We start from the raw sequence: 72,089 nt of genomic DNA on the forward strand, positions 1-72,089 counted from the left end.
TCTATTCTATGGTTTAGAGATGACATTTGATGACTATGCCCTGTTTATATAACTCAGTTGGCACTAAGCACATACCATCTGGTATTACTAATCACTCTTTCGTGTGTATATCCTGTTTCTTCAACTAGATTATAACCATCTTCAGAACAGATGTATTTAAACTCAAGTATAGAGATAATTACTGCTAGCTATGATTACGATTTAATCTCTGTTTTGTAATTTCCTAGTTTTGGAAAGAGAAATTTGAAACATAACAAGGAATTCATAAAAAACTGAAACATAGTTGTATTCAACATCAACAATTGGAATTTTTGTTCAATACTAATTGAATTAGTTCGATACTAATTGAACGGATACTAGATAATAGCCATTGGGAACAGATAATAGCCGTTGGGAAACTTGATGAAGGTAAGAGACAAGTAAAAGTTTGTCCCTCAGATCGAGTTTAGGCATTAGTTAAGGAAACAACTCTGAAGGGACTAAGTATTTTAGAAAGAAGCTATTTCCAGGTCTATAGAGCTCTACATTGGCAAAGAAGATCTTAGAATTCTGTCTTATCAGAGCATGTGCACTCTCTCTCGCTCTCTCTCTCTCGCTCTCGCTGACACACATGCATCTTGCACATACACGATCACAACCTAAAACTCTATGCTCTTGAATGTAGTGGTGGTTTGGAACTATATCTCTTGCTTAGAACTGGATTTAAAGTGCATTGTTTCTAGTACTCAAAAACCTTTTCAATGAATTAACAAATGAGATTTTCAACATATGAATCAGAAACTGAAGATGACCTATTGAATAAGTTAATTAAAATAACAAATAAAAAATAGTGTACTTCAGAAAATGTTTTTGCTAATCTATCTAGAATAAAGACTTTCAATATTGTTTCTTAGTTTTGATATTTTAGACTGTAATATTAACCCATAAAATATTTCATGACTTGCATAGGTTTCTGGGTGGACAAGAGGACACAGTGGATCGGGACTCATGGAGATAATTTTAACTCCAATTTAATCTTTTAAAACGAGTCTTTAAACAATGAAACTGACTTGATATGTTCTGGCTTCTACCCTGGTGTAGATGAAACTGGGAAATGTAGACAGCTAATATTAGTGATACTCTCTAATGCCAAAAAAAATCAAATTCAAGTTCAAAATCATGACTTTTAAATAGTTATTGGAGAACTGAGGTCACAGAACAAATAACTGGCCCCAAATCTAAGGGACAGTGACTCAAGGGAGAGAGGAGGTACAAATGAGTGCCTATCTGAGGTTGATACACCTGGATACCAGTAGGAAGAATTCAGTAGGCTGGCTGAAAAATCAGTGTAGGCCTAGTGTAGTTTAGTGGAACAGTGTGGCTATCTCTGGCTGTTAGAAAAACTGGGGGAATCTGTAGCCTTTTGCAGGATCTTTCTCCATTAATCCATTAAGCACTCAAAATAGAGATCAGAAAGAGCCACGCAGTCTTCGAGAGCAGTCGCCCTGCATGAGGGCAACAAATCTCACTGAAAAGTGTTTAATCTATGGAGGCAAAGAAAAACTGCTGACTTTAGGATACTGGTGACCACTCATTGCAGAGGAGAAAAGGTAACAGAATGGAGGAAATAAAAGTGTATTCCTAGGAAAAGCAGTTGGATTAAGTGCTGAGCCCACAAATATAGCCAAGAGAAAGGCAGGAGAGTTGAAAAGGCCACACACCCCAGGGAGACAGACGTACTTAACACAGTCTTAATGAGAACAACAAAAACTGTACCTATCACCCTTTACTGTGAAGCTAAGAAGCTTCCACCAGCAAGTAACAGCAGAATACCATTGAGAGAGGGATAGGAGAAGAATAAGAGTGTACAAAGAGAACCTCTTTGAGGCATGGTTCAAAGGTAGACCTAAAACTCAGAATCAAGCGAATATTGCTCTGATATATATCTGCCACCCTAGAAATAAGCTATCTATAGGAATTTGAAATCTGTGGTTCATTGAATATAACCATAGCAGCAACAACAAAATCATAAAACCTGTCCAATTTTCACTTGGATTAATGCAAAGCCCTCTATTAAGGTTCTATGGGAAGAAAAAAAGACATGGCCATTGCCAGGTATAAAAACTATCTCCCAGACTTTCCTATTCTACAAGACTTTTAATTAAGAAAAAAAATTGGGGCATACTAAAAGGCAAGAAGAAACAACACATTCCCAAGTAACCAAGCAACCACCAAATAACTTCAAGACTTACTATTAAGCAAATGTCATTAAGATAGTGTGGCATTGGCGAAAAGATAGACTTAATAAGTTATTGGCACAGAATACAGTATCCAGAAATATACCCCCACAAACATTTCAACCAGTTTTTAACAAAAATGCAAAGGCAATTCAATGAAGAAATGCTAACCTTTTCAACAAATCACACTGGGACAATGGGCCATTCATATGCAAAAAGAAAACGGAAGAACTTCAACATACATTATACAAAAATTAACTCAAAATGGATCCTAAACCTATACTTGAAATGTGAAGCTATAAAAAATCATAAGGAAATCTATGTATGGGTTTTGTATGTGTAGATATGACACCAAAAGCACAATTCATTAAAAAAGATAAACTGTACCTACATCTAAAACTTTTGCTCTGTAAGAACACACAGTTAAGAGTATTAAAAAGTAAGCCCTAGACTGCACAACTATGTCTGTAAATTACACAATTGAAAAAGGGCTTGTCTCCAGAATATGTAAAGTACTCTTAAAACTCAACAATTAGAAGGAAATAAACAATATAACATAAAAAATGGGCAAAAGATCTTGACTGACATTTCACCAAAGAAGACACATGGATGGCAAATAAACATGAAAAATGCTCAACATCATTAGTATTATGTAATAAACTATGTCCCCAAAATGTGTATGTTAAAGCCCTAAGCCTTGACATGTATTTGGAGATGGAACTTACAAGGAGATAATTAATTTTAAGTGAAGTCATAAGGGTTGGACCCTAATCACATAGTGCTGATCATCTTAAGAGAAAGAGACTCTAGCGATCCCCCTCTGCATGTGAACAGAGGAAAGGCCATATGCTGATACAATGCACAATGCAAAAGCAGCCCTTTAAAGACCAGGAAAAGAGGCTCCACCAGAAACCAAGCCTGACAGAACCTTGATCTTGAGCTTCTGGCCTCCAGAAATGTAGAAAATAAATTTCTGTTGTTTCAGCGCATAGTCCGTGGTATTTTATTATGGCAGCCCTAGTAAACTAATTCAATTAGTCATTAGACAAATGCAAATTAGGAGCACAATAAGATCCCATGAAACAATTTAAGAATGGCTAAAAATAAATAATAAAACCTGACAAAATGAGGTTCTGGCAAGAATGTAAAGCAATAAGAACTCTCATTTATTGTTGGAGGAAATGCAAAATAGTACAGCCAAGTTGGAAAAGAGTTTGGCAGTTTCTTACATTTAAACATAAACTTATTATATAACCCAGCAATCTTGTTCACATAAAAATTAATATGCAAAATTTATGGTAACTTTATTCATAATCATCTCAAATAGCAGATAACTACGATATACTTCAATAGGTGAATAGAAAACCAAAACAACGGTCATCCGTTTAATGGAATGTTACTCAAAAAGATAAGAGAGCAAACTATTAATTCATATAGCAATATGAATGGAATGTTTAATGCATTTTGCTGTGTGAAAATAGTCACAAAAGGCAATATATTGTATGATTCAGTTTATGTAACATTTTAGAAAAGGCAAAATTACAAGAATGGGAAATAGTTCAATGGTTGCTAGAAGTTAGTGGAGGGGACACAGACTAACTACAAAGGACCTACCCAGAGACATTGTTTGTTAGAGTAATGGAACTGTGATGACGGTAATATATTGGTGGATACGTGATTTTATGCTGTCGTCAGAACCACTGGTTTGCCACAAGAAGTATTTAAGTGTATGCAAATTTAAAAAAATTCCGGTTATAGGGGGATTCACCAGGATAGAATGTAGACTGCAAGAATTAAATGTAATTATTTCAATATATGACATAACTTTACAGAGGGGGTGAGGACAAAAGAGCTGGCCTAAGTGACTTTGAAAAACATTTTGAATGTATACTGTAAAGCTGAAGACAAGAAGAACTGTAAATTAATACTATATTCTAGTTGATAAATGGGTATCTAGGGATACCCATTAGAAAATCTGAAAATACTTTACATGCATCTGTGGTTAACAAATAAATAAATTATATATAATGTGAGCCATGTTTTTCACTCTCAGAAGGATGACACAAATAATCAGAAGGAAGGAGAGTGAAGGCTAGAATGAACCCAGTGGCTTATGTAGCTGTGTGTGTTACATAGAATATATATGTATACAGATACAGAAATAAGTATGTGTAAACATACCTGGGTTAACATACATATTATTTACTTGCTCTGTCTACTGAGATGTCCTATAAGCAGTGATACCTCGGTGGCAAAGAGCACACCTAGCACCTGGATTGTGGTTTTTAAATACCATTTTACAATAAAAAGAAAAATACCTTATTCTAGGGTTGGGGAAGAGGAAATGCAAGATGAGTATGGAGAATCTACTAGTGCCAGTAAACACAAAATGCTCAAGAAAATAAAAGGATGGGGAGGGCCATATTGAAAGGAAATAAGAGCCAATAGCCAAAGCTGAAACAATTTGAGAAACATAAATAGTGATAGTATTGGAATGTAATCCAAAGAATACATTAATATTCTTGAGTCCATAAGCATATAAATAAATGATTGACACAAATAGGGAGAAGAAAATGAAAGTATTTAAATGTAGGGGACATGAGGGAAATAGAAAATCCCCATTAGAAAAGCACAGTTAACAGTTGCTGCAGGCAAAATTGATTGTTGAATGCTAAAATTAGTAGAAGAATCTTTAAGAAGAAATGGTATTTTCAAAGCCTTCCAGAATCTCTTCCCTAAAGTAACTAAATCTGTGGTAGTTTTAATATTCCTTGAAATCTCTTTTTCCAATATGAAGAGTTTAATTCTCCTTTCCTTGAGTGTGGACTAGATCTAATGCTCTAACAAATAATTCTAATGAATAGAATATATAAAGAGCAAAATAGTAATGTTACAGTGGAAAAATGTGGCAAAGCCATTTTAACCAAGTTATCACATTTAAATTAGCATCAACAGTAATTAGTCATGCTGATATGGCCCCTGATCAGATGCACTGAGAAGAGTTATGGATTTTACAATATTCTTTCCCAAACCCATAATCTCAGTGTATTCATGAGAAAGCATCACAAAAACAAAAATTGAAGGATGTTTTACAAAAGAGCTGATCACATCTCTTCAAAAAGTGTCAAGTTGAGGAAAGACAACACAGGCTGAGAAACTGTCACAAATTGCAGGAGACTAAGGAGAGGTGATAATGAAATGCAACATGGGCTCTTCAACTGGTCTTGAACAGAAGATGAACAGCACTAGAAACACTGGGAAAATCTCAGTAAAGTTGGGAGTTTAGTTAATAGTATTTTACTAAGATTAATTTCTTTTAATAAGTGAATAATAGTAATGAAAAATAATTTCAGAGGAGGCTAGGTGAAGCATATACTAGAAAACTATTTACTATATTTTCAGTGATTCTGTAAATCTAAAATGAATTTAGAATTAAATTTAAAAAAATAGAAAAAAATGAACTGGCATGATATTTACAAATTTTATCTCCCCTGAAAGAGAAGCTCAAGGCAAACTGAACCCAAAGGAGCAGCCAGGGAGGCCAATCAAATAAGCATTTAAATAATTTAGCCTTGATGCCATGAACTTTCAAACTTTTCTTAAACTTTGTGGAGTTGTGTAGGCCATTTCATTTTCTACAAAGAACTTTGAAGGAAGAACTGGTGCTGCTTAAGGACAAATGAAGGCTGTTAGTTTACTCTTGGCCTTCTGCTTCTGCCATCAGGATGTAATTTCCACCACTTTTGTCATATGCAGTATTGCAACAGTGGGAGGCCTATTCCTCAGGTTCGAACCTCTTGGCTTCACCTTCACTTTTAATTTTTCCGGGTTTATGAGTCTGTGTGATATTTACCTAGGTGTAGTCTTCTATCAAGATGGCCATAACTGATCTAATTTCACAAGTCTGCTTTCAAAGGGATGGTCTGTGTCAACTCTGAATTCTAAGTCATAGTAAAGTGAAGAAGAGGATATAGACGAGGAAGAGATAGGAAGTAGTTATTGGGCCCTCTTCACAATGATATCTTCTTCTTGGAAAGTGCAACTGATAAACAACGACAGATCCTCGATTTCCATGTCTTTACATCAGTCTCAACCTACGATAATTAGAGTCTGTTTCCTGGAAATTTGGAATTTAGAACTAAAAGATACAAAGATGTTTGACTGGGAGAAAGAGCTGGAACTTCTACCCCAAAGGACCCAGAGTTCTAGAGAGGCCTGTTTTAGTGCCTACTAATCTCTGTCCTCCAGTGCTAGCCTCACTGAGGTGTGACTGGGTTTTTACAACAGGAGACAGTCTCTCTCCTCTTACCTCAACTTCCTATTCTGGGAGTAGAAGGAACCAGTGATAGTGAAGATAGCTAGTTGCTATGTTATGGGTTTTAGTTGCATTTGGCTATAAAACAATCTTGTTGGGAAAAGTATGTGGGAGAGAGGACCTCTTCCCACACACACATTGAGACAGGTTGCAATTGGTCTGTGATCTTGTTTGCAAGAGATTCTGTTTGTCAAATGCCTAAAGATAAAGGTGAGATGGCCCTTAGATTGTACCAGTTTAGCTAGCATTGCTAAGCAATTGTTGCAGGCTCTAAAAATAAAAAATTTTGAGCCACCACCCACCACCCCCAAAAAACATTGATTCTGCTCTTTCTAAAGTTTGGATACCATCTCTATTAGTGTCCTGTGGCTGCTGCAGCAAATTACCACAGACTGCATGGTTTCAAACAATAGAAAGTTACTCTTTCACAGTTCTGATGGCCAGAATTCCAAAATCCAGATGTCAGCAGATCCCCACTCCTTACAGAGGCTCCAGCAGAGTGGGGGTAGCCCTTTGCTGGCTGCTCTTAGCTTCCTTGATTTACAGCTACATCACTTCCACCTCCACCTCTGTCTTCACATCACCTTCTCTCTGTTTGTCTACTCTGTGTGTCTCATAAAGACACTTGTCATTGGATTTAAGGCCTACCTGAATAACCAAAAATGCTTTCTTCAACTAAAGATTTTCAACTTAATTACAATGACACTTTTACTAAATAAGGTAATGTTCACAGATTCTGGGAATTATGAAAATATCTTTTGGGCGACCACCATTCAACTCAATCAACACACTACTCTTCCAATTATTCTTTTTTCCTTTTTCTTAAACTGAGTAGTGCTGGTTTCTGTTATTTGCTGTCAAAAGAGCGTACATAGTTTGGTGTCTCAAGGTTGGTGGCAGCAGTTGTAAGTGGCTTGCACTATCTGTAATCTAAGGCTGACTTCAGAAGTTCTCCAGATTTAGTGTAATAAGTAACAAATTGGTCTCGGAATCTGCATTTTTAACACTTCCCAGGTGTTGCTGGTGAAAACAGGGAAATTATGAAAGCTCAAACCCATTAATGTCCCATTCAAATAAAAGCAACAGAAAAAGCAATAAAAAATAATTTGAAAACTTTAATATTGTCAATTATATAGTTATAAAACCACAAAATCTTTTAAATAAAGTACATTCAATTTCTTAGAGCATCTAATATTCAGATAATTTATATTTCATATACTTTCCAACATTAAACAATTGACTAAATAATGCATTTTCTATAAAATGATGTTACAGCTTATACAGATAAAATTATAAAAATACTCCACACAGAAAAAAAATGGCAGTACCTATTAGAAAAATGCTACAAACTTCCCATTAAAAATATATATTTTATCTCTTTTGTCATAAACATAATATAATTTTTTCTTTCTAAAATTAAGTCTTATACCATTTCTTTATAGGATGATAATATGTACAAACCTTATATCTGAATGAATATAAATAGCAATACTGTAATAGTGTTACAGATATATTAGTAACTTTTACAGAAAAAAATATGGCTTTCTAATAAAAGCCTCTAGCATAGCTGAAGTCTCAAAGCTATTTAAGTTAGACATTCCCATATTCAGTAAGGCACAATGGAGTCTAGTTTTTTTGTTTGTTTGTTTTTGTTTTTGTTTTTTTTTTAATTTCCAGCTGAATTACTGCAAGCAGTAATAAGGGAAAATATAGTCAGTAGATAACGGACCAGATCTGACAGTTTGATTAACCATTTGGGGTTTATTTGGGGAGATAGTAGTTCTTTCTCCACATCATAGTTTCTTTTAATGTCCTGTGGCAAAATCAGTCATTGGTGATGAGAAAGAAATCACTGAACCCCTCAAGTGCCTGAGAAACAGTTTACTCATCCATGAGATCTGGCCAATTGCAAAGAAACAGCCCAATGGCCATTTCCAGTTATAAGCAGCTTATTTTTACTGATTGGACCTGGTTCCCTATCATTTCTAAAAATAACTTCTGATACAATTTGTACATTGTGAAGCTATGAAGGAACCTGATGGTCTTCTTTAGACTCTGAGTGACAGTTTTGGGAAAGTGGTATGTCTTCGAGTGCTTTAGAGCGTGCATTAGGCCCTTCAAGGTGTCTTGGTCACCATTTTTTATTCTCCACAAGCTGAGCAGCTTCAGGATCTGCTCACTGGATTTGCATGCCTTTGTTGTTTTTTCAATGTCTTCTGCTCCGACTTTCTTTCCCGGTAAGCTTTCCATTAAGCTACGAAGCTGCTCAAAGGTGAGGTTAGCATGCCCAATGTGCCGCTGCACACTGTTTTCACAGAGGTCAATATCTGCATAAAGCAAAAGCCCAAAGAAGTGTTCATGTCATTTATATTCATCCAATGCCATCATAAAACCGGCCTGAGGCAAAAGGTTCTCACAGAATTTCATAATTATATTTCAATGGTAACCTTTTCTTTTATTTGAGGGGGGGTTAAGTGACACCCTTTATTTCTAAGAACTGAGATAAATATTGTTTTTTGTTATAATAAGATAGTATGCTATATATTCTTGGCATCCAGCAAAACTGTGGGTGAAGTCCCTAATTTTGAAAATTAACAGTAGAAAATAACACACATCACTCCGTTTTCTAAGAAAAGTTTGAGAAATTAAAACCCTAACATTTCAGAACAAAAGGAAAGTATTCAAGTTAGCTTTGTAATATAAACTTTCATTAGTAGGCACTAGTTGATAAGTTCATTGCTCTAACTAGACTTTAAAGAATACACATAGCACTAGAGGACTACCTCCATGAAGAGGATATCCGAAAACCCAAAAATATGAGGTCAAGGAACTGAAGGAAACACCCAGTCTGGAGAATATTTCAGTAATAAGCTAGGGTATAAACCTAAGAGGAGGAACTAACATTTCTATTAATGACATGAGTCATTTCGTATCTGTGAGCCCTAAGGCAAATCTGTTCATCTGTCTGGGCTAAAATGTCCTCATTTATAAAATAGGGAATTTAGTTGCTTCCAATTTTAACAGTCTCTGATTTTCTCTTTTCTTTTGGCTTCAGGGCTAATTATATGTTCAAAGAATACTTTTGGTTTGCCCAAAACAGAATAAAAGTTTACTCTTTGCATAAATAAAAGTGTTCAACTCTCAAAGACATTGGTGTCCTAAAATCTGTTGCCTAGGTTTTAGATACTTGAAGTTTTTAGGGTTGTGCAAGACTATGCAAGTCATTTAACTACTGCTGAGGACCGGGATGAATTTCTCATTGACCCTGTCTGCATTTGGAAATCCTCCATCCTTTTTCTTCTACATGTCCTCGCAATGCTAACTGAAACCAGAACTCTTTCCATCCTGTGTCCTAAAGCTTACAGTCCACACTGGATGAAACTCATTTTCTTCAGATTCTTTCCCACTTCTCTCTCTTCTCTCTTTATTTCTCTCTTACCATTTGTAAAGGAGAATCTTTATATAAACCTATAATATGTGAGAATGTTTCGCTTTAAGTAGCTTTTTCCTACATGAGTCTCAAACGCTTCTCAGACTTCATCTCATTAATCCTCACAACATATGCTATTAAAATGGTAACTTTAATACAGGCCATATCATAAGGATTAATAAGAGGATATTTGTAAGATACATAGAGGCTACCTGGAGAGAATTACCAAGTAAATACTACAGAGCTTCTTGGTGGCAATATATGTTTCAAAATGGTTAAAGAGCTTCCCCTTGGTCATCTAGAGAGGGTGTTTATAGAAGAACTAAGGGATCTGGCAGCATATTCCCTGAGATATAGTCCTGACTTGAAATGCATTTCTCTTCTCTTAGAGTGTTCAACATACTTTACAAAGAAACTGGGGAGCAGGGGTGAGCACAAAACCTTACATAACTGTTTCTGGAATCACATCTACATTATCAGTTGATGGAAACTTTTTCAGTCCAACAATGATTCCAACAGGGAAACGTGACCCATACAACTTAACAGCCATGCAGTCTTGCTCCTGATTTATGATAAATGGATGTCTCTGATTTCTGATTGATCTTTGTATTTTTAGATTATCATACCTTGGATGATATTCTTGACCATATCTTGGTCTTTGTTTTGATGTTTCCATAACTTCAGCAGCTGGAAAGTCTGTTCTTGTGAGCTGTGTCGCCGTTTTATCCTCTCTACACTCTCTGCATTTACTTTGGTGCCAGGCAAATTGTCTACCAAGACACTAAGCCAATTAGGTGTAAACTTTGTAGGAACAGCAAACCTGAAGAATGCCTCCTCACACAGGGTTACATCTAAAGAAAGGTTAGAAAACCAAGAAGATTTACTCAACAATGGATTTCTGAAAGTCTATTCAATACAAACTAAAACAAAAAAAGGCCCACACAACTGAATTTTGCAAGATAAAATATGCTAAAATGCAAAGTTTGAATAAAATCAAGCCTCTGTTGGCTAATCTTAGTGGCAAAGACCAACTGAGCTTATGTGCCTTCCAATGTTCTGTTTTGGGCATTGTTTTCAAGAGAAAGTTAGTAAATGTCTAATAAGTTACAGTCAAAAATTCTTATAATTGAATACAAATATTAACATTCTGTTAAAGGTTTACCTATTGCCCACAGGGAACTTCAAGATAAATGTCAAAACAAATATTATCACTGACTTTAAGGAATTTGAACAGTAATTTAGAATAGTATGTTATTTTATGCCCACATCCAGACACATAGTTTACCTTTGGAAACAAGGCAAGAGATAGACACAGATATATAAGTAGCCATTACATGGGAAAATAACCAAACGTAAAACTATGTCATTTACATAGGCATTACAAAACCTAGAGCATCTGGGTAGCATAAGTATGTCCCAAAAAATGGGAGTAATGGGAGTTTGTTTTTGGATTCATCAGGCCTGGCTTTGAATGCTAGTTCTGCCATTCCACTACCCATATTTCACCTAAAGCAACTTACACAATGTTTTTGTAACTATTAAAGCCCCTATAGCACAGTACCACATAGTAAGTGCTTAATAAATGAAAAAAGTAAATTTAAAAATGAATTAAATTAATTAAAGACAATGTTAAAATTTGATCAATCCCTTTAATAACCCTTCCTTCATTCTTTTTTTTAAGATAAGAAAACAGAAAGGCTAGATGACTTACGTACGATTTCAATTACACAGTGAAAAAATGTTGGAACTGGGTTAGAATCTCATTTATATATCAATCCACATTCCTATGCTTCATAAACTTCTTTGTAGTACAAAAAAGTATTTGGGGAGAGTCATGCTGGTTCATACCATTGCTTGATTAAACATAGAAAAGAAAATCATTTTTATTGTGATGCGTCTTTGAATGAAGGACTGATAGTCTAGTGGTGGGAGTGACAAGGTGACCATACACACTAACCTGATGAATTGTCATCACTACTGTGGAATGCATTTGAATAACTAAAGATGATTTTCTTTTTTGTGTTTAATCAAGCAATGATACTAGTGATCTGTACGCAATGAAAAGCTTAACACAATCAGAGTAGCTTGGAACTTCCATGAAATAGATGCACTAATACTATAGATAACAAAGCCAAGTACACATTTCTAATTTGTCTTTTTTTTTTTTTTTTTTTTTTTTTTTGAGATGGAGTCTCCCTCTGTTGCCCAGGCTGGAGTGCAGTGGTACGATCTCAGCTCACTGCAACCTCTCCCTCCTGGGTTCATGCAATTCTCCTGCCTCAGCCCCAAGTAGCTGCTACTACAGGTGCCTGCCACCATGCCCAGCTAATTTTTGTATTTTTAATAGAGACAGGCTTTTACCATGTTGGTCAGGCTGGTCTTGAACTCCTGATCTCAAGTGATCTGCCCACCTTGGTCTCCTAAACTGCTGGGATTACAGGTGTGAGCCACCACACCTGGCCTAATTTGTCATCATTTCTATATCACTTTGCTTCTTAGCTGCCAATTTATACTTTAGCCCTTTGCCCATGAGAAGATTTGATTTCAGTGTGAAAGGAGGGAAATTCAAGCATTGAGGTATTATCTGTGAGAAGATGACTTTTTGAGAGATTGTGAGTTGTAGCTTTAGCAATGATGCATTGAGAGTAGCCTTAGCTAGTTAAGATTCAAGAAAGGGAAAATGTGAGTTTGACCAAGAATGTGGACAGAGGCCTTGTGTTCAACTCAGAGAGAGATGATACTACAAAATCATACAAAGACATATTTTGGAATGTAATTACCTATTCCACATTTTTGAGTTGATTCATTGTTTCCGGAACATACATTGTCGTGCGTTGCGTTTCCTTTCTGAGTTAGCAGGAGACCAAATACACTACAATTTGTGTGTTTTCTACAGGGTGCTTTAGATGACGTCTCATTTGAGAAGAACCCATCTGGACATCTTTTGCAAACTGTATTTCGCTCTGGGGTTCCTACGGAAAATACCAAGCAATTTAGTACCTTCTCACATCCTTTCCCAGCAGATGCCCTCTTAATACAGTTGTAGAAAGACTTTTCACTTGTTTTTTACTGCTACTATTATGTTGTACAATACTCTAGGCATTTTCATTTTTCACTTCATTAGACAGAGAACAAAACTTCCACCATCATCCCCTTTGGCAGTTTCTTCTCCTTGTAATACAAATGCAAGTCAGTTTTCTTGTTACCTACAAAAGGCTCATGAAAAGTGAGAGGGAAGGAAAGAAGGGTAGGATGTTCATTAGCCCTGCCTCTGCTGAGTGGCAGTAAGGCCTTGTTGTCAACCATATTCTTCATACAATTATTCCTAGAAAATCATCAAGATAACTGCTGTGTGTCTGCTGTAATATCATTCTTCGAAATTAGTACCCATCGAATGCTGCATCATTAAATTCCAATCAGTTCCTACTGAAGTTCTTTCTTTCCTGAATCCTAATTGTGAAGCAACTCATAAGTATGCTAACCTTGAGAAGTAAAAATTTACAACATTATAATAAACTTTTGAAGGTGGCAATAAAGTTGGCCGCTGACTCAAAAGCGTACGCCTGCAGTTAAGCTACATAGTAAACGGAAGATGATATACTATTTGCTTAAACTGTTTAAAAGAGCAGAGTCGTTAAAACTTCAGGAAGGGTGACTGCAAGGGCATTTTACTTCATGATGGAAAGATATTTGATAAATTTGAAAAAATCATTGGCAGGAAAATTTGAACCAGTCAACAACTAAAGATGCTTTTAAAAATAAATATCTTCAAACACTTGACTATATTACGTGTGGCTAGATCAAACATTCCAGTGTATCTAAATATGAAAATATCTCCATCTAGTGTAAGCTAGTTGAACAGATTTAGACTTCAATATTCATATGGAGATTTTACAGCTAATTCTGGCTTATACAATATAACACATATGAAAGAGATGAAAGCTACAGAAAGTTATTAAACTTAATTTATAAAACGTTTCAACCTCCTACCTCATTATATCTTTTACCGAAACCAGAAAATAAAAAAGGGGGAAAAATGGATTGGTTCTAGTTTCATCTCCTGTCTCTTTCCTTTCTAAAGGGATGGATGATTCATTGACCTGTAAAAATGACAAAGGGCTGGCAGAAAAAAAAGAGCAGGAGGTGAAACTGCAGCCTAAAACCGTCACAGATTAAATGTTATTTCCAGCATTGCAGTGAGGAGTTTTTTGTGTTTGTTTCTGTGTTTGTTTTTAGTGCTTTTCTACTACATCTTACTCCTTAATGGGATCCAACTCTACACCAAATTCTATAATATCATAAGCAGAGGTTATTTGGACAGGGATTCCATGGTGTTCTTTCATTGCTAATTAACTAGAAATAAGTGACTTGGACACCTGGACCCAGGTCTCCCTTTGTTGACTGACATATACTCTGCATGAAGAAGAATCTTTTTTGAGGGGAGAAGGGGAATGGAGTCTCATCTGTGTCACCCAGGCTGGAGTGCAGTGGTGTGATCGCAGCTTACTGCAACCTCAGCCTCCTGGATTCAAGCAATTCTTCTGTCTCAGCCTCCTGAGTAACTAGGATTACAGGCATGTACCACCATGCCTGGCTAATTTTTGTATTTTTAGTAGAGACAGGGTTTCACCATGTTGGCCAGGCTGGTCTCAAACTCCTGACCTCAGGTGATCCACCGCCTCGGCCTCCCAAAGTGTTGGGATTACAGGCGTGAGCCACCATGCCCAGCCTGAGAATCTTGTCATTCTTCAGATACATATCTGCGACTTGAGTCTTCTCATGCATCCTAATGATAAGATCTTATGTGTCAGATATTTCTTTTAGGTAAGTTAGCTTTTTAAGTTATTTAACAGAAAGACTCTAAGAATGATAGAACTAATGTTTCATAATATATTCAGAGGCTTATCTAATACCTTCCTGAACATGACTTCCCTCTTTATAATTGATAGTGCTTTTTATGAAAAAAGATCTACCTAAGTAATGATTCTTTTACCTTATTACTATCAGTGGAAATATAAAAATTATAACCTGCCAGGCAAAATGTGAAATATAATGATGGGGGAATTTGGCTTTACAGTTGAGAATTCACCATGCTTGCTATAAGTAATTCCACAGGAATTAACAGAATGAGGTAAATAAAACATGGCAAGTAGACAATCTGATTTCAAAACAGCAGCAGCAACAAAACGGTTATTAAATACTTTTTAGAGTAACACCGCATAGTCTTTCCTTCTCTTTGGACTGGAAACCTCTTATTTCCCAAGAGGAACTGCTGTGTGGGTTTTTAGGGAGGGAGAGGTAAATAAATCCCACTGTGGTGCCAGTGTACACAGAGTAAAATGCGTACTTTTGTTCCGAGTCTTCTGGCTGCCTGCTTACTTCATTCTACAAACAGATTTTCATGTTTACTTAAGAAAAGTCCTTGTTATTTCCATTATTTTTCAAAATTTTCTAGTTTCCAAGCTGTGTAGCCCACATTTAATATTTCTACATATACAACTTACTGAATGAATTAAATAGATTTGCTTTTATTGGCTGGTATTCTGCACCCCCACCCGACCCACTACAATTTAGCTTAGCTTTTGAGTCCCAAGTACGAGCCAATAAAAAGTAGGAAGTATCGCCAATTCCAGTATCATCAAATACTCACACTAAGAGGAATTTTAGGGGACTCTCATGCAATTTGCACCTTCTGTGATTAATTTTATGAGATTCACTATTTGAGAAACTGAATAGATTTTTATTTTTGAATATGTTTCATTTGTATGCCTTTAAACCAAAATTATTGGTCATCTAATAACTTAGACTTTGTATATCACAACTTTTAAAAGTTAGTTACAAATAATTAGCATTGATTACCCTGTTCTCAACCAGGAGTGATTTTGCCACCTGATGACATTTGACAATGTCTGAAGATATTTTTGGTTGTTACATGGGGGAAGGACTGCGATTGGTATCTAGTGGCTAGAGTCCAGGGATGCTGGTAAAATTCTACAATGCATAGGACAGCTGCCCACAAAAAGGAGTCCAGCCCAGGAATCCAGATATTTCTTAAAATATCAGTAGGGCCGAAGTTGAGAAACACTGCTCCAAATTGAGTCCTCAGAATCTATACTGGTTACTTCCTCCATTTAAGAAAGTGGATACTCTTAATTTTCTCAAGCTATGAAAAGTTATAGACTAAACTGAAGCTTCACAATGCGGTAGAAAAAAATGTGGGTTGCTGGTTTAAAAGATTCGATTCAATACACATGAGCCCTAACCTACGCTGTTCAAAATGCAAAAGTGAAAGTACTTTGTTTATAGGCAAGTGCTTGCTCTTGGCTTGACAATCTGTTCTGTCTGAGATAAAAAATAAGCTCACTGAAGAGATGCTGCTATAGTCTTTATCCTCCCAGACACTTAGCTCCCATGCTAAAGGAAGAACTAGCCTTGTTTTTAATAATGAAATGCAATTCCCCTCACCATTCTCATTTTTTACATAATTAATCATAACTGCTTATTGTCAGCACTCCAGAGTCTCATTAATATCAGCATAATTACTCTCTTGGTATAAATTAACATTTCTGATGTTTGTCAAAAAGCACTCCAGTTTGAAGGTGTCTGTGCTGAAGTGAAACATAGAGGTACAGATCAACTATCAACAGTGCAACTCAAGTATGTTTCTTAAAAAAAAAAAGCCATCCATCATGCATCTCATGAGAGAGTAATTTGCTGCATTTGAGATTTGTCACTAAACTGCCCTGTTATGGCCAAGTATTCCTCTGAGCAATGGTCCTTTGGAAGCACTCCAGACACACAGTACCTACCTGGCAGGTTCCATTACCTTTGCAATTTGCTATCCTACGATGTCATCAGAAGAAAAGTGTTCTCCTAAACTGTCACAACTATCTGACTTTGCACGATCCTAATTAATTTTGCTGCACATTGACACGTACCAGCTTGCACTACTCCAAATCCAGGAGGGCAGCTCCTATGTTTCAAGCAGAACTCTATCTCAAGGTAGCTCCCTTCCTTGCATTCGCACACACGGTTGTGGGTGCGATTGCACTCCTGCTTGACGTACTGCAGCTCCTTGCATACAGGGCTACAGTATAGACATTCATCACTGGTGTGCCAGCTGTCTGTATAGTAGTCATCAGGGCAACGGGCACACATGGTCTTCCACTTTGCTGTACAGTGTTGTTTTAGGTAGGTACCAGGAGGACATTTGTCACACAACAGCTGATGAGAAGTTTCTGGGTCATAATGAAGGTACTTTGGAGGAAACGTTTCCTGGGTGGTCCATTTAATGGAGATGTCCAGAAACTAGGAGAAAGGAACACAGTGGCATGTTAGCATGAAAATAGGGCTATTCTTATGTGCAATAGTATCATTTGACTCAAAAAGTCCTGTATTACCTTAAGCCTAATGAGATGCACCACAAAGTAAGCTTGGAAGCCATAATTTTTGCCTCCAGTAGCTTAATCTCAAAGACTAAGAGTGAAGATAGCAGTAAACATAGTAGGTAAAACCCAGGCTCAAAGATGACTGGAGTAGAAAGCTCATCAAAATAGAACTTAAAACACTTAGATGCACTGCTGAATTACCATGTGACCTGAAAGACACTTTGTCTTTTTGGGTTTCAGGATTATCTCTAGGTGAGTAAGTTGGATTAACTAGCAGTTCTCAGAAGAACTACACCAAAATCACCTGTTAAAAATGTAGATTCCTGGGATTCATACCCTTAAGTCATATTATTTCACTGATGTGGGATTGGGCCTGGGATTAAAATACCTGTAGTGCTTCTGACGCCTGGGGTGCGTGCTAAAAATTTCTCTTTGAATTTATTCATTTGACAAATAACTACTGATCCCTTAGTATGTGCCAGGTTTTGTTCTGGGTACTTGGGATGCAGCTCTGAATAAAATAGGCAAGGAATTCTGCCCTTATGAAGTTAACAATACAATTAGAGAACTAAAAATAATACATTATAATAAACTCTGCAAGTATTGTTAAAAAAAAGAGAGAGAGCGAGCAGGTAAAGGAGACTGGAAACATGGAGGGGAAAGCAGGGAGATTGACATTTCTAAGCGGGGTGGTCATATTGGGGACTAAAGGATACCTCTTTTAGTTTTCCTATTCTAAGACTTGTTGATTCCAAGAAAATACTGAAGAGTTGGTAATATGTGAAGGCACATGATTGTAACAGTCATTCCTATCATTCATTCATGCAACGGATATATGTTGAATGCCTACTAGGTGTCAAGCACTAGGAATATACTGGTGAGTCAGACATGACCCCTCTTCCCATAAGCTTGCAATTCATGAAAAAGATTCCTCGAATTTAAGGTTGACATTTTCTCTAAAAATCACATTGACCAGCAGTCTTGACATCTAAAAATAAAATTAATTTAAGTAAATTAAACGACCACATCTCCTCAGGTGTAATGGGATAAATTTCAGGGAGAAAGCAGGGTTCAGAAGTTTCCATACATAATGGCAGGAAGAGGCTTGTGCAGTAGGGGAAAGAGGATTTCATGGGCAAGGGTGCCACTCGGAAGAAGAGTTTCAACTGGCCATTTTTTCTTATATTTAAGATTCCCCAATGATCTTCCAGGGAGCACTGGAGTAGTTCTTCATACTAATTACAGGAATCACACACTCAGAAGAAACTGTGTTATTTGTGTGTAGGGGGTGGTTTGTTTGTTTTTGGTACAGGGATCAACACTGACTATTTTCAGGCTTTGGGAGGTGGTAAACTAAACAATAATTTTTTCCAAACTCTTCTTTGCAGAATTCAGGAAATCTCACAGAAACCCCCTGACCTGGAAAAAGCATGCCAAGCTAGGGAAACAGCACACCCTTTTGAATTAGGGATGGCAAAGATAAAGAATGGCCTTTTTCATAAGCTTCCGAACATTTTAACTGAAGTGATTTCATTCACTTCTTAGGGAATATGGCAAGTGTTTGGGCTGAATTGACCTAAGATAAGTTGATAAACCAGAAGAGAAGAATGAAACATCTCATCCAGAGTCACTGACCTTTTAACGGAGACAATTTTCAAGAGAGGGAGTGTTAAAATGTAAGGAACTCCCAGCCAACAATATGCAAAATTCAGTGCAAGCTCAGAGCTGCTTCAGTGGTCTTTTCAGGACATTCTCTTGACCTGAGAGTTTCTAGTGAAAGCATGTTGAAAGCATGTTCTTGAATTTTCCTGAGGCTTTGAATTGTCTCAGGGGGAGTGGGTTGTCACTAGATTAAAGAAATGGACCAGGAGGGAGTGGCAGCTCTGGTTTGCTCTGAAATCTTACAGAAATAGATGGAATCTATTTCTTCATTCAACGCACATTCATTGAGCAAACACTATGTACCAGGCATCATGGAGGGAACTTAGCATGTGGCATGCATAAAACGCAAATGGTCCTTGCCTTCAAATTCGCAGCTGAGTGAGCATGTAGGCAATAATAAGTAAAGAAATAATTACAACAAATTATTCCAAATAATGATCAATGTAATGAAAGAAACAAAGCAAGATGACACGTCTGACTTTGTTGCTAGTTTGTCATTTGATTATATAATGGGACATCTTTCAGGGCTCCTTGTATGGATTTGGCTCCAATATTTCTAAAATTCTCAATATTATAAAATGAGGATTTCCTGATTCAACTTGCAAAAATGTGAAAGTAATGAGAGATACGATTTTCTCTTGCTATTCACTTTCAGTTTCCTGGAAAGCCACTTTTGAGAGTTCTGTTTGCTTTCGAGAGGCCTGGCTTAGACATCCAGAGGGACTCCTTTATCTTGAGTGCCACTGCTAAGTGAGTCACATCCTGGTAGGTAGGAGTCCTGAAGTTTTCCCCAGCAGAACTTCCCACTGCTGGGGAAGTTTCCCATTTCAGCATGGTTCAGGTGTTCCCATTTGTTCATCAACATGGACTCTTCTCTCCTGTACCAAAAAATGAGGATGGGATGGGAAAACTCCACAGATGGTGCTTGTGTTCTTCATTAGAAGAAGCCATATAAATACAGATATAACCAAGAACACTGATGTAATTTATATTTTTCTAGGTATTTGGACATGATATTGTGGGCTTCCCAAAACCATGTTTTGGAAATTTGTTGCTCTTTCTTAAAGATACAGGGAGGTTGACGTGAAAGGAACCCACAGAGAAAATAAAGAAATAAGGTCAACGTAAGAATTAGAGAGTATGTTAATGAAGGTAATTTCTCCAAGGCTATCACATGGAATAATCATATACATTTTTAAAACTTGGAAAGCCTTGAGAAATTACAAACTTGTTTTCAGCAAGTTCAACAGGGCCTCTGTGTTTTAGTTGAAGATTTTCCACTTTGGTAAAAAGGCAGACTCTGTGTGGCCAAAATTGGATGTTTAGGTCTCAATCTTTGGTTAGCCCCAATTCCCACACAGAATTTCTGGAATCAGTTACTGGACAGAGGATGGGCAAGATTAATAGAGCTCTTCATCTCAGTACTTTCTCTTGGTTTCTTCTGCTTATTTCCTGGAAAAGCAATGAAAAAGATGCCGCAGGACAGGTCATCTTAACATTGCCTACAGTTCCTTTGCCACTTGATGATATTTAAAGCCTAATAAGTGTTTAAATATTCGTTTCTGTGTAAAATGCAGTCCCCTGATAAGTGTCTACCCAAGCTGGGACACATGCATAGGTGTGTCTGTGGAAGCATGAGGTGCTCTCTCTAGAAGGTCCTACTCTCAGATGGTGCCACTGCACTCCAGCCTGGTGACAGAGCAAGACTCTTGTCTCATAAAAGAAATAAAAAAGAGGCAGATATTCTATTTTTTGTGTTTTATGCTTGACTTTTGAAAAAGAATTAAATGAATTTTTCTGTATTCTTTCTTTCATCCTCCTCCCATTCCCTGTCTACCCATCATTTGGTATAGACCACTTATGCTTGAAGAGAATCTGAAAGTTTTCTAATCTAGCACTTCCCATCAGTTGAGGATTTCTTCCTGAAGCCTCCATTCCTCTTTTCTTGAAAGGACAGCTAAGTTTGCATCTCAGCTAGCTTGTCCCCCTCCTTGCTTTCCATCTTTAATGTTGAGCAATGTTAAAGAATTTTCCATTTTAAGCTTAAGCATCTTTCCTCATATATCAAATGCTAGCAGACCATGGTAGTAGGTAAAGATGATAGGTGAGTTGAATTAGCTATTCTCTAATGCCTTTTCTAGCTCTACCATGTATTATCCTTTGCTTTCATAGTTTAATTACCCAGTGAACTTGGAAATAAATGTCTTGTTCTAACCCCCTTCATACTTCTTGTTCTACCTTGTTTATTTGTGAAACCCCTCTTTACAGCAGAAAACATCGTCTTTTCAGATTCACCATGCCTTCCATTCCCTCTGTAACACCACCCGCTGCCCCAGCCTGTCAGTTATGCCTTCCTTCTAGCAAGCCAGCTCATACTTGATCCTACCAGTGGAGTTGCATGCTTAACAAAAGTCAGTTCTGAAACTGTTCGTGCTAATTGTACTTGTAACTATAATTAGGTAATTCAATTAAATATTACCTAACCCAACAAACATGAGTGTAAAAAAAAAATAATTTTCCAATGAAAAGTAAATGGAATGCTTTGGAATGACTTGATAAAAATGAAGTCCTTCCCTTACCCTCAAAATAAAACACACGAAAAACAACCTACTGTAGAATTTGGAATAGGTGAGATAACTGTTGAAACAGGGAAAACTTCTAGAAGGATCATTTAATCAATTAGTTTCATAAATATCTTTAAGTTCCCAAACTGAATGAATGGATAATAATTATAGAAAAGGGTTTGTAACAAAAACAGCGTGAGACTTGGCAAACACAGTCTCCAAGAAGAGATTTAGTTGTATCTCAAAATACAGAAGAATGAATGCTTACTTAAATGTTTTAAGTCAAAATAAAATATTTAAGATCTCTATATATAATTTTTATTAAATGTGCTTAACTGATTTTTCAGTTATTCAGCTGTTGGTCGCAAACATACTAATTTCTAATGATAATTCCCCATATTTAAGAAGTAGAAAAGTGTCATAATGGTATATGCAGGAAGGAAAGAAGGAGTATTTTGAACATGGAAATCTGTTTTGTTTATTTCAGTTTTATTTTTATTGCGACAGGGTCTCGCTGTGTTGCCCAGGCTGGTCTTGAACTCCTGGGCTCAAATGATCTGTCTGCTTCAGCTTTCCAAAGTGCAGGGATTATAGGTGTGAGCCACCACACCTGGCCTGTTTTGTCTATTTCATGCAAGCATACATATATTAAAGCTACTCTGTGCCAGACAGTGGAATAATAAACAATGTATATAATATTTTGGTTTGTATCTACTTTAGAATGTTTAATCATTACTGTTATCATTAAGTCTCCACCAGCTATAAAAATGAGTCAAGGTAATTAACTTGTTTCACAACATAGTAATTAGTGCAGGCAGAATTCAAACTTAGAGCATGTGCCATATAAAATGAATTTTTTGGTCACTTCCTTTAATGTTTACCAAATGCTTTCCCTTACACTACTGCCTTCATGCATAGTCCAAAAGTAAGCCCTGAAGTGCTTAGTTTTCATTCAGTCTCAAGTGCATAAAGATCACCAATGTTAGGAGATCAATCACAGCCTTCCTCAAGTCCAGATATACTGACCTTGACTTTTCTTTGTGCTAAGACTAGCTCTTGTCTAAAGCTACTGAGTTGAAAATTTCTCAGATCACAATTGATTTGACTAGAGAATTCCACTGATAAGCTTCTTCCTAAAAAACAAAAGAATATACTTCCTCCAGCAAGTTTATTTTTGCATTATGCAATGCAGCCAATCCCATACTACTGGGCTTGCTCTGTGTATGCAGAACCATGTGGGTTTCCATTTATGGAAATTCATTAAAAGAAGCCCACACAAAGCCTGAAATAACCACTTGGTTTGGGAGTTCCTTTTGTGATCCCTCGTCATGATCTTTGCCGCAAAGAACTATTTGAAGACTACCCAGAGTTAGCTAAACTTCTGGTCAGTTTGAAAACCATGTCAGTTTACAGTTTGTCTTAGCCAAGAAAGGAAACATCCAGGATATGTACCATGGTGAATTTACTAAAGATCTCTTGTAGTATATGTTATGAAAGTTATCAAAAACAAACTATTTTCCTGTGAGTGTCAGTTTATTTGATTTTTTATAGTCTTATATTACAGCTCCTCTCCCCTTTTCCTCCATTCCTCAAATAATTTATTCATGCACTTATTGAAACAACTGCTATGTTCTGAGAACATGGCTAAGTGATGGAGTTGAGTAAGTTAATGTAAACATGCATCCAAAAGCCAATTCTGATGTAAAATATTCACAAATCACTGCAAAACAACTGGAGGCATAAAAGTGGAGAAAAAAGGAGCAATAAAAGACTCAACAGAAAAACAGGTTGGAAATTGTGAGGGGCACTGGTAATGGAGAAAGAGCGGAAGGAATAGATATGACATGTTGGCTGATTCATTGGGAGGGGTGGTGCTAAGAAGCAATTGAAAAGCACACCCATAAATTATAGCCAGTAGGTATGTGGTGTTGCCATTAATTACTGACAGCAGGAAGAGCCAACAGTTACAGAGAAAGAGAATGAATTTGGTTTGGAACATCTATCTGCCTTCTATATGAGACTCAAATGATGATGTCTGGTAGACAATTAAAAGTATGTATTGGGAACTCAGAACAGAAAAGCAGCTGAAGACACAGCTTTCATGGTTAGAAGCACATAGAGTTCTTTAGAAGCAGAGAGAGTGGAGTGACATTACCCAAGGAAATTGTGTACAAGCCAAAAAGGACAGAAGAGTTAACCTTTGAGACTTAGAAACATTTGTGAGGTAGGATGAAAAAGCGAAGGATTAAAAAAAGTAGAGATAGCATAGAGAATTTTAAGAAGGATACTAAATGGGTAATGAATATGTAAATTATGAAAAGTGCACAGCCTGGCAATTTGATCAATGAGAATTAACAAAAGCACTTTCAGTGGGAAATCTGCATGTAGAATATGCATGCCACAATTACAAACTGAGCTCCACCACTACTTATTAACCATGATATCACCTCTATAAGGAGAATCAGCCTATTTTTACCTACCCCAATACAATTGCTATATTTCAAATCAACAAAGGGACATAAACTTGATAAGAAATAAGGGTCAGACAATCATGAGACATCATTACACATACTAATTACACAGGAGGTAGGCACTGGGAGACATTTCAAATCAGACTCATTTCTGGAGACATTTTGAAGATTCTTGTTCTGTATGAAGTAATACACCTAAATTGTACCATATGTTCATTATCTACCCTGTTCTTGTCTCCAGGAAAAAGCACCTTGGACTTGTTGATAAAATTAGATTCAGTATTTTCCCAATTGGCATATTTTCTTGGTGTAGGACACATGACTCAAGGCAGTTCCAGGACTTTGCTTAGAACACTCAGCTAGAAAACAATTTGTCTCCATATTTCTTAAATACGTAGCATGGTGTCTTACACATGGCAAATATTCAATATATCTAACTGTATTCAAATCAATAGACATATTGATTATGTATCATTAGGATCATTGGAATTACACAGATGCAAATAAATAGTCACCATGTAAAGGATACATTTGCAAGGACAAGCACAAAGTCTGCAATTTTCTCATCTGTGAAATGATAGTGATGACAGAATGTGCCTAAAGGAAGATAGTTTTTAAAGCATCTTTCATCTCACATGGTGTTTTGTATCTACTCTTCCATTTGTTCTTAATTTCCATTTTAAAGGTGAATGTGTGAAAAGAGCAGACAATTCATGAGAGAGGTTTATCTACTGCTGCCAGTTCCCCACCTGAGAGTCTACCACTGCTTAATAGTTTTCACAATAGCCAGTAGTTTGGCCAAGGATTATGTCTCTAGGCAAGGCAGGAAGGGCAAATGAATTAAATCTGTTCATCTATACAGACCTGATTTGCTGCCAACCACTTTCCTAGGAGAACAGGGGAAAAGAAACATAAACAATTATGATTTATTAGGTGAGTCACTAGGCCAAATTCCACACTATTTTGCTTCCCTTGAGGCTGAAGAACTGTCTTCAGGTAAAATTTAACTGTCAGTGTAATTTTTGTTCCCTTCAGAAGTTTCCTTCAGTTGTCTGAAGGATTTTAAATTAATTAGCAATACCTTGTTTGTGTTTGGAATCAATCATAATTGTTAGGTTGAATTTGTGTATGGTGTTTCTTGCTTCTTCAGGGGAATTTTATAGACAATTAACATTTGAGAGATTAACAAATGAAGGCAAAAAACAACATCAACAAAAAAAAAACCTCTGAGAATAGAGAACTTTTAATACAGGGACATGCTTAAAACTTTCCCAAGAAGATACACAGAAATTACACTTATTTTGGTTCATACATCTTAATATTTCTTCCTTTGGGCTTCTGTTAACCATCAGATTTGAGAAATAGCATCAAGTTTGAAAGCCAATTCAACAGCAGGGATGGAAGAATTTTTCATTGTAATTATCTTATTCAGGCCCACCTGACGAGCACAAGGTAACACGACTACTTCAGGGTCTTCCAGATACAGTCCCTGGCATTCTGGCTCAGAACTGGCAATGCATTTTTGTATGTTGATATTTTTGAACATCAATTTTTAAATTCCATTTTATCTCTACAGTTGCTTTTATTTGAAGATAATCCATTGTTCACATTACCTTATGAATCCTTTTTGGTTATTAATGACCTGTATGGAAGCCCAATCAATATAGGACAATGGGCAGCTGGTGAAAGTTAGATACGAAAAGCCATGTGGTGATGAAATGGACTAGAAGAGATGGACTAAAACAGAATCCAAGTTAAACCTGTAGATATTTACTGCATGTCTATGATATGTGAAATATCATATTGGAAGCCTTGGGTGATATGATGAATAATAATAGCTTAGTATACTATAATATTATCGTATAGTGGGCTCTATGCTCAGCCCTATCTTCACATGCTATTCTCATCCATCCTCTGCAACCACCTCTAATGAGATATGATTATCCCCATTCTACACGTGAAGAACTTGAATCTCAAAGAAGTTGAGTGACTTTTCAAAGGTGTCAGAGCTAGCACACATTAAAGCTGGGATTTCAATCCTATCCTGTCTGAACCTACGCCTTTAACAACTGACTTTCCCCTTTGGGAACTTGCAATCCATGAAAAACATAGACATATAAATGATCCACTACAACACAACATAAAATTCAATATGATTTACTATATATCTGTCTACCTACCTACCTATTTGACCATCCATCCATCTATTCATCCCCCTATCTACCCATGCAAGTGAATAAATGCTTTTCCCTTCCTCTCTTGTCCTGAAATGCAGTACTTTACACAACATCTCTAAAAAAATGGTCCTATGAGATTGAGTAATCAGTTGCAATTTATACTAAGCAGCAGCTTCTCAGTAATTTACTCCCTGAATTTGTTCTTCTTCCTTTTCTATGTTACTCATCATACACTTACTCCTGCTTCTCCAGGATTGCACTTTCTAAAAGGTACTAAAACAGAAAGTTTTTTTGCCTTATGCTCTGTTACCTAGGGAATATGGGTTTAGACTCATGTCCACTAAGGCAAGGGCATTTAATTGCTAAAGAAAAGAAATACGTTCCCCTCCCTGTGTCCATGTGTTCTCATTGTTCAACACTCACTTATGAGTGAGAACATGCAGTGTTTGGTTTTCTGTTCTTGTGTCAGTTTGCTAAGAATGATGGTTTCCAGTTTCATCCATGTCCCTGCAAAGGACATGAACTCAGCCTTTTTTAGGGCTGCATAGTATTCCATGGTGTATATGTGCCACATTTTCTTTATCTGAGAGAAATAGCAGAGGGTGGGGGGATTGGGGAGGGATAGCATTAGGAGAAATACCTAATGTAGATGATGGGGCAATGGATGCTGTAAATCACCACCATGGCATGTGTATACCTATATAACCTGCACCATCTGCACATGTACCCCAGAACTTAAAGTATAATAAATAAATTTTTTAAAAAAGAAAGGAAATATGGTGAACACCTGAAGCTGAAGAAGGAGGTGAAAAAAGGGTGAGAAATATACAGAGATTAACTTCACCCAAGGATTTGACCCTCATGAGCCCCATCCTGGGCATTCTTAACCCCTGTGGAAAACTCTGGGTTCAGTGTATCCGCAGAGGTTTTCCTCTGATTAATGGGTATTTTTTACTGGACTCAGCTAATTGATATATACTAGTATAGAGCAGAAAATCTTCTCAGCTGGGTAACATTAGGGAAAGTTACCTAACTTCTCTGAACCTCAGTTTCCTTGTCTCTGAAATAGAGAAACTAATCTCCGTATCATAGGCTTTTCATGAAAATTAAGTGAAATATGGTATGTAAGGTCCAAATACAGTACCTATTCTAAAAATGATTAGCGTCTGTCTATTTTATGGCTTCTTCCTTTTGGCTTGGCTTACATGGGCAGAAGTTGTAGATGAAGATAACTGAACTGCTACAGGGGAAGGATCAACTCGAAGCAATGAAAAGAAAAGCATGATCCCTGTTTGGTTACTGTCACATAATAGGGTGTTTGATTTGGAGTCTACTGTTAAATGTCTGTTGACCTTCCCACTTTGCAGCCCAGCTAACCCTTTATATAATCTAAATTTTGAATTTTTGAGTTTTCAGCATCAGAAGACACATTCTTCTTCATGAATCCTTCTAACAATAGCTTTGATGAAGAAGGAGAATCTAAAATCACAGAGTTAGTCTTTGGTGATTTGTAAATGCTCTTTGCAGTTGCTTACCCTCAATGATCAGATATAACTGGGGTTTGGTTACTGAATAAGTCAAGGCTGGTTGGGTTTTATGCCATGCCAATAAACAACTTCAAACATCTCACTGGCTTAAAAAAAAAAATGAAGGTTTATTTCTCAGACATAGTAAAGTCCCTAGCTGATCTGCTGAAGGCTCTTAACATTGTCCTCTGTCTAGGACCTAGGGTGATATAGCAACCAGTATCTGAAATATTGCTGATTTGCTGTGAAGGAAGAAAAGAGAGAGAGAGAAGACAACTTTGGGAGGGCTGAATACATCAACTATTAAGTGCTCTAATTTGGAAGTGACTTACATCATTTTAACTCACGAGTTACTGGCCAGAACTATTCACATTCTCTCCGACCCCATCCTCCCCAGGAAACTAGGATACACAATGCCACCAAGCCTCTGGAAGGCAGAAGAACTGGGAACAATTGGCAAAGAACACTAACAAGTACACCATCCTCATAAACATTGCTCGTGCTTTCTGTTTGGCATTTACTTTAGCACAATCTAGTTGACTTGTTTTAGTTTTTTACTGGATTTTAAAAGAGACAGGACAGAGTGTGGGTGCAGAGGTCTCTGTCTATCAGCCTGGTGCATTATTCAAGTGTAGTTGTTAATGGTCATGCCAACCTACCCATTATCATGCTTATTCTGCCTGAAGGTTTGACATTTATTCCAAAGAATGGTGGGAAGTTGTCAAGTATGTCCTTGTGAATACAAATTCAAAGAAAATTCCACTCAATGAGTCTAAGGAGACTGCAAGTGACCATAATTACATCTCTTCAGTAAGTCCTGAGGGGATGTCTTGAACCTGGCTTTTAACTAAATGGAATATGAAAAATACGCACATTCATAACTTCTATGCATACTGGCTAATGACAAGGAGAATGTGTCTCAGAATGAGAGAATCTTTTTTTTTGGCTTAAAAGAATAATTTGTTGCTCTAAAATACATAAGTCATACTACCTACAGGTAGGTAACATTTCAAAAGGTGCTTCATCTTGTGGTCTTACTGATTTAAATAGATTTATTTTACATGAACTAATGGGGCAGAAAAAACTTTCACAAAGGCAACAAAATAGAATATTTAAAAGCATTTCTGTAACATAAGTTTTACAGACAAATATGTCTGATATTTGCATGTTTTGAGCAGGAAATAATGCACAGTCAATTGTGTGTGTGTGTGTGTGTGTGTGTGTGTATGTGTGATAAAAATTTGAAACTACATCAGACCTTCCACATATTACCTGCTCTAACACCTCTATTTTAGAGATGCAGAAAGTAAAACCCATTGAAGTGGAGTCACCCATTGGCTCTCAGAGACCAACTAGAACTGAGAACTTTGGAACCTGGATTTTATCTAAATGGAATATGAAAAATATGCACATTAATAACTTCTGTGCATACCTAAAGACAAGAAGAATGTGTCTCAGGATGAGACAATCTTGCCTCTCACCATTGCCATTGCAAAAGTGTTGTCACCATGACCCACAACTGAATTGTTAAATTACATTTTTTGGTGATGGTGGTAGTGGTGAAATTGATCCAAATTGATGGTCAGAAGAATTTGTTACGGAATAGAGTACTGTTATTCATATTTCTAAGAATAAAATAAAATTTTTTGAACAAGAAAGTAGTATTACATGGCAAGAGAAGTGAGGTTTCTGGATCAAAGACCAGAGAAGAAAACTGGATTTACTAAAGGCAGCCACAAAACTGAGATGAGTCACTGTCTTATCTTAAATCTAAATTCATCTTGACACCTATTTTCCTATTTCATTGGTGATTATTTAAGAGGCTGTTACAGAAAAGGTCCAGTCTGAATTGAAGTACAAATCTTAAGGCTATTCATTTTATTTTTAAAGAAGATTGCTTCAAGGAAATCAAATAATATTTCAATGAATATTAAGACTATAAATCTAGAGAGGTGAATTTTTTTTAATCACAACAAAAAACTGGCAAATCAAGGCCATTAACAGCACATTACTTTTTTTGGAAGGGCTGTAGGAATTACATTTCATTTCCTCTTGCATCCTCTATCCATTTATGGTCTGGCTGATTCAGGTGCTTCTGAGAAATTTGAGTGAAAAAAAATCTACTCAAGCACCTCGGAAATTATGCCAACTTGTAGGTGGAAGGAACGATTTTAGTGTGTCTGCAGACTGTTCTAGCCTTGGAACGTTCATTTAGAGAGGCCAGGTAAATGTGAGAGAGAGAGGGTACCGCTCAGTTTCTTACCTAATGTGTTGTAACACTATTCTTATCCCTTACAACTGTCTAAAAGGATTCTTTTTTTAGACTTTGTATGCTAGTTACCCCAAAATATTCTGTGGTAGTGAGTTCCAAAAACTAATTACATGTCACATAAAAACACCGTCCTCGTATCTATTTCAAGTTGGCCATACCTCACTCTTTCTTCTTGCATAGATAGTTTACGGATGTTCCTAGGATTTCCGATTCACTAGTTCCTGCTATTGTGGGTTGCTAAGTTTTATTTTGATTTTTGTTTTCTTTTCTAAACATGGCTGCCACTGCTGTTCATATTTGCATTTTGTTTACCGGACTGTTGATATCAGGATTCTGCTCTGGGGGCGGCTTCATGCTCTTCTCTTTTGCCAAGTGAAGTCATCCTTCTCTATGGCTCCAAAAATCCTCTCTAGGCTAATGAGACAGATTTTTTTTTTTAATCTCCAGCCCAAGCTTCTCCTATATTCTGAAATATTTTGTATCTAAATGCCTACTTGACATCTCTACTGAGACATATTACAAACATATAGAAGTTATAGAACCAAAAATGAACCCTTGATGCCCAAACCCACTATCGTTTCTTCTCCACTCAGTAGCTGTATATACCTGTATTCTCTACTCAGTAGATAGCAACAATCCCAACCAGATGGGAAGGCCAGAAAAGCAGTCCAGCCAGGCTTAGATTATACTCCAAAGATCAATGTATGAATCTGGGTCAGTTTTGTTACTTGTTTAAGAATGGGCTTTCATGAAGGTACTGATATGAACCTTTATAGTAGGAATGTACAAATCTATTTAAAATATTGGTCAGGTGGGTAGGGTGTTCTGTGTATATTTTCAAAGAGCTCAAAGCCAACATTAGAAGAGAAATCTCTGGCAGTAAGCTAAATTCTGTTGGAACATTCATGGAAATTGCTAGTAGATTATCCAACACCCTAGCAAATCTCTTTATAGTTCCTTTGAACGCAGGAAACACACCGTTAGGGTCATGTGCTGTGGAGACACTGTGGCTACAAATGAACAAGATGAAAATCTATGCTTGCAAAGAGCTTATACTGTGCCACAGAGGTGGTGTTGTCCCTTAGAAGAAGTTCTAGGAATCTGTGGGGTATTTCTCTGGTCATAATGACTGCATGCTGCTAGACCTCCTGAACAACGAAGAATAATCCCACATCCCACACACATTCAGGTGTCCTGTTAACAACTGATATAAGTAATCTGGAATCACAGCACCAAAGTCAATGCTGACCATGTTTCTGAGTCACCAATACTACACGTGTTCCCCAGTCTTTATTCCTAGCGGTGTGTGTTCATGGCAATTTTACAAACAGATGCTAGCATATCACTACTTCTTTATGTCTTCCAGTGAAGCCTACTTTATTATAAATTACTTTCTTTTTATTACTCCTTTATAGTATAGTTATGCCAGTATATTGATTTTTAAAAATTATGTGTAGGTAAAATATATGTACTCTGAATTTGATTTCAGGAGAGCAAGGAGGTTGTTACAAAGGATTTATTGTAAAAGTACAAGGGAAGAAATCTGATATAATTGAGAACTACTGCCCTACAGGGTAAACCATACAAATATCCTGATAATTTTGGCATCTCTGCTCCATTGTAGCAATATAAGGAGCAGCTAGGCATCATCAGTCAAGGCTTCAATGCAAACATATATTTTTGTAAGATTACTGCTAACCCTAGTCTTTTTTTCTTCTTTTTATTTTTTGGCTGCAAAAGAAAAACTCAGAACTAAATGAAATGCTATTGGTTAATAAGATGCTAGAGAAAATAATGCTCTTTACAAAAAGCTTTCACACAAAGGGAACATCCCAGCAGGGGGCTGAGGGTTGCCAAGAGCAAAACCCATCAGGCAAGGTAGTGGCTAGGAGAGCAAAAATACCTGAGTGTGTGTGTTAATTCCCTTTGATCAACACTGCCACAGCTCTCCTCCCAGAACTAACCAGATAAACCATCTAGTGCAGAACGCTTACTTGCCTGATCAATGGAATTTGACAGCTATAGTTTAAACTTAAGAAGTAAAATTTAAAACTAAATTGAAATTAGAAATTGTGCTGGAGGTTGCTAGGTGACCCGGGCTAGGAACGTTGCTATGGACAGGGATCAGGATTGTTTTGGCTTGAGGGTATGTCAGATTTTCCTAGAAACTTCAGAGTATTCATTCTCTTTAAAAACAAAAAAAAACAAACAAACAAAAATTTTAACCACTAGGGGGAGGGAGAGGAAACCAAAATAACAATAAAACAACAGAAATCCCCAAAAGGCATCATTCTACAGGAAAACAGACAGACCAGATGTTTTTCCTGAGGAAAGATAAATCTACTCCCTCCCTGCCCACTTCTCCACTCCAACTCCTAGTATCATAACACTAATTCAGAACTTAGCTTTGAGAAATTCAATGAATGGTTCTGATACTACATGATGGGAAGTTTCAGTCATCAGTTAAAACCTAAGCCTGAGTGAAACAGAGTGGACCCCTGCTTAACTGCATTAAGGAACATTCCAGGAGAGCCCATGACATTAGCACTAATGACAACAACCCGTCCCTACCTCCTCCTCTGCTCGCCTGCCAGCATAACCTCTGCGCTCATGAAGAGAACCTAGAATTTTATTTTGCGACATAATTTTGCCTTCTCTCACTTCTTTGGTCCAGGATATCTGATTTTAAATCTCCAACAATGAAACATCATAACCCTCCTACAGGATGACAGTAGATGGCCATCTCTCCATCCTCTGAGTATCATCAGCACATTGTTTACGTAATTCACTTAGCTCTAGATTGTCCTACAGTTAGTTGTCTGTGAGTATCATGCTAGAAGCTAGTGCTGATATGAAACAGAAACTTTATGTGGTTATCATGGATGTATGCATATAATTATTATCATTTTATAGAAGACAAAACTAAAACTCAAGAAAGAAGTAAGTTGGCCACAGTCATTTCTCTGGCAAGTGGTTGTACTGGTATTTGAATTTTGGTCCACATGATACCACTGCACTAGAAACTTCCTTTACAAAGTGTTATAGGGCAGAATCTTTTATATTCCCAAGTCACCTAGTTGTTTCTTTTTTTGCAACTCTATATACACAATTACTTGGCCAATTCTCCTTTATCCATTAGACTGTGGGTCCATGGGGACAGGAATAGTGTCCATCTTGCTTTTCACATTGTCCTAATGACTAGTGCTAGTGGAATGCCCATTATTAAAGAACTAAGTATCTGCGGTGCTTCTAGTTCCTACAATGGCACCTTGGTTTTACAAAAGGGCATTTTGGACTCTATGTGTAAGTACAGAGTGTCCATTTGCAATCGTTTTCAAAATAAAGTAAATCACAGAAGCTAAAGAAAGGGGAAGGAAAATTCTTCCTATAGAAAGTGTTTATTGTGTTTAAGACACATACAAAGTCTTCTCTTTTGATAATGCTGTGTCATCTAAAATTAGTATTATCTACACATATATCTATCTTCCTGTACAGACCATATATAAAAAACATTTGACTATCATTTATGGATACTTCTAATTAGAAACATATTTAGTGGACATCCTGAAATTTAACTCATTGCTAGTGTGTTTATTATTAATTAAATATTTGACAAAATAAAAAGGGCTAGGAAGAATAAAAGTGTCTCCATATTAATAGTAGAGTTATTTATACTAGCCCCGAACTAGGAGGATTAAATCAATTATGGTGTATCCATACAATGGAAGACTATACAGCAATGAAAATGGACAAATTATTGTATATCCTATAGCAGAGATGTATCTCACAACAAAACTTTGAATGAAAGGTGTCAAATGCAAAAAAAATGCATAAATTCCATTTATAGAAAGATCTAATACAAGCAAAATTCATCTATGGTGTTCAAGTCAGAATACTGATTGTTCTGGCTGTGGACAGAGTAGTGATGGGAGCTCCTGAGGTGCTGATAATGTATTTCTAGATCTGTGTGCTAGCTCACAAGTGCTCACTTAGAAAAACTCCATGAGGCACTAATGACTTACACAGTTCTCAATGTGTTATATTTTAATAAAGATTCACTTTTTAAAAAGCTCTCCATAGTATCTATACTGATGAAGTTTTACACCCACACCCACACACACCCATATACATCTATATATATTAACATACTTATGTGTAGACTCCTATCCAACTTACCGTTTCTTTAGTGTCTTTGCTATTTATTTACTTATTTATGCTTCTGTATCCTAGGACCTAAGTGGAAGACTACCTAGCCTTCTATTCATTATTTGTGGGTTGGAGGCTGAAATTCAAACATTTACTCAAACACATCCAAAACACATATATGGCTTAAATATGGCTTTTCCTAGCCTTGCATAAATGTCTGATTCATATCTTGTGTATTCCACACTCTAGTGACATAAAGAAAATAAGTCATTGGTCATAGAAAAACCTACATGCAAATCTTATTAACCTGATTAAAACCTAAGCTTAAAATAAAAAAAAATAGAAGAAGCTAATCTAAGTCACAGAGATTCCTTTCTTTTCCAAATAACATTGTAAAAACAATTTTTAGCCCTATTTAGTGCTGAACTTCAATTGTTTATATATATTTTAGAACATAATTAACATACGGCCAATATTTTCCACAGTATATTGAAGTTGAGCAGTGAAATAATTAATTTTAACAATAAAATTTTATTCAGATATTAAGTTGCGTAGTTAAGAAGTGTGAGTGTGTGTGAGAGATCTTTTCTCCAAACTATTCAAAATTTCCATACTTATATTGGAAAATCTAATAATCATGTCATATTCAGTGTATCCAAATTCTAATTATAATGCTTTTAAGAAGACTAACATCTTCTTCCAACTTACTCTGAATCTAAGGGACCACTTCTTTGCCACTAATAATAGTAAAAGTCCAAGTTCATTAAGCAAAGATAGTATGGACTGCATGAGGGCGTTAATACTCTGAGATGAAGACAGAGGTTAATGATTTTAAAAATTTTTCAAACAAAAAAGTTCTCTCTTCTCTTTTCTTTCTCCCTCCTTCCTCTACCCCCTCTCATTCTTCTCTTCCGTAAACTCAGCAGAAACTTTACAGCGTAAAAGGACATCCTAGGGGAATCATGGCACAGCTTGAAAGCGGTTTCCTGCTCCAGCCTGATCCCAAGTCTCTCCTGGGAGGAAGCGAGTGGAGCCTTCTCTCCGCAGGTCCGCTGGGAGGCCGGGAGACCAGGTGGCAGCAGCCTCCCCAGGCGCCGGGCACCCCTCGGCTGGCCCAGGGACTTACCACGAGCGCGCAGCACAGCAACTTGTTCATTGTGGTCCCTGGAAACCTCAGGCGTTTGGAGGCGGCGGCTGGGCGAGCGCTCCGGTGCGTCTCCGCAGCCCGTGCGCTCATCACGTTATATATAGTGTCCCGGGAACAGGAAGTATCGCCTGCCTTTGATCAGTCATTTTTCTATCCTGGACCAAACTTTGCACCTTTCTTTTTTAGGAAGCTTGGGCGGGAGCCGTGGGAGGTGTGCAGAAAGCTCCAGGGTTAACGCTTTCAGGGCTGGGGCGGAAAGGATCCCCCAGAGAGGTGGGGCTTGAGGGGTGGGGCGGTGGTGTCTGGACCCTGGGAGAGCAGGGGGGAAAAAAAGCCACCGGGCTGCGGAACAAGGCGGCTGCTGTCTCCTCCGTGGGGCTCTGAGGTTTCCCGGCCCCTTCCCGCCAGCGGCCGGCCTCCTGGCAGTGGGGACCAGCGGTGGGAGGGCTGGGCGCACGCTGGGCAGCCGCTGTGCTTGTGTCTCCTCCACCCTGAGCGTCCGATTCAGCCAAGATCCGGATGCAACTGGAGTGCGTCCCAGATACTTTGTCAGCTCACTGGGTGAAAGCTGTGAGTTTCCGCAGTGCCCTGTTGCCTGACCCCTTCACTTCGGGTTCTGCAACCTCAAATTACAAGGCCCCTCTTTATGCATTGCATTGTCTCTGAGCCCTGTTGGGGGAGTTTGCAATCATTCATCTTCAAGTTTACGTAGTAGGAATTTTTCTAACTCATGTCTGATTGGCCCTAAAGCCCGTGCTATTCCGCGTTCATGCCTTGTTATCTGGGGTAGTTAGAGCCAGAAAAAGTCTGCAGAGTGAAAATTGGACTGCCTAGGGCAGGGAGAAACTCGAGAGGCACTATCTCCTTCACCAACACCATCATCATCAAGGGGCTATTGGTACTGGAGCTTCCTACGAGCTGAGCTTCTGGAGTTGCCTCTTCGAGGTCTTTCCAGTGGCCTCAAGTTATAGACAGAAGTTTAGCACTTTGCTCTAGGATTCACTGTCTCCCGCATCAATCCTACCAGCTGTTCCTCTGGAAGTTAGACTTGATGACTTATAAAGTGTTGTCCCATTCATGGATTCTCAGCTTGCCACTGAAACTGTTTACAGATGGCTGAAAAAGTCCCTGAAGCGCTGCTTCCTCATCAGGGCCAAGTGTTCAAGTTATATGTCTCCCGAGAAGGGCAAATGCTGCCTTTTACTAGACTGAAGGAGAAGAAGGTGAAGATATCAGGAGAGGGGACCCCTGGGGAGCGAGCATGGCCCACTGGGATCAGAGCATCTACCCCTTCCAATGGACATCCTTCCACCAGGTTCAAAGTGAATCCATAGACTGTTCCACTGTGCAAATTACAGAAGACAGGGGGTGTCATTCAGCTTTGTCCCTCAAGGGCCATAATATAACAGCATGCTGGTTTCTTAAGTGAACTAGTGAATAAATGTAGCTCAGTGAGTGTGGACAAAGTTATAGAACTCCAGATTACCCCTCATATTTTGAATCTTTCTTTTGACATCCACAACCTGAGGTACCAACACTTGTCATGGGACTCAAGTCAATCCAAGCATTAGAAGTGAAGCACTATATAAAGAGCAGTATTATTGTTTTTGTTAGAGTAATATTTGTCTAGGATATTATTTGAAGGTGTTTTTCTCAAAACGTAAAATGATGCCAATACGTGGGTGTCAGACCTGGGAGAAAACTAATCAAGAATTGAGTCCTGCAGTGTTAACCCTGGGAAAGGTTCATGTCTGCTTAAGCCTCATCTATAAGATAAAAATATACTGATATTGTAGAAGTGTAAGAGAAAGCAAATGGAAGCATTTAAAAAAGAATTACATAAATGATGGTGATCACTAGTTGTGAGCATTGAATAAAGTAATGCATGTAAAATAACTCAGCACAATGCCTGGCCCACAGGAATTATTTCCTATTGGTACGATTATTCTAGGGGAGTACCTCAGATACTTACTACCTTACAAAGATACTTGCATAGGCCAACATCTTAGTATACAGACACCTAGATTTGAGCCCCAACTCCACTTTTTCCTAGCTCTGTGACCTCAGACTAGTTGCGTATCCTATTTGTGTTTCCATTTTTTTAAATTTCTATAATGAGGATAATAATCACATCTACCTCAAAGTATCGTAAAGATTATTATAAAAATTGAATTAGATAAAAGATGTAAAACACTCAAAATAGTGTCCAGCACATAGTGAGTGCTCATTAAGTGTTGTTATCATCTGAGGTTCTCGTGGGGACATTTGTATGAGCACAAGGCAAATCTAGATTGTAAGCTCCTGAGGGCAGGAACTACATATTTTTCTATGGTATTTGCTGAAGCTTTTAGCTCAAATTCTGGCTCTTCCTGTAATGGAGCGACGATCGTGATTTGGGGATTTGGGGGATTGGTAATTAGCTGTAATCCGGAGACAGGTTGGGGCACCATTTATCTAGAATCACAAAATAGACTGTGTATTGACTGTGCATCTCAGGGCCTAACTGTGGGCCTTTTATCCATCATCCACTGACGGGAAACTGACAGAGACTATGAGTTATCAGTCATTTCATTTGTTATATTCTTGGAGCAATCTGGCCAATCCTCTAGGGTATTCCTAAGTAATCTACTACTGTGGGCTGCTGGCTCTGAACACTCTGAGCCAGAGTTCATTTTAAGATTTAATTGGAATGGACCCAGGGATTCCAGACTGAACCCAAAGGGGGACTTACGGACAGTATCTGGAAGACTACATTCATCTTCCTGTGACAGATCCTTCACTGGCAGAGGCTGTCGGTGACATTAAGCAGAATGTCACATAATTTAACCTTCTGTTTCTGGACACCAGATATATGTGATACTAGCTTTCTAGGGGACATCTCATTATATTCCTCATGTCCTCTTTCTTAAACTCTTCTGAATTAGGCCCCAAGTTGAACAGATTTTGGATTGCCACCCAATGACACACTGTCTACTTCCTCTAAGCCCCCATTTTAGCCACTCCTAAAGCTTAGAGAAATGGTGCCTGAATATAAGGAGTTCCTATGGGGAAAACACTTCATCTCTTTAGCACAGCAGCACAGCCCATGATTCAGAAGGTTATTTATAATCATCATCATGATAGAAATACGTGAGTCTCAGGAAAGCAATTGACTAGGGTGATTTGGGAGACAAGGCATGGACCTCTAAGGTGACTGATCAAGTGTCTGAAACATCTTGTGCTTAAGATTCCTCACCTGAAAATTGGAAATACTAGTTCTGATTGTACAGACAAAAGGATATTAACTTGAAGAACAAGAATAAATTCCTTGTTATTTTATTGTTGTTAAAAAGAAGCCTTATTCTGATTTTATAAAAGGAACAGAAAAAGGAGAAAACTGAGCAGATAGCCCATTGATTTATTTCATTAATGCTTATCAATTTATTAAAAAGCACAATTTTAATTATATTAATATTTGAGACAAAAGCTATTTGCCTTTATAGGTCTTCCAGACTATGTTTTAAGATGTATATGTATGTATGCCTTAAAAAAAAATGTACAGAAAGATAAAGTTATCTAGCTGACTCATTTTCTGATGAAGCAAGTCAACAGTTGTTTAAGAATTTGCTTGAACGTGTTGGACTAGGGGTCAGTAGCTGCTGTTTATGGTTCACTACTCACCTGTAATGTGATGCTGGCATTACTAGCCATATATTAAAATAGCCCTTTCTTTGAAAATTGGCTTTAATCAATCACACAGATATATAAATATAAACAAGACTGTGTGCTACACGAAAAGAAATAAGTGGCAATAGAAGGACCTGACCCTGTGTAACTTTTAACCAGAACTCTGAAAACTGCATATATTAACAAATGATGACCACGTGGTGAAGAGGTGGGGAGGAACAGCCTTTGAGCAAGGAGGCCGGGGTATCAGTAGGTCTCCCAGTGGGAGGAAGCAAGGTGGGATTTAAGGAATCAGAAACATTCCAGTACAGTTGCTGCATGGAGAGCGACACATTGCGTGGTCCGGGAGGGGCTGAAGAGGTGAGTAGACAATGGTCAGGTTGCAGGTGTGAGTGATTCCGGTCTGTCTTCAAAGACCCATACAAAGCACTAAAGAGTTTTAAGCATAGGAGTGTGTCTTAATCACTTTGCATTATTACAACAAAATATCATAAACTGGGTGGCAAATTTAAGAAACAAAATTTATTTCTCACAGTTCTGGAGTCTGGAAGTTGGAGATCCAGAAACCAGCATGGCTGAGTTCTGATGAGGGCCTTGTTCTGATTTGCAGACTGCCAACTTTGCCTTGTAACCTCACATGGCAGAAAGGTTCTCTCTGGGGTCTCTTTTATAAGGGTCCTAATCCTATTTGTTAAGGCTCCACCCTCATGACCTAATCACCACCCAAAGGTGCCCTCTCCTAATACCATCACCTTGAGGGTTAGGATTTCAACATTCGAATTTTTGAGGAACACAGCATTCAGTCCATAACAAAATGACACCATCATTTCAGCTGCTAAAGGATGGAATTCTCTGAACCTCACCCTGCAAACCTCTCAGGGCAGTAAATACAAATATAGAAATGTAAGAGAAAACTCTCTGAAGCTGCACATCACAGACAAATTGATGACACCTCTGGGTAGGGAAGTTGGGAAATAAGGAGCAATAACCTAGACAGTCTATAACAGGAGTCTGTTCTTATCAGCTCAAGGAAGAGACACAACTTCTTGTTTATAAACTTTTTGCCAGTCACTCCATTCACTTCAACTGGAGTTTCCAGAAACTCAGATAGTCATCTAGTGCCTACTCAGTCCCAAGAAACCGGTTTCTTAATTAACTGATGCATATTACAAATAACCACTAATCGGATGGCTTCTAAAGAAATAAGTATTTAAATCAACAAAGTGTTAAAGAATACTGCACACTGACTCAGGGTTCCTCCTCAAAAATTATTGATGAAATTTGGTCATCTCTAGTATTAATTCAGAAATTCTCCCACTTCCCGATCCCCATGCAATTTGTCTGTACCTGGCTAATGAAGATGTCTTCATTAGATAAAAACTCTTAAAACTATTCTCTTAACAGTCAATGAGGTGCTTCTATCTGGGAAAGTCCCCACCTGGAACTAAAATAAACTTTCAGAAACAGAGGTTTTGATGAGATAGTTTTCAGAGACAGTAGCCTACAAGAGTAAATTGCTTCCTGAAACACGTGTTTACCTATAAAAGCCTTAACCTAAAGGAACCTTTTTAGGTAAATATTAAACTAAAGAGGGGAGTGAAGTCCCTTAACATTTAGTGAAGGGTTACCATTAACAAATCAGGAAAGAAAGTATGTCTCAGCATCAAAGACATAATCATTCATTTATTCAGCAAATATTACTTACTGTCTACTATGTGCCAAGCACTGAGTTAAGTACCCTGATACAGATCAAAAGTCCCCATACTTCTGAAGCTTACAGCCAAGTTGGAGAGAAAGAGTCACCAACTAAACTGAGAAATAAACTCTTCAGATGGTGATAGGTCGATTTTAGAGAGGTGATGTCTACAACACTAGTTAAGATAATGCAAGGGTAACTGACTGTGAAGACCTACTTTAGCTGAGCTTTTTAGGGAAAGGTTGTAGAAGCCACTTTTGATCAGACAATGGAGGTAGAGAAAAAAGCACATGAGGTGGCCCAAGGGAGCAAAGTCAATGAGGCTCGACCCAAGGGAACTGAGAGAGAGAAACCTTATGTGTCCGGAGAGGTGAGCAGGGCCAGTTCATGCAGTGTCTAGGGGGTCAGGGCAAGGACTTGTCAGTTGAATCTATGGACAGTAGGAAACCACTGGCATATCTTAAATGTGAGTGAAGTGATTTGACATATATGCTAACAGGTAATGTGGCTTGAGTGGAAGCAGGAGGAACATTGGGTCATTGTCTCTAGGACAATCATCATTGAATGCTTAGAATACTTTAAGAATGAATTCTCTAGCCAATCCTGTACCTCACATACCCATAATTTCACCCACAGAAGCCCATTTTGCCACCATTATGCTAGGTAACAAAGCCACTGGTGTTGCTGAGAGATGGACAGGGCTGAATCCCTGGAATGGGAACCTTCTGATGAAATACTAGTTCCTTTACTGGGAAGTGGGAATCCCAGTGAAGTCAATTGCCCACCTGGAGAGAGTAGCTCAACCTGAAGAATGTGTACATAAGGTCACACTGCCTGTGCTGAAGTATTTTGAAATAAATTACAGACATAATAACAGCATTCCAGAGCAAGTGAGTAGGCAGAGGAAAGAGTTGTGTGCAGGGAAGAGCCCAAACTACAGTGGGAGAGAAAGAATGGGAATTGGCTCTGGAGGAATATGAACAATGCATAAACAAAAAGCAGCCCTACTTTCATCACTGCAGTTTCTTCTCGGGTACATAAAGCAACCTTTAAGGGTTCGTATTTCTGTAGGTTCTACATGGCATTTGGTGAGAACTGGGGTGAGAGTAGCGGAACCTGAAAACAATCGAATTCATTCTTTGATTTGGGTAGGAAAGACATCATGCTTTAGGTTCTTCTCTCAAAAGACACACTGCTTCTGCTGAGTAGAGTTCCAGTAAAGCCTAAGGCACACTTGCATTAATAAACCAGAGCAGTTAACAGGGTTTTGTACAATGGCACCAGAGGCTGCATGGTGATTTGCTTGTTCTAACTCCGGTCAGTGTATGGCAGGTATGCCTTCTCGGCAAGAAAAAGCCTCATGGCTGGGGCTTTCAAATTCATGAACACTATGGGTCTTCTGCTCAGAAGAAAAAAGTGTATCTAAGTTTACACAAATTTAGCATTCAATTTCAAAAAGTTCAAGGCCTATGGCTCCAGTGGGGAAATTGATTTGGAATACGATGAGACCTTTCACTGCTCAGTTTCAAAGAGATGTTTATTCCTTGGTTAGTAATAATATTGTTGTATCATCATTTGTCATATTTCAATATTTATCTTTCCAGTGTTCTTGACCAGGATACCAATTTTGAATTTTCAATGAGGGTTATATAAATGAGGGTTGTTTTCTCCTCACTGGTGCATCATTACACTAACCAAGTCTATAAATGGGCTTGTCCTTTGAAATTATGTACCCTCAACAGCTCAGATCTCAAGGCAGCTGATTCTGCCTGGCAGGTGTGGGATGTGTGATTGAGTCATTCTAGAATCTCAAAGAGATATTTGTTGGAGGGAGCAGCAAACAGTGACTGATTCAGTAGCTCCTTGGCTTCCAAACAACCTGGTACTTACCACAGTTTACATTTGAAGGAAGCTCTGCCCCTTCTTTAGTGGGTGTTAGATGTAGGGAGATGAAAGGAAGATAAAAGCAGAAGTTCCAACAGGCAAGCAGAGTGGGAAGTGTGGAAGAGGGGATTTCTTTTCATGGTCTTTTTAAAGAACAACACAAAATACCAGTGTCAGATAAGGCTTAGAGAGCACAGAATGAAGATCTGGAAGTTCAGTAGTAAATGTGGTCATCTGAGGCCTTTGTAAACTGAAAACGATAGAGCAGAGTCATTAGAGCTCAGGCTCTGAGGTTAGACTCTTGCCATGTGAATCTTTGTTCAAAAGTTTTGTCTTTTCATTGCTCTGTGCCTCGGTTTCTCGAGGCAATAAAGAACTGAATAATAGTATCCACCTCCTAGGATTGTTTCGAGTATTCAATGAGAAATATATACAAGGCACTTATAACAATGCTTGGCAAGCCATAAGCTCTCAGCAAACATTAGCTCCTATCTGCAATCAAATTCACTGCTGAGTTACTTGAGAGTGATTGTACCTTGTGTTGTGTGGAGACAGCTATTAGGTCATTGCATGAGGAGATGTTATAATTTTAAAGAATGTTCATGCTACAGCTACTATCTATTTAAAAGTATTAACTGGTATACAAAACTGAAAATCTCCTGACAATCTGGCAGTCATGTCAGCTGGGGCATGTGTCCCCAAGTGCTCACAATGTGCTCAGCCCCATGCTGGACACTGTGAAACCTACTGAAATTGGCTATTCATGCCTCTTCTTTGACTTCTCTATGTCTCTTGATCAAAACTTGTTCTATACTTTTTCACATGGATTTTAAAAAGCTTCAGTAAAGAAGTGACACAGGAGGTCAGAAGGCATAATGATGTAAGTATGGTATGAAGTCCTTAGAAGTTTAGAGATAGGAAGGATACATTTAAAAGGAGATGCAGATGGTATTTGGAAAGGCTTCTTGAAAGAGAAGGTGCTTCAAACATTAGCAGTGCTTTGAGAGGCAGATATGGGAAGGAAATGGATTCCAGGCAAGAGAAACAAGGCAACTGAAGACCCAGAGGCGAATAAGAGTGGGGGGTGTGTGTTGGTGGTGGTGGTGGAAGAACAGGTACTGTAGCGTGTGTGGTTCCAGCAGAGGGCATCTGTGCAGCAATGGTGAGAGAGGACCTAGTTCCGGTGCTAAAGCTGCAGAGAAGGAAAGGGCTAAAAAAGAAGTGTGAGTAATTTTCAATTCCAGGTGCTACTGTTTTATGGGCAGTAGAGGCTCAAAAGATTTTTGAGTGTGATCAGACTTAATCTTCTTTTGTCCTTATTCTCTTTAAAGTACTTTTGCATACTTTATTTCATTTTGTCCTGATAGCAAGGTTATGAAATGTGTAAGGGAACCATCATAAGTCTCATTTTACCTAGCTGTGTCATGCTCATTGCTCATAAAGCAGAATGATCAACAGACTGTGCTGTTCACAGGCAGGAGAAGGATTAGAAGGAAGGGCACCAGACAATATGGATCACCTGTGGACCAGGACTTCTTCCACTCTGCACAGCTACTTGTTTGGAAACAGAATCTGCTTCTGTTCCAAATTCTGCTCAAAGTTTAAATAAAAATAATGTCCTTATTCATAAAACATATCTATATTGTCATGCTATCTTTAAATAGGCGCTATCAACTTATATTTAAGCCATACAGCAATATATAACATTTACATGATGCTTTTAACCAACAAAAGATCATTTGATTCTTTAATTATTTGACCTTCCCAATAACTAAAATATAGATCGACTAAAATATGATTAATATGCTTACTACAGAGATAAGTAAACTAAAACTCAGAGAGGACTGGTGACTAGTCCAAGATGGCACAGTAAGAAAGAGATAGACTCAAAATTAAAGCAAGAACTTGAACTCTAGATTATTTCAAAAATCCCATGCTTCATCATATTTTGTTAGCTCTTTCTGTTTAATGCAATTCAAACCATGATCCATTATTTGACAGTACGCTTCAGCAGGCTAACTGGTATTTTTGACTACGAGTAGAATTCTTTCTTTCCTATGCCTGATGTGTTTGAGGCCTGTGGGTGGGTGCCAAGATGGAAGACTACAAGCAGCTCATCTGATTCAGGGACTGGCCCTCTCTGCATGGTGCAGAAATTGGTCAACAACACTAAGGGACCCTGCCACGCTGACTTTGCTATGAGACATGTTGCACTTTGTTGATTTTTTGGCCTGCCTTTCTCCTCCCATCTCTCACTCCTTTCACTCAGGCCAGAGAAGCAGGGAGAGTCTAACACTGGAGCCCTACCTTTTCTGGCTAGTTACCCATCTGCGTCAAAGTGGTGTTGGCTTTGGCGCCTGGGTGGCTGGACTAGAGACCATTCTTGGGCAGTTATTATTTCTTTCTAATGGTTTCTTGACCTTTAAAGCCAAGGAAGGTTATTTTTGCTTAGAAAGACCTTAAGATTTCAATGGGAATTTTGGTTTTGGATATTTTTTAATATCCTATTCTGTTCCTAAGAAATGAAAAGAGGCTAAATCACTTCCAAAGAAGTACTTTGCAAGTTGGCATGTCAGCTAGAGGGCCCACAGCTGAGCTCATGTTCTCCCAGACCTACTTGTCTAAATGAGTCAGGGAAACCAATCGTCCCCCTGTTGTTTTGCATTTACCTAAAAGCCAACACTCCCACAGGGCAGTGGTGGATGTAATTTCTGGCACCCATACAAAAATGGTGAGAAATATTTGTAGTCTCTTTAGAATCCTGTAAGGTAAACAGCATACCATGGTCTTCTGGGACAGCACATGGAAGTCCAACTGAGAGGAATAACTGACTGTGGTAGAGGTTTATTAGTATGATGAGGAAAGTCCAAGGTGAGTACCAACCTGTGCATTCTATAGCCTATTCCTGTGTATTCCAGGGAGCAATAATGTTCTCCTCTGAAACTATTGCCAGTTAGTGCTTGAAGGAAGTTTTGTTGAGTGCATGGATGGATGTCCAGTGTATTCATCACCAGGGCTTTAATGAAAACATTCCTTTTACCTGGAAGGTCCTTTATCCAACAGATGCATTCTTTTTACAGCTTTATTGAGGTATAATTGATATTCAAAGAACAATAAATATGTAAGCTGTACAAATTGATGACTTTGGACATATGTGAACACGTATGATACCATCACCACTGTCAAGGTGATAGGCATATCCAACACCTCCCAGTCATTCCTTGTGTTTCTTTGTTTTTGCTTTTGTGGCAAGAACACTTGACATGCAATCTACTCTCTTAAAACATTTTTGAACTTATTTGAATTTATAGTATTGTTAATTATAAATACTCTGTTATACAGTAAATCTCTATAATTTATTAATCTAGCATAATTGGAACTGAAGACCAATTGAACAACACCTCCCCATTTCCCACCCCTCAGCCCTCTGCAAACACTGTTGTATTCTCTGCTTTTGTGATTTTGACTATTACAGATATCTCATAAGAGTGGAATCTTCAGTATGTGTTTTCCTGTGACTGGCGTACCCAAATTCATTTTCATATTCAGTCATCAAATATTTTAAGAACCTTGTAGGTGCCAGACACTGGATATGAATAAGTCTGGGTTTTCATGTTCAAGGAATTAATAATCCAGTTGGGGAGACAGATTAGTGATAAATAATTGAAACTGAGGGTGTAAAAGACAAAGATTGCTGTGAAAGTACACAGTGGGGAAGGGAGCCTGGGTCAGGCAAGTCAAGGTGGAGGGTCTGACGGTTACAACAAACAACCAAACAAACAGGAAATCAGCTAAAGTTCAGTTCAGGAGGTACCAAATAAAATGATAAAGGTAATAACTACCATTTATAGAATATCCATTCATTTTCGTCTTTTGCATACATTGCCTATTTTCCAAGTTAGGAAATTGAGGCTCAACAACTTGCTCAAGTTCACTCCACAAATGATTATCAGGGCTGAGGTTGCGATATATCTGCCGCTAGTGTTACTACATACCACATGAATACAAACTCGGTTCTTGATTAACATTTCTATTCTTTATGACTGGTCACTTGTTTCATATTAAGCTCTCCCTCCATAATTCCAACTTAATTCGTTCATCAGCTCAGGGAGCTCTCTCTCGACACATCCTGTCTACTTTTATATTTCACTTTAGCACTTGTCATCATCTAACATGCAATATCCTATTTTATCAATTCTAAGATGCCCATTTCTTCATATTTGTACACCTCTGAAATCAGGATGCATTAAAACATCAATGGTATGGAAGAGTTTCAGATAGCCTTTTCCTAGTCTACATATAAAAACAACAGAGCATGCTTTAATTGATAGCTCTGAAATTCCTCAAATATGTAGTATCTTATTTATGTTATATTTCTTATCTTCTGTCTTTCTCCAGTAGAGTATAAGCTCCAAGAGGTTAGGGCTTTTGTATGCCTTTCACATCTTTGTATTCCCTATCTCTTGGAATATTGTTGAACAAATTAATGGCTGGATAGATACAGAGTGCCTACCATGTGTTGGAAGCTGTGTGAGGTGTTGGATGTAGAGTGAACAATGAGATAGATATGAGCCTTGCCATCCTGGAGGGGACGTATGTTGAACAGACAGACAAACAAATGAATGCATATACAAATATGTAATTTTATGTGGGGAGATGAAAAGTGAAAAAAGTGCTATGGAGCAAACAAATGGGAACAGAGGTTTTTTTCAAATTTCAACTAAAAAAGTCAGGGAGAACCTCTTTAAGGAAATGACATCAAAGCTGACACCAGAGAGATGAAAGTAATATGTCTAGGAAGCCAGACTCTTGTTGCCTGGCACACATAGTAGCCAGTCTTGACCATTTTAGTCCAAAATATTTTCTCCTTTCTTGCCACAATGTCTGACCCTTGTATCTGCATGTGCTTTTAGTTATGTTTTTGCAGATGTCCTTTCTGTCCACCTAGAATATAAATGCATCAATCTTGTCTGGTAGAATAGAGCACTGAATTAGGAGACAGGAGGCCTGGGTGGTAGTTCCAACTTAGCCCCTACTTTACAAATTAAGGAAGGTAGATAAACTCTCCAGTCCTTAGATTCTTGCCTGTACGATTAGGTTACATTAGAGAATCTCTAGGTGTTGTTGAAGTTTAACATTTAAATTCTGTATATTAGTCCACTTTAACAAACAGTTTTGAGGAACTATGTGCTAAGCTGCTAAACTTTCTGTAGGGCACTGAAGAAATTGAGATGAAAGAAAAGAGAAAGATACGACCTGTTTATTTATGGTGCTTATGATCTTGAGAAGTATCCTGGTACTTTGATGACTTCAATATAATGTATCATAGAATCTCTTCTACTTTTGAATCTTCAACTATTATAGTTGTCTTTCTAAGGAGTCAATCCTGTACCCTGAACCTCTAAGTAAAGGCATTTAACTCTGCTTGCCACCAACAGATCGACTAGATACTGTTGCATTAAGTTTTAGAACTAAGAGATGAGAGCAGGTCTGAGAATCTAAGTTACTTGTAGGAAAGTAAGTGTAAGCCAGGGTACCAAAGAATTGAAAGCAAAGGGTCATCTTGTTTCACCTAGGTGAAGGTAGCAGTGCTGTAGGGAGGTCAAAGAGAGAGACTTCATAGGGCACTGATGTTTCAGCTGAATTTTGAGGGAGGAGAAAGGATTAACCAGATATCTTTCCTTGGGATGCTTTCAACTGCAAAATACAGACTATCCAACTAAAAGTGGATTTGATAGGAAATGTAATGATTATTCCATACATTCCCTGCCTCTGTGTCTTATAATACAGAGACAAGGAAATTCTAAGCTCAAATGGAATCTCAATAGCCCAAAATATCATAAAGATCTCAGGCTCTTTCTACCTTTCTGTTGTCACCTACGAATGTTGGGTTTTGTTCTTAAGTTTTCCCATAGTGGTTGCAAGATGACTGCCAAATCTCTTGGCATAGTATTTTTTACACCTTATTTTTAAAAAGGGTCAAAGGTGGAAACTTTTCTGAAAATTCTCTTTACCAAAAAGAATAACCATGCTCTTTTTGCCCCATTTTCCCCACTTCTCACCCCAGCTCAACAAGATTCCTGGTAGGTTCTGGCGACCAGGGCTGGGCCACACACCCAGACTCTAAATGCAGGAGAGGTTGGGGAAATGTGTACCTGGCATTTCCAGTCTCCATATAAGCTAGCAGATTCTGTCTGCTAGGAGGAAGTGAGGGCACAAAGTGGACAAGAAATAAGTGGAGTGATTACTGGGTAGGCCTTCAACATGGTCTTAGAAAACAAGAAAAGAAGAAAAGGGAGTTGTTCATGGATCTCATGTTCAGGATCTGGCACGGTGCTTTGCTTTCTGCATTGCAGGCATTCAATTGATATTTTTTGATTGTGGAATCATTATCATGGAAATAGAAAATCAATGTCAAGTCATGCGAGGGAGTAGTGAAATTAGTTATTCTTTCCAGGCCATGACTAGATGAAAAAAAAATTAATTATGTTATTTGAATGGGTGGCTGTTGGTATTTCTAGTGAGTGGTTTAAACTGAAATACTAATTCAACATCAAGAGAGGTAGTGGTGGCATTTTTTTAAACCATGTCTAATTTGGCAATGGTTATATAATCTAAAAGCAAATCAGGGAAAAATCTGAGTTAAATGGAAAAAGACCAGATCTTAGGAGTTAAAAATTTACTGAAAACACCATGTGTAATGTTTCAGTGGAAACAATAGAGTTTAAGACGGTCCCAGGAATAGGGAACAAAATTTAGTAGATCCTAATAAAGTACTTACTGTTTGTTGATTACACATGGAAACTCACAAGAAGGAAGCAAAAGAGGACACCACATTAGTTCATTTTAAAAAAAATCAACTATATACAAAGCAGACATTAACATTTTTTGGAAAAATTTCCTTTGCCTTTTCCACAACTAACGAACAAAACAGGAAGCCGTGAAGTTTTTTTCCTACTGTAACAACAATGAAAAGAATATTGCATTCAGACTGAAAGAGACAAGTCATTCTTTTGGAAGGAGTGAATTATTTTAAATAATTGTATGAAGTAATACAGGGAGATTTCAGTATCAATATGAACTTGTCATAGCACACTGATCCTTTGAAATAACTTTTATCCATGTCTTTTTAAGCCCGTCAAATCCTTTTGCAGAACTGTGAGAGCTTGCCCAAAGAATAGAAAACAATAGAGATTAATAAAAGATATAGATTATTTCCCACTGTTCTTTCTTGGATGAAATTGTTCCATATTTTTTTTAATGACTGGGACTATTTAACTCCAATCATAATGTATTTTCGTGGTTTCTTAAATTGGAATTTTACTCTTCAGCTCTACTGCATCCTGTCTTTCTTCTCAATGAAGGCAGGAAAAGGGGCCACAAAGGACCATGGGAGGTTGGCTTATGTTTAGCCTTTCTAATTTTATAGCATCTGCTGTGATGTGTCAAGCCAGGTACCACATTTCTATTGTAAATCATTCTTTCCATCTGCACTAGAGTCACAATCTTTTTGGAGTCATTATATTCTTTTGTTGATCAACTTTCTAAACCTTAAAGGTAATGATGCAGTTTCTGCACTTCTTTCAGTATCTAATAAGACCCAGTAAAATGGTTTTACCCCAGGAATCCATATTAGACTAACACTGGGAGATTTTATGTCTATACCAGGTCTGCTTGGCTTGGCATGCCAAATTAAAATCTCTGCGGTAGGGTCTGGCAAAAGTGTTTGGAAACACTTGTTTGATCTATTCTCATGTATAAATCTGGTTCAGAACCATTGGCATATTTGAAATAATAAATTTACCATCAAGAGAAAAGGAAAAAAAAAAAAAACAGAAAACATGGAGAGAAAACCAAAGGCAGCATAGGCAGCTCTTGCCTCTAATATGACGCCTTCATAGTTTGGTAATACAGAAAAATGGCACAGTAGAATGCTAAAGATACAAATGCCCTGGATTCAAATTTCTGCCCTGCTATGAAAGTAAACTTGTAGTTGTTCTGTGCCTTAGTTTACTTACCTATATAGTAAGTATAATAATAATGTCTGTAGTAATTTTGGAATTTAGTTATGTATTATGTATAAGATTACATACTTATAAAGAACCTTCTGACTGGCATAAATTAATTGCTCAAACAATGTCATTTGTTATTTCAACCTGCTCAGAGGCTCAGAATGGAAGTTAAATAATATGTTTTATTAGGAAAAGAAAACATAAATAATTGTTACCAAAGGAATTTTGTTTAGGAGCCGGAACATTTAAAAACCTGAGATCCACATGGGATTTTGTTTTAGGTCCTTGGTATTATAAATGTTAAAACCATATTTTCATTAAAGTAATTATATTAGCATTGAGAATGCCAGAGCAGTCTCTTCTAAATAGCATTAGTAAAACCCTAAAGTATCATAACATGGCAGAAATTACTGGGTGGATAATTAAGGACGGTGTTATTTCCTGCAGGCTAGGGGTATTTTGGACTGGATTATCCAATAAGAAGATTAAAAATGCATTTAGTACAAGAAAAAGACATGACAAGAAAATGACAGTTCTTTAAATGAAATTATTCAATATAGATATTTCAAAAATACATTTAATTAGTCATTAAAATAAAATTATATATTTGTTTCAGCTGTTTATATTTATTTTGTGTTTAGAATTTTTTTAACATAAGTAAGAGTAGGACACAAAAATTTTTTCAGTGCTTGGGGTATAACTGATGGTTTATAGTCTGGGCCTGAGTCAGATTCACTTCTAGGGATGTGTGAATTCCACATGAGCAACTTCTTTAGACAGTGTTTTCTTGTAGTGACGTCATTTTGTGAGTGGAGTTAGTAGAAACTCTGTAACTAAAATCTTTGCTCTTATCCCCAAATATATGGCATAGATACTAAACCATCTTGTTATGCAATATACAGGAGTCACATGACACAAATTCTCTTTCAGCAACTCTGATTTGCCATAGAACACCTTTACTAACTTTATAATAGATTGTAAGCTCCACAGCAGCAGAACCAGGCACTCTCCATAGTCCCTAGCCTTCACATCAGCAGTGGGAGCATCCCAGAATTTCAGAATCAAAGGAGTGTTGTGATAGGCTGAATAATGTTCCCTCAAAGATGTCTACATTCTAATACCCAGAACCTGTGAATGTGTTAACTTACATGGTGAAAGAGGTTTCACTATTTGACTAAATTAAATATCTTGAGTTAGAGGCATTATCTTGAATTAATTGGCAGGCCCAATCCAATTACAAGGATCTCTATAAGATGAAGGCAAGAGGATCAGTGAATAGAAGGAATTGTGACAATGGAAGTAGAGTTTGGAGTGTTGGGGCCAAGAGCCAAGAAATGCCAACAACCTCTGGAAGCAAAAAAAGAAAGGAATAGATTCTCCCCTGAAGTCTCTGAAAGGAACCTGCACTGATAGTACTTTGATTTTAGCCCTATAAGACTTATTTTGAACTTGTGACCTCCAGAATGATAATAAATTCATGTTTCTTTAAGCCACCAAATGTGTGATAATATTGCAGCAAACATACTCAACTAATGGAGACCTCATGCATCATCAAATTCAATCTCCTCATTTTTGATTAAGTGATATAAGGCTCAGAGAGTTTGCGTGTGCATTTATTCACTCATTCAACAATTTATTCAGTTGCAAACATCTGCCAGGCACCATTAGCAGTAAACATATGATCTATACTACACCTTTTTCTAAATCTTTCCCCTAGGACTCTGGGAATTAGAATCTGGAGTGGAGAGGCCCCCAAAAGTGAAATGTTTGGAGTTGATAAATTCTAATGGTGGTACACCCAATCCCCAGAGCTGTACTCTTTCTATTCCTTCCAGAGGCTGAGTAATTGACTAGTTTCTTATTTTTTTTTATTATTCAGCTCCTTCTTATTTTTATTATTCAGCTCCTTATAATAAATTCATTCATTTACACAAGTTGGATAGAGTGGATTTCTGTATTTATTATACCCACTGTAGCAAATAATCTAAATAAACAGTTGATGGTGTCCTCTGATCACTTCAAAGGTTTGTGAGTGTTTTAGATGATTTCTAAAACAATGACTTCTTTTTACAAAGGGCATCTTATTTCACAGAAATAATTGGCAGGTCACTAACCAACTGATGTTGTCATCCCCAACAAACCAAGTCCACACCCTCGTCTCAGCATTTTGGAAACATTTTTCTCTGTCTATGTGGAAAAAAGACTGTGAGCCACAGACTGCATTTGCAATCCTCTGATGTCTGAGCTGCTAAAATATGTTATGGCTAGAATTGTTTTGTTATAAATATGAATTTCTTAATAATTTCAGTGAGCATTACCTATCATCCACAAATAGGAAGACTGTTTTTATTGGATAACTTTTTTAAATAGCTAGGGAAGGGGTGATGGCAGATGTACATTTTTAATAAGTAGTCATAATCCTATTTAAGGAGTAACAGGTTATTCTAAGATAGAGAAAGGACAAGTCAGAACAGAGCTACTGCCTGTAGGGGCACAGGTCTATGGGGGTACATTCAATGACTCCAGGAATAGGATCTCAACGACGAGTTTCAGACATACTTGAGACTTTACTCTGTCTCCCTGTTTCTGACCTTGACAGTCGCTGATAGAAGCAAGATTCAACAGGTTGGTTAAAAGATTAAAATTGAATCCAGATTCCACTATTTAATTTCCTTGATCAACTTAACTGTAGATGGTAATATTAACATCTATTTTCTAGGTGGCGTTCAAAGAATCAAATGAGATGAGATAATATCTGTCAAGCATTTAGCAGTGTCTGATGCATAGTAGACTCTCAATATATGTTTATGTTATGCCTATGCTTTTTTTTTTCCAAAGCAAGTGTGACTAAGTACATGCTTTTGCTTCTGTATCTCCGGGAGATCCTTAGAAAGCATTGTGCTCTTTGCATGATGCAATACCCTTTCACACACATCATACTGTTTTGTCATGCCAATAATTTAATGAGTAAGTACTATAATTATGTCCTTTTTATAGATAAGGAAAATGAGGCTCAAAGAGATTAAGCAACTTGACCAATGAGCACAAGCATAATACTTGTCACAAATATGGCTTGCACTCATATCATCAGACTCAGAGCCCCTTCATTTTACAGTCCATGCTTTTCTTTGAAACTTGCAAGAAGCCTGACACTGAAATGGCCAAACATCAAGCCAACCAGGTTAGGACTATCTCTGTCTGCTAGTCTTCCTATTTCCACTGTCAGTAAAAACACATGACTTAAGGCCAACCCTAGGTATACCGAACCTTCACCAAGAAAGAGGCAGTTGGGTCAGTGTTAATTTGAGTGTGGCTTCCTCCTTCTTTAGGACTGGGAAACCACATTTTAATCTTGGTAGGGTCTCAGACAAGTGACCAAAAGAAAAAAAATGTGCTTTCTCTCTTTCCATCCTTCACTCCCAAACTCCACTCCCAGCCTTAAGATGCTAGTCTGCATAGACTACACTCTTCCTTGCAAGGTCACCTCAGGATGATTGAGTTTCTTTGCTGAAACTCATAGATTGTTTTAAGGCATGACTCTCTTTTTCTGGGTTCCATTAACCATATAATCGCAATTTTTGGAGGGTGGCGGGGGAATTAGGAGTGCTAACACTCTCAGGGTACTACACAACATTGTAAACAATGTCTTATTAAATCTTCCTCAGTTTAGCCTAATTTTTTAATGAGAACATGAGTGATAAAATAGATATCTCCAAATAGTTCTAGGAAGACCTACCATAGGTAGATAATGGCTGTTAATATCAGTTTTTTTTCCTTGTCTGCAAATCAAAGTCCTCAATTGCCTATGTCCTTTAATGACTGTTTTCTCTTTCAAGGGTTTCCTATGCAGTCATTTTAATTTTGTTTTCCTTGTACAGAAAAAAATGTTGGTTATATGGACATTGTGAGGAATATTTAATATACAACCTCGTAAAAGAGTCTAGTCAGATTTCAAGGTAGTAGAATATAATATAGGGGGAGTAGTGGTGTCAGATCACTTGGTTAAAAATCTCAGTTTTACCACTTGCTCACTATTTGATCCCAGTTTGCTTAAACTCTTTTTACTTCAGTGGCATCTATTAAAAATGTACTTTGCCTAATAGAGTATTATAACATTTAATTGAGTCAATATATGTTCCTAAAACATTCCTGAAGATAGATATTTGTGTGCGAAGCAACCCAGGAACCCACGTGAGCGTAAACAAAAGCATTGGAGTGCTCTGAGTTACTGAATGGCCCACATAGCATTACTTCAAAGTGACGTGGAAACTCTAGGAAGTTTGTTAACTTGCTAAAGATCAGGTAATATTCTTTCACAGAACAGTGAACACACTCCACACGCTGCTCTGAAATTATTTTATATGTATTTGTCCCCATCTCATCTCCTGATGACTTCTGCCAGAGAAATGTAACACTCTCCAGAGAAACTCGTGGTACTTTCTTCAGTTACTAAACACTAGAGTGTCACTCTCATGTTACGATAAAAATTCTCAAAGGGGATTGCATCAGGAGCTTTTGACAGCTCTATGCCACACTCCCACCTGGAACCAGACTTTTAACCGCTATCATTTTAAGATTAATTTTTACTTTACTCCTTCCCACTCCCACTCCAAGCTCATCCCCGATTAGTTTGAGGTTTGGTCCAACTGAATGAATTTGTTTTCTGCTAACACCTATGTGTCTCCTTCTTAAACTTTTTCTTAAAAAGTGGCACCTAGTGTGATTCGAAACTTCTGATTTATCTCTTGATGGTCATATTTGTCTTGGGTAGGTGAAGTTATGTTGAGCTTATAATCAAATTTTGGATCCTACAATTCATTTATTTGTTTAACTTCATTTCTACCAGCCCAGGTCTCTGGAAAGAAGCAGAGATCCTGAGCAATGGAATTTAAGGGCTTACCTCTAACAACTTCTGGTTTTACTCCATTCTTTGCTTCAAGAGAGTCAAATAAAGAGCTACTTCCAAGTTCTACTTTCTTCTCTGCCCTCTGGGGCTATGGGTACCTGCTCTTACCATCTCCAGAGAGAATGTGGGAGTAAGTCATGTGATTTCCAGATTTGTGTATCCAACCTGGGCTTTCCACCTGAACTCTAGATCTAATGTCTACTTGGGAATGTCTGATAGGAGTCTCAAACTTGGCAATCCAAGATGGAACTCCAGTTTCCAAATTGTACCCTTACCTCCCCACAAAAGTACAACAAACTGACAAAATTATTTTCTAGTCTTCCCTTGTAACCTGAGTTGCTCTGGCTAAAAAGCTCAGTGCCACCCTTGACTCCTCTCTTTCTCCCATAGTCCATATTCAACACATCAGCAAAACTATGAGCTCTGCCTTTGAGATCCATCTACCTTCTAGCATAATCATTACTGTACCCCTACTCCAGATGTATTAGTGCATTTTCACACTGCTGATAAAGACATATCTGATACTGGGTAATTGATAAAGGAAAGATGCTAAATTGACTCACAGTTCAGCATGGCTAGGGATGCCTCAAGAAACTTACAATTATGGCAGAAAGGGAAGCTAGCATATTTTTCTTCACATGATGACAGCAAGAAGTGCCAGGCAAAAGAGAGAAAAGTCCCTTATAAAGCCATCAGATCTCATGAGAACTGAGTCATTATCACGAGAACAGCAGCATGGAGGTAACCACTCACATGATTCAATTACCTCCCACCAAGTCCCTCCTATGACATGTGGGGATTATGGGCACTTCAATTCAAGATGAGATTTGGATGGGGACACAGGCAAATCATATCACCAGGTAACTGATGCTTCTCGCCAGAATCATGGCTTGAGCTTCCTAACTGTTCTCTCAGCTTCTCCTTTAATTCCATTTTAGTTATGCTTTAATAAATATAGTTCACTACAGTATTAGCAGCTTAAAACAGAACACTTTTATTATCTCATAACTTCTATGGATCAGGAGTCTTTGCAGTTTCTCTCAGGGTCTCCTATAAGACTGCAATCAAAGTGCAACCCGGGGCTAAGGTTTTATCTGAAAGCATGATGGGGAAAGATTCATTTTCAAGCTCTCATGATTCAGTTCTTCAAAGGCTATTTGCCTGAGAGGATCTCAGTTCCTTTTTGGCTACTGGTGAGAGGCTACCCTCAGTTATTTGCCATGTACGTTTCTCCACCATGGCTTCTTACTTTGTCAAAGTACACAAGCCAAAAAGGCAAGAGAATCTACTAGCAAGACAGAAGTTGCAGTGTTATACAAACTAATCACAAAAGCAACATCCCATTACATTTACCATGTTTTCTTGGTTATGAGCAAGTCATAGATCTTGCTCACACTCAGGTGGAAGGCATTATGCAAGAGCATGAGAAGCAAGAGACAGAAATCACTGAGAAGTTGCCTACTACATTCGCTTACTCTTTTTTGTTCATGTAGCAGTTGGAGAAATCCTTTAAAGCATGAGTCAGGTCATGCCATACCTATATTTCAAACTTTCCAACTATTTCATATGTAACTCATAAAAGACTCCAAATTCTTCACAATATACTTGCACCATCCCCATCTTATATTACTCTTCCTATACTTACTCTGGTCTGGAAGTACCAACTTTCTTATTCCCCAAACCCACCTGGCCCTGTGACATTTCAGGACCTTTGCAATGCAATTCACTCTGTTTGGAGCCCTCTTGCCCCATGTACAAACTGGTCTGCCTTTCCTTTAATTCAGACTTTTGCTCCAATGTCACCTTTCTAAGAGGCCTTTCTAGACCATGCTATCTAAAACAGTAATTCCTTTGTTGCTCTCTGCCTCCTTACTCTTCTCTGTTTTTATTCTTAGTATTATTTTAACTGCATAAAATATTATATACCATATTTAATTGTCTGGGTTTTTTTCTCACTAAAAGGAAAGCTGGAGCAAAGTCTCTATTTTATTCATGCAATACGTAAAGATCTACTTGGTAAAATGCAGGGGAAGTTTGATAGGATAAATGTAAGCACTTAAGAAATAGAAAAAAGGGGAGTGCTGATTTCTTCTAATAATTGCACTGTAATCATTCAAAAGGGTACACTAAAGTACTGTGCTCTGACCCAAAGGAAGAGGTGTATTTTCCCTTAATTAAGATAAGAATTCCTTCAAGGACATTCAGTTACCTTTACTGCTGTCTTATCAAGCAACCTTGTGTCACTAACTCTGTTTTGTCATTGCCTTGTTCTGGCAACAACTGTGAATGAAGGGATGTTGGCATGAGGGTTTTGATCATTAGAATTGTTCGTTCTCACTCTTCTCAATATCTCTCATAGTAATTAATAAAGTGGCATTTCTTTTTATAAGAGAAAGCATGAGTCAGCTCATGCCTTACCTGTATGACCTCTCTCAGAGAGGTTTATAATTCTGAAACCTATATGACCTCTTAGAGAGGTCATAGAGTTATGGCATGACCGGACTCATGCATTCTCTTATAAAGAGAGATTACAAATCTGAAAAGCAAAGGACTCAACTCTGCACTGTGATCTTTTATCCAAGAAGTGGCAGCCATAATAAAACACAGCTAAAAACGTTATCCAACCTTATTTATTATGTCACCTGGTATTCCAAGAAGGTTATATTTGTTTAAGTGCAATAATTGCAAGTCTTTAAAAGTAATCAAAATAAGCTTAAAGTTTATAGTTTTTTTGCTGGAGGAAAAGGGAGACATTTCTGTGGCATTGGCTATGAACGTTACTTTTAATGGACAGATTTTTATTTGATAAACTGCACAAAACAAAACAAAAATGCTGCAGAAATTTTTCTCTCAGTAGCTGCTTAATAAAGCCTAAACTGGACAACTTCCATGCCCTTCAGGGTTTCAGAAAAACAAACAGGAAGTTAACATTTCCATAGCAATAATGATTCAGTAATAAAAGCTGAGGAGAAACAATAAAACAGAAGGTCAGGATAAAAGCAATTTACATTTTATTCACATCTTAACACTACATCAGAATAGATATTAAATATTAAAATGGAGTCAGAGTGTAATTAGAAAAGCATCTGTAATCAAATGACTTTTTTTGTTTGTTTTCAGGCATGGCTTTGCTCTGGTCTTGTGTTAAAGTGCAAACTTACACAGCATTTCTAAATTCCCTCAACTTGTAAATTCTGCTTTGTTATCTTATAGACAATTTTTGCAGAGTAAGTTTATTTCTTGTGTAAATGTTATTTTCAAGGAAAAGGCATATAACTTATTGTGTCATTCACTTCATTATTTTCAGACATCATATACTTTAATGAATGGGATGAAATTCAGTGATTGGAAATGAGTCAAATGAATTATTTCAGATACTCTTCTAAGCCAATAGAGTGACAGATTGTCCTTTAGGCATGGACAGATCCTATAACTGGCAAAGTCTCCTGAGTTTTCAAGTGGCTTGGATTCCTCTTTTCCAAACAATTAATCATGCCTTCTCTCTGACCATTAGAGGAGAGAGGCGATTTCCTAAGAGAGTGATAAGATACATCAACATGGTATAAGGAAGGAAGAACTGAATGTCAAGGAGAGAGAAAAGTGAACGTTCCAACCCTGAAATAGAGGAAGAACGACCAGGTGATGGTGAACCACTGTTAAGAATAGAAGGAAAGAAGATGGTGTTAATTCTGTAAACCACGAATTTGTTACTGTGACCTTGAGCTGGCCAGGCTTCCAGGCCTCCTATCTTTGTCAGGTGTTAACCTTACGAGGCAGATAAATAGCTAAAAATTGGGAAACTGATTCAAAAAATTTGGAATCACTCTCATTGTAAGGAGCATCTATCTTTCATCAGTTATCTTTTGTTGTTTCAGTTAGCTTTTGTTGCTCCAGTTTCTTTAAATGTTTGAAATAACTTAATGACAGTTTTTAAGTCTTTCACTCCTTTAAAAATGTGCTGACCATCATTCTCAACAAACTGACACAAGAACAGAAAATCAAACACCACATGTTCTCACTCATAGGTGGGTGTTGAACAATGAGAACACATGGACACAGGGAGGGGAGCATCACACACTGGGCTCTGTCAGGGGGAAACAGGGGAGGGACAGCAGGGGATGGGGAGTTGGGGAGGGATAGCATGGGGAGAAATGCCAGATAAAGGTGATGGGGAGGAAGGCAGCATATCACACTGCCATGTATGTACCTATGCAACAATCTTGCATGTTTTTCACATGTACCCCAAAACCTAAAACGCAATAAAATATTTATTTAAAAAAATAAAACAAAATGTGCTGACCGCCAGATAGTATCCAAATAAATTCTTGTTAAATTATAATCACTATCCTCTTTTATTTTCCCACTTCACCTCTAGTGATTGAAATATGATTCTGATGTGGGAAATAGCACTGGTTTTGAACATCTAGTTGCAATCTTGTACTTTGTAGTTTACACACAATACATTAAAAGTAACTCCTACATCCTAGTCCTAGAGCGCCCCCACTTAGTTGGGTTGACACAAGTGTGTTAATATTCCACAGTACTGATGGGATTAAAGAATAGTCTCCTTGTTTTAAATAAATGCCAGCCTGACAGCCAGAGAAATTGTAATGTGACTTTCCTTTGACTATAGTTGAGATAAATTTATATACTTGTACTTAAAATATACAAATTACTTTTCCTAACATAGCCCTTAGGTTGTTAATACTGGCAAATGCTGTACAAGTAGCCTCACACTCCTGTGATTTTACTGTACTAAGCATCTATAGGAAATTGTGTAAGATATTGTGTAAATGGAATGCTGCCCTCTTATGGTTCCACTAATCCTTCCAGGGTCAAACATAAAGCCCCAGTCACTAGTTAGGATACTTAATAGAAAGATAAAAGAACTAGGAGGACAAAAAAAAATTAGCCCACACTGATTTTGCAAATTACAAAGTGGAGTTGAATGGAGGAGACTTGTACTAATTTCAAATAAGTTGATAAGATAAAGCCAAGGATAAAATCAAGTTTATTGCTTCTTTCATTCTAATGCACATTAGGGTATGATTTTTAACTTCTGGTTTCATAATTCAGGGGAAATCACAAAACATCAATTTTATCAAAATAAGTTATTATAGGGTAATCTCACTAAGTCAACATGGTGTCACATTTCCTCAATCATTAAAGGATCTCTTCATTTTGTCAAGTTAGAGGTCTCAAATATCTACCAAAATATGAAAAGCTCTGAAACGTCAAACTCAAAAATTTTCAATTTCCAGGACATTTTTGCTTATATTTTCCTAAGATCATTCTTATTCTTGTTTATTATCTGGGAAGTCACAGTTGAATGCTTATCTAGTATATGACAGCCTATCAAACATTGGATAAAACCTGTTTTGTTTTGTTTTTTTCTTAAAAAACCCCTTCCAAGATAACTGTTTGCATTTTTGTTCTCTATGTAGTTTTTAAAAATATCTACGTTCACATTACTGCAATTTATTTATTGAACATAAATCACTGTGCACTGCATATATATATATACATATACATATATGATTATAGTTTTTATATATTCTGATTGCTGAGGCAAAATATATGTATTTACATATAAAATTTAGATAGACACTGTTAAATTGCCTCTGAAAAAGCTATACCAATTTACCCTCCCACTAACAGTATACAAAAGCCCATTTTGCTGTATGCTTATAAATACCAGATAAGCCTCTCCTCCATGCCTTTTAACTTTCCTGTCGTATTTTCTATTACTTAGGCATTTTTAAAACAATGAATTTGGAAAATCACTTTGTCATTCATATTTTACAAATCTAATTTACCAGTTTGTTGCTTATCTTCTAATTTTATTTATGGCATTATTTGACACAGAGATGTTTTAAATTGAAGTCATTTTCATGCCTCTGTTAAAGTATTTTAAAAGATTTGTTCACAAAGTTTATATGAAATACCCAAATTTTCTTTTAGTGACTTTATGATTTATTTTATTGCCTTTAGATTTAAATCTTTATTTGAAATGCATTTTATTCTATGATGCAAAGTAAGATAATTTGATATTTTTTCAAATGGTTACTTATTTATCTAAGCATTTATGAAACAGTTCATTGAAACCCCACCATTTAGAAATGTAACTTTAAATCAAGTGCCAAACTCTTATGTAAACTCAGACCTTTCTCTGTTCTCTCTACTTTTTGGACATTTATTTTATTACTTTAACTTTATTACATGCATTGACATCCAACATTCCACAAATTCCTCTTTTAGTAAATAGAAAGTGATTACTATATACTTATTTGACATTATTAAAATATATTATGCTAAACAATAATAACTTTCCACCTAGAATTAGCTGCTAAGATTGTGGTATATTTGTTTTCAGTTTTTTTTTCAAATTACTCTGATATGTTTATAGATATAAAACTGATATTTTGTAAACATGCTTATTATAAAGAATGTAATTACTCTACAAATTACAAATAGGCAACCATCATCCCAATTTTCAAGAGCTAAAAATTGTCATCATTAACATTAGTTAAGTATCATTTCAAGTTTTGTTAATGACTATGTAAATATACAAGAATGGATGCATGAACAGACAGACAGAAATGCATTTATTAGAAGTAAACGTGTCTGGAATAACTTTCTAGTTTGAATTCTGTGAGGTTGCAGTCAAGTTCCCATCAGCCAGATCATCCCATCAGACATCTCAAAATTTGATCAAGTTGAAGAGTCCAACCTTTAGCTCACTCACATCGTTGTTGGCAGACTTCAGTTCCTCATGGGTTGTTGGACTGATGGCCTCAGTTTCTCTTGGTTCATAAAGCTGATCAGAGCTTGGCAACTTGCTTCTCCAGTGTAAGTAATCTGAGAGAGAGAGCCCAAGACAAAAGTCACAGCCTTCGTACAACCTCATTTCAAAAGTCATGTATATAATTTCTGCCATACTTTATTAATTCGAAATGAGTCATTAAGGTTACCCAACCATTAAGGAATACTCAAAGGCATGGATACCAGGAAATAAAGATCATTTGGGGATCTTCTTAACACCATTAAACATTCTTTTTTTTTTTTTTGAGACAGAGTATCTCTCTGTCGCCCAGGCTAGATTGCAATTGCTCGATCTCAGCTCACTGCGATATCTAACTCCTGGGTTCAAAAGATTCTCATGCCTCAGCCTCCCAAGCAACTGGAATTGCAGGCTAACACCACCATGCCTGGCTAATTTTTGTATTTTTATTAGAGACGAGGTTTCATCATGTTGGCCAGGTTGGTGTCGAGCTCCTGACCTGAGGTGATTTGCTCACCTCTGCCTCCCAAAGTGCTAGGATTATAGGCATGAACCACCACGCACAACCCCATTTAACTTTCTTTAAGCTGTAGTCTTATTTTTTTAATACCTGTCATCAAGTTAAGGATGTTCCATTATATTTTTAATTGATTAAGAGTTGTTATCATAAGTAGCAATTGATTTTTTAAAATAAAATTTTGCTTCTACTCAGGTGATTTTATGTATTGTCTTAGCTTTCTTGAAGCATGCTGTTCAAGCTGGTACCATTTTCCATATACCTAGAAATGAAATCTTTGTTATTTAGGATAAACTTTAGAAATACTTATAGACATGTTCAAAAATTCAGTTGAAATATTGTAGAAGTTTAATTTGTAGTCTAATATTTGAAAAACTATTATCCTCCCATTATGAAAATTGTGTATTTTTCTATGGCTCAAGTGTGTGTTTTTTTGGTTTTGGTTTTTTGGAGGATTTATTTGTTTTTATATCTAGGGCAAACTTTGCTGTTTCTTCATATTGACCCTGTGCATTTTTTGTCTAACTTATTTCAACGTACCATATATTTATTTGCAATATTAATAGTGATAGTTTTCCTATATATATTTCCTAGCAATGTTTACCTACATGGTCTTGTTTGCTGGAGTAAAAGTGTAAATCAAGTGGTAATAAGACAACAGGGAGTGGTGGGTTTTGTCTAAAAGTGACAAATTCAACTAAAGCAAGCAATCAAACCAACCTGCAACAAACTAAACATATCTATACTCTTGATTTAAATAAGAAAACAAAAACTATTCCTTTTAAAACTATCTGCAGGATCACGGGCACCAAACTGAGGTCTGTGATATCCTTTACATTACTACAATTTGAATTTTCAGTTGTGTTTTTTCCCTATATCTGTTATATTTCTCAATTTTTATTTTCTTATTTAAGTCAGGAGTATTTGTTGCAGTGTTGGTTTGATTGCTTGCTTTAGTTGAATTTGTCACTTTTAGACAAAACCCACCATCTATTTAGCTATTTTACATGTTTAATGCTTTTAGAAATATTATATCCATTTTTATCTCCCAGTGGTTATACTTAAATTTAATAAAATGTATATTTTATCCTAGATTTTAAAAATAAATCGTGCGCTTTGTTTTCCAACCTCAGGTAACAATGAGATGTTCTATAAAATTATCTTGTTTTTTGTAGGAATTCTATTTCTTCAGGGGGCATTTCCATCAAGTCATTGAATTATTTTCCCTATTTGAAACTAATGTTACTTTATATATCCAAAGTTTAGTGTTTTGCTTATCCTAATGGAATACAGATTTTGTTCAGCAGTTGAATCTGATATGGTCTGAGATGTTTGAATCCTGCTATTGATATATTTTAGGTCCAGGTGATGGGATAAGAAAACATTTAAGATTGATTAAACCCCATTTTCTCAGTACTCTGGTGAGTTGTGAGGGATCTACATGGAAACAATGCCTTCCTGGAGATCCTTCTAGTGTGATGAAGGGTTTGTGCCAGCTGAAGTTAGCTATTTCTTTCCTGACACACCTATTCTCCATATGACTCTGCCATGGCATCATCCTCTGCTTTTTTTCTTTACTTTATAAAAGGAAGTTTTATTGTTAATTATTTACCTTAATAGTTTCAGAAAGAAGAACAGACTAGCTCAGTTCAACATGATTGAAGTTGGCGAAATCTGGGGAAACAAATGTTCTTATTGCTAAGGATTTAATTAGATGCTTTTACTGCTTAGCTATCCAATGCTTCAAGCATAATCCAGAATAAATGCATCCTCTCCTTTTCTTTCACTTTAATACTGCACCTACCTCCCTTCAGTCTGGAAATATCTTCCTTAAATATGGTTTTCAGAAGAACAAGTCCCTTGGAGAATATAGCCATGAGGACAGTGCACAAAAAGAAAAACTCAAAATGAAACACTACATTATAATTTATTAGTCTAACGAAACAAATCTTCCAATATATTATGAAATAAATCCAGTTATAGATGCTGGACTATGTGACTGTCTTGTTCACAAACAGAAAGATCTCCTTTTTAAAAAGGAAGCTGGATCCTTTTCCTGATGATTCATACTAACTGAGCTACCATGGTATCAACTGGAACCAACTTCTTCTGGTTGTCAGTGTTAACAGCCTGAGAGCCTGAGACTTTTTCCACAATTACCTGAACCCGGTTGGGATATTTTGCTCAGATCTTTGTGGATTCTATGAATCTATGTTTCAGTGAGTGTTCTTCCTTGAATATCTACTTGATGGTGGTGGGTAGGAGGTGGAGCCAGCTCTGGCAGTTATGGATCTAAGCCCACCAACCACACCATCCTCTGGTCTTTTAGCCAGGTAGCCATGCAGTTACAGCTTGGGTTGATCATTGCAGTCCATGATGCTTCTTGTGTCATCATGGTGCTCTTTGCCTGAAATTCTGGTAGAAGGGAGATGTGTTCTACAATGGGTGTCCTATATCTTTGCTATTGCTTCGAGCCCTTGCTCCGACCTTATCAGTATTTTGGTGTTCCACAGAGTTAGAGTGAGATCCTTTTGATTTTTTTCTTCTAATGAGCTTTTCCTTTGTTGACACCTCAACTGATCAACTATTTCAATCCACTCTTGTGTCTACTGGAATGCATAAAATCCTTCCCCAGTTTCAAAGGCTAATATAGATTTTTTTATTCTTTTGTTTGTATTTCTTTGATTCTTATATGAGACTTTGAAGGTTAATGAAGATAGGGAGGAGTTATATTTACAGTCAGTGTGATATGTTAAAGCAGATATCACATGACATATTCTTCATCAACCCATCTGCTTCCCAGCAACCGCATGGTCTTATTTTATGGAGGCTCATAGATACCTTTTGACAAAATCATCCAGAATAATTGTTATGTGTTGAATTGTGTCCCTTCAAAAGATACATTGAATTCTTAACCCCTGGAACTTGTGAAGGGGACCTTATTTAGAAATAGGGCTCTTAAAGTTGTAATCAATCCAGAATCTTTAAAAAATTTAAACAATTTAACAGGCACAAAACAACCCTATTAAAAAGTGGGCAAAGGATATGAACAGATACTTTTCAAAAGAAGACTTACATGCAGCCAACAAGCATATGAAAAAGTACTCCACATCACTAATCATTAGGTAAATGCAAATCAAAACCATGATGAAATGCCGTCTTACACCAGTCAGAATGGCTATTATTAAAAAGTGAAAAAAAACAACAACAAACAGATGCTGGAGAGGTTGCAGAGAAAAGGGAATGCTTATACACTGCCTGAGGAAATGTAAATTAATTTAGCCATTATGGAAAGCGGTGTGATGATTCCTCAAAGATCTTAAAACAGAATTTTCATTCAACCTGGTAATCCCATTACTGGGTATATATTCAAAAGAATATAAATTGTTCTACCATAAAGACATGCATGCATATATTAGTTGAAATACTATTCACAATATCAAAGACATAAAATCAACCTAAATGTCCATCAGTGGTAGACAGGACAAAGAAAATGTGACACATATATGCCATGGAATACCATATAGTCATAAAAAAGAATGAGATCATGTCCTTTGCAGCAACATGGATGGAACTGGAGGCCAAATCCTAAGCAAACTAACACAGGAACAGAAAACCAAATACTATATCTTCTTACTTATAAGTGGGAGCTAAACAATGAGAACATGTGGATACTAAGAATGGAGCAACAGACCCTGAGGCCTACTTGAAGGTGGAATGTGGGAGAAGGGAGAGGATCAGAAAAAATAACTATTGGGTACTAGGCTTAGGCCCTAAGTGATGAAATAATCTGTATAACAAACCCCCATGACATGAGTTTACCTACATAACAAATCTGCCCATGTACCCCTGAACGTAAAATAAAAGTTAAAGATGTAATCAAATGAAGATGAGGCCATTCTGGATTAGGGTCATACTGGATTATGTAGGTCCTAATCCTGTGGCTCATGTTTGGGAGGGAAATTTGGACACAGAGACAGAGGGAAAAAGCCATGTGATGATAGAGGCAGAGATTGGACTGATGTGTCTATAAGCCAAAGAACACAAAGAATTGCCAAAACTACCAGAGCCTAGGAAAAGGAAAGGAAGGTATATTAGTTTGTTTTCATGCTATGATAAAGACATACCCAAGACTGGGCAATTTACAAAGCAAAGAGGTTCAATAGAGAACTCACAGTTCCCCGTGGCTGAGGAAGTCTCACAATCATGGCAGAGGCAAGGAGGAGCAAGTCTCATCTTAGGTGGATGGTGGCAGGACAAGAAAGCTTGTGCAGGGCAACTCTTGTTTTTTAGAACCATCATATCTCATAAGACCCATTCACTATCATGAGAAGAGCACCAGAAAGACCTGCCCCTATAATTCAATCATTTCCCACTGGGTCCCTCCCACAACACAAGGGAATTATGGGAGTTACAAGATGAGATTTGGGTGGGGACACTGATCCAAAGCAGATCAGAAGGATACCTCCCTTATAGCCCTCAGTGAAAGCATGGCCCTGCTAGCACCTTGATTCTGTACATCTAGTCCCCAGAATGGTGAGAGAATATTCTGTTGTTTGAAGCCACCAAGTTTATGGAACTTTGCTATAGCAGCCCTAGGAAATGAATACAGTAGTCATTTGATAATTCGAATAATTCAGGTCTTCCTTTAAAAAAAAATTGGTAAGGAATATTTGATTGCCCACCATTCTGCAAAACCTCTTTCTTCATGATTCTATGATTATCACTAATTTTGATTTTGTAAGAAGTTCTGAGAAATTTCATAATTTATCCTACTAGTTCCTACTGTGCAGGAGAATGAGAGAAAAAGTAGATTCTGAGCCTGGTATAAATTTTGCCTAGGGCAGTTATTGGGTAAATGTGTTTTTTAAATAAAGCAATTTCAACAGGGATTTATGAGCATGTACTCTCCTTCCTGCATCTGTTATAAGATATACATTCACTGGGTGCAAAGGGCAGATTGAATATGTGCTTAAGGCTCCTTCTCCCTCTCCTGGTCCCCAGATATAACATACAGTTCTAGAAAATTAAGGGGGTGGGTGGTGTTTCAGTGGTCTAGAAATTATTAGGAAATCCTGAAAAAAGAGAAACCTAGAGCCAAAAGCATGGCTCCAAATGCATTCCAGGTAGAAGAGGACCCATAGTTACTCCAAGATGGGAAGTGGTAAATAAGATTGTCAGGTAAGGGCCCTGAAGTGCAGATCAGGTGATTGGCTAGAGACCCATAGCAGCTCCAATCTAAAGTTTTCACACTCTTTCAACAATCAGTTATGCCAAGCAGTGACCAGTAGAGGCAACTGCTCCACTACCATCTTTGGAGCCAGAGTGCAGTAAACAAATACAGCACTCATAGAAAGGCTCCATGAGAGACTCTCCCATCATGATGTGCCCATAGTCAAGAATCACTGAAACTTGGGGATATCTAATTTAATGAGGAATATCAATATTAATACAATGAAAACTCCCAGACAAAACCAAGATACTACAAAGTCACTAGAAATGACAAATTAAGACTAACAAAACTTTATAACTAGTAAAGATATGGAGTGACATTATATCTATAGAAAAGAAACAGATGTAGAGATTGGAAATTCAAAATTTGCCCCTTGAAATTTAAGAATGCATGAGATACTCTGAGTAGCAGAGTAAACATAACAGTTCATTCATTGAAGAGTTGTAAATTGAGTTGAGATGTTTTCTGTACTTAGGAAAAGAGAACAATGTGATTGAAAATGTTGAAAAAACCAACATCCAACTGTTCTAAATAAACCCCTTAGAATTCCAGAAGACTATAAAAAGCATGGATGGAAGAAAATATTCAAAGAAACAATAAAAATTATCTTACAGTACTGAGGAAAACAGATTATAAAGTTGAAAGTAATGATTGAATGCCAAGCAAGATGAATGAAAAGACCCGTATCAAAGCCAAAATGTAGAAACAACTCAAATCTTCATAAACAGGTGAATGGATAAACAAAATATATTCATGTACACTCAATGAAATAGTATTTCTCCATTAAAATGAATGATATACTGAAGCATTCTACATTGTGGATAAACCTTGGAAACTTTATGATAAGTGAAAGAAGCCAGTCACAAAAGGCCATACATATTGAGTGATTCCATGCATATGAAATATCTAAAATAGGTAAATTTATATACACAGAAAGAAAATTGGTGGTTTCCAGGTATGGGATGTGGAAGGAATGGGGACAGACTTTTCAATGGGCATGGGGTTTTCTTTTAGGGTGCTGAAATATTTTAAAACTAAATGAAGGGTATAGTTACACAAATAATATGGTAAATACCACTGATCTGTATACTTTTAAAAGACAAATTTTATGTTTTGTGAATTTCATCTTAACTTTTAAAAAAGAAAAAGCAACAAGTGAGGCAAATACTTTGTCTCATCTCTGAGAGATACATGGGAATGTTTGTGGAACTGTTCTGGAGAGTGAAAAAACAAAACAAAGAAACCCACACCTAGATATATTGTAAGTGGAACTTTCTAACTTCACATGTGAAGAGAAAATTCTTGAAATTTCTGGAGAGAAAATCAGATAATTTACAAAGGAGCAAGAAAGATCGATAACAAGGCTGGGTGCAGTGACTCACATCTGTTATCTCAGAACTTTGAGAGGCTGAGGTGGGCAGGTCGCTTGAAGCCAGGAGTTTGGGACCAGCCTGGCCAACATGGAAAAACCCTGTCTCTACTGAAACTACAAATTGGCCGGGTATACTGATACAGGCCTGTAATCCCAGCTACCTGGGAGGCTGAGGCATGAGAATCTCTTTAACTTAGGAGGTGGAGGTTGCAGTGAGCTGAGATCACACCACTGCATGTCAGCCTAGGAGACAGTGTGATACTCTGTCTCAAAAAATAAAAAAGAAAGATTGATTATATACTCCTTATTAAAAACACTGGGTTCAAGAGAACATTTAAGCACTATCTTCAAACTGCTGAGAATAAAAAGATTTTGAGCCTTGAATTTTATGTGCAGATCAACTATCATTCATGTGAATGTCAGAATAAAGGTAGATGTAGGCATTTTTGGACTTAGGACATTTATCACTCAAAAACTTATCTGAAAAGTATATTAAAGTTATATTTCACAAAATGTTAAAAAGTATTAGATCTATTTCATCAGGAGCATGATAAGCAAAGAAACTGATAAAAACTGTTTGATAAGAATAATAAATAGTCTTTGGTTTCAGCACCAACAGGTAGAGTGTGGAAGTCATCACTCCTGTCCTTAGAACAAAAAAAGCTGGACAAACTAAAAATCAACACATTTTTTGTTCCACCAGAGAACCAGGGTCTCATGGCAAACCATAACCCCAAAATCTGGAGAGAGAGGTGCATCCAGAGAGATAGAGCTGAGATCTGTTTACCTGGAACAGAAGCTGCTGGAGCCATAGACTGGTAGAACACTTAAATGGTAATTTCGATAAGCTGTTGAAGGCTGACTGTGAACTAGCATGAATGAGAAACTACTAGAGACCCCAGTCTTAGGCATTTCCTACAACTTGTGGGTTTTGCAGGAATATTATCAGGTTTTCATGATGAGGATCTGGGAAAGAGCCCTTTAGGATTCTGGCAGTGGGGAGAGGGGTCAGGGAGATTAAGTATTGAGAAATATGTCCAGCTCCTCTCTGTAACAAAGGCATAGTCTCCATGTGAAAGTCTTTAGCAGAGAGCATTTCTGAAATCTGATCACAGCCAGAAATAGGGAATTCTTCCCACTCTAGTCCCTTCCAGTCTTCTTGTTTCACCTAACATGGGGAAAAACATCACTGGGAGTTAGTGCTTCAAAGAAATAGACTGGGAATGAGGCAGCCAGGGAAAGCTGTAGGAAACGAGAGAAAAAGTGACATCACTGGTGAAACATCTGTGAAGGTCACTTCCCTGAGTCACAGACTGACTAAAAATCCAAGATCTAATTGAAAGATTATAGAAGACTCCTTCATCACCACACCTTACCATCACACTGACAAGTATAATAACAGTGGATTACAGCTGGAAGAGCTGCATGACACAGACTCTCTGAGGACTGCCTTAAAAAGCCCCAAGTCAACAGGGGAGACAACAACAGGAACTCTAGAGGATTTAGAAATCTCTGACACCTATAGCTACAACAAATATTAAACATAATCTAACTCCTTGTCAGATTAACATAAATCCTCACGCTAAAGGCCTTTTAGCTCAGTGTTTATTACTCAATACAATATGTCTGGCTTTCGACAGAAAATTATACGGCATGCCAAAAGGCAAAAACAAAACAAAACCAACCAACAACAAAAACAGTCTGAAGAGACAAGGCAGTCATCAGAACGCGACTCAGAGATGACACAGATTTAGAATGATCAGGTAAACCATTTAAAATAACTATAATTAATGTGTTAAAGTCACTAATGGAAAAAGAAGACAGCAGGCAAGAACAGATGAGTAATGTAAGCAGAGAGATATTCTAAGGAGGAATCAAATGGAAATGCTAGAAATCAAAAACAAAGTAACAGAAATGATGAATGCCTTTGATGGGCTCATTAGTAGAGTGGACATAGCTGAGAACAGGATCAGTGAACTTGAACATACATAATAGAAATTTCCTAAACAGAAATGCAAAGAGAACAAAGAATGAACCAAACAGACAAGAATATCTAAACTATGTGACAATATCAAAAGGTGTAACACCTATAGCTGAAATACCAGAAAGAAAGAATGGACAGAAGAGATATTTGCAGTAACCATGCTCAAGTGCTTTCCAAAATTAATTTAGACACCAAATCATGGATTGAGTAAGCTTAGAGAACACTAAGCAGGATTAAAAACAAAAAAGACAGACAAAATACATACACGCACGCACACACACACCCCTGCCCATAACTTACTCAAACCACAAATACCAAAGACAAAATCTTGAAAGAACCAAATCATAGTCTTGAAAATTTTCAGAATAATAAATGTCACATATAGGTTGAGTATCCCTTGTCCAAAATGCTTGAGACCAGACATGTTTTGGATTTCAGATTTTCGAATATTTTATCATACTTACCAGTTTAACATCCCAAATCGAAAAATCTGGAATATTTCAATGAGCGTTTCCTTTGAGCATGAGGTTGGTTCTAAAAGAGTTTTGGATTTTGGAGTATTTAAAATTTTGGATTTTGAGATTTGGGATGCTCAACCTGTACTGCATACATAGATACTGTGGAACTATAAGGATAACAACTTGGGGGTTTGAAATAGGGTATGTAATTTCCAAATTACTAGAGGAAAAATGATAGATAAAAAATGAAATCTTCTCAATCAACT

General features: G+C 37.3%; 1 protein-coding gene across 1 annotated transcript; it reads right to left on the minus strand.

Moving 5' to 3' along the window:
* Positions 1-7,626: 7,626 nt before the first annotated feature.
* Positions 7,627-35,685, minus strand: TNFRSF11B (TNF receptor superfamily member 11b). The gene is made up of 5 exons (XM_012443321.3): positions 35,294-35,685; positions 16,900-17,269; positions 12,742-12,933; positions 10,588-10,812; positions 7,627-8,858 (listed from the first exon to the last, which is right to left on the minus strand). The coding sequence occupies exons 1-5, from the start codon at positions 35,402-35,404 to the stop codon at positions 8,470-8,472; spliced, it is 1,287 nt and encodes a 428-aa protein (XP_012298744.2). The 5' UTR covers positions 35,405-35,685; the 3' UTR covers positions 7,627-8,469.
* Between the last annotated feature and the right edge of the window lie 36,404 nt (positions 35,686-72,089).

The sequence above is a fragment of the Aotus nancymaae genome, unplaced genomic scaffold, assembly GCF_030222135.1.
Source record: "Aotus nancymaae isolate 86718 unplaced genomic scaffold, 86718_ANA_hifiasm-v0.15.2.pri h1tg000036l, whole genome shotgun sequence".
NCBI lineage: Eukaryota > Metazoa > Chordata > Mammalia > Primates > Aotidae > Aotus > Aotus nancymaae.

Excerpts from the sequence above, each read along its gene's own strand:
- TNFRSF11B (XM_012443321.3), bottom strand. The coding sequence starts at position 35,404 with ATGAGCGCACGGGCTGCGGAGACGCACCGGAGCGCTCGCCCAGCCGCC. Across the intron at positions 12,934-16,899 it reads ATTTGGAGTAGTGCAAGCTG|GAACCCCAGAGCGAAATACA; the intron begins GTACGTGTCAAT and ends TATTTTCCGTAG. Across the intron at positions 10,813-12,741 it reads AACTCAAAAATGTGGAATAG|ATGTAACCCTGTGTGAGGAG; the intron begins GTAATTACATTC and ends ACCTTTCTTTAG.